Consider the following 71,162-nt stretch of genomic DNA (forward strand, 5'->3'; position numbering starts at 1 on the left):
AGACTGTGAGGTCACAGTGGGGCTCTGAGGTCACAGTGCCGCGCTGGCCATAGCAACTGACCACTCAGCCGCTGGCCCTGACTGCAGCAGCAGCAGCGACAGCAGCAGCAGCAGTAGCAGCGGCAGCAGTGGAGGCGGCAGGCAGCAGAGGCGGCAGCAGCAGCGGCAGCAGCAGCAGCCATAGTGGGAGCACATGGACGTCATGGCCTTTGCCCACCACCTCCTCCTTGTCATCCTCTTCCTGGTGTCCTTGCATGCCAGGGCTGCCCGGGCTGCTCCATGGCGAGTGTGGGGAGCAGGTAAGCGGGCAGCGCTGGTACAGCTTTTCACAAGCCAGGGGCTCTTGTCCCTGAGAAGGCCGTGATGACAGTTCTCTTTCCTGTCCTGTAGGCAGGCCTTTACCTGTTTGTGCCCAATCTCTCCCAGTAAGGAAGCCCCACAGGAGCTCTCTGTTTGTCCTGGAATACTCTTTGAGTGGTGTTGACATGACCTAGACATGAGGAGTGTGGAGAGTGGCCCCACGTGCCAGCCCAGGAGGTCCCCATGGCCCCTGCAGCTGTGGCCTTCTCCACCTACATCCGGCTCAACGTTGTTCGCTGAACACCCTGCCAGTGCCGACACCTTCGCTAAGCAGAAGTGGATTGCCAACAGGCCAATGGAAACATCTCTTATCTGTGCTTGCTTCTAGATGAGATGGATGGGCATGGTTTTGCAGCTTCTTGGAAGAGGTGTTGGTTTGAAGCCCCTTGGGGAAGTCCTGGAGGTAAGTTCGCAATGCCTCTTCCTTGAACGAAACACTGACAATGTGCAGGAGGCTTATTCATGGGCGATCTTCCTTCCGATCCTCTCTCTGTTGAAGGCTTCCCTGACTCCTTTTCCTGTTCCTGTCCTTGAGCCTGAGAGCCAATCCCACTGGTAAGTCAGTGGGAGGAAGGAGCATTTACCTTTTCATCTTCTTTCTGTTGCTCCTGTGCTGGCCAACAGTGCAGACACAGAGAAGGGCAGAGAGGGAACAGGTCATGCTCAGTGATGTGCCCCGGGACGCTTTGCCTTGCCGAGCTGTCTTTGCCGGCCCCTCCAAGCCTGAGCTACTACCGGTGCCGGCTGCCAAGGCAGTGGGGTGGTCGGGCTTGAGTTTAGAGCTGGTTGTGAGCTCCAGGGAGTCCCTTCTCCCCAGCAGCATCACTCGGGTGCCCTCTCCTTTGGGTGACCCCTTCTGTGATACAGTTCTGCCGATGTCCATCACAACAGGTGACGAAGGCTCCTCTGGCTATTCACTTACAGACGCTGCCCGTCAGGGAGGACTTTTCCAGATCCTCAGGGACACTGCGCCACAGCCCGGCCTGGCGATCGCAGGGGTGAGTAGTCCGTCTCTGCTGACCTCATGGGCTGAGCACTGGTTTTCTGTAACTTATTCACGTCAAACTGAACCAACTACTTTCTGTTAAGGTCCTCCAAGAGGAAGGTACCAAGCTGAAAGAGGCACAAAGTCCCTGGAGCCATCTGAGGTCCTCAAGCAAATCCTGGAGGACCTGCGCAGAGGACACGGTGGGTACAGTTCACTCTGCCTTAGCCGTGAGACTCGACAGCCGGAGGTTTTAGACCCACCTCTGGACAGGCGGTAACCTGCACGGTGGGAAGGGACCGATCGAAGGGAGCCTCGCAGCAGCGACGCTGGGTTTCAGGCCTTGCAGGGGCTGGCGAGCCACAGAGATGGTGCAGAGCCTCTACTGCCAGTTGTGGCTCAAGCCGAGTGCCAGGGGCAGCTGCTGCCCCAGGCTGACCCCTGTGGCTCAGCGCTGGTTCCTGCAGACATCGGTCGGCAGATTGGAGGGCCTGGCGTGTGCTGAACTTGTGTTCCGCTCGTGTGCAGCACTTCCCCAGCTGGCCCAGGCTGCATCTTCTTCCCATCCTCTTTGAAGGAAGGCATTTAGCATCACCCTGCAGTGGGCTCACTGCAAACCCAAAGCTGGCATGTGATTTCCTGGGCTCCCAGCAGGGCAGGTGTGGCTCTTGTTTGAACCAGTGACAAGGCGCAGCCCAAAAGGCCACTCCGTTTTTTCTAAACCTAATAAGTATCTTTGAGAAGTGCTGCCTCCTGCAGATGCCATCTCCCTGGTGGGGAACGCTTCCATCTGACCCAACTGTCCCAGCTTGCTTTCTCAAGAGATGGACCAGGAGGAGGCTGCGCAGAATGAGATGTTTGCAGAAGGAAGCAGGGGCTCACCACCAGCCTCGTATGAAGAAACGAAGGGGATGCAAACCATCTACACGCCAGGTAATTGCTGTCCCGTGGCCAGCCGCATGTGCCCTGTCAGGATGGCTGTGTCAGCCGGCTCTTCCCCCGGTGCCCGCTCTTGCACGTCACCTCAGCAGCCAAAGCTGAAAGCGTTCTGGGTTTGAGGCATCTGGGCCACGTTGCGCAGAGGATGGAAACGTGACTCTTGCGCAAACGTACCTCCCCATGTAGCTGCATCCCAGACTCGCCGTCAGTCACCAGAGGCCCACGGCACAAGAGCAGCACAGAACAGGATCCCTCCCGTGAGCCGAGGTCCAGAGCGATGCCCTGACTCTGAGATCGGGGAGGGGCTTTGAGGGAACCTCCCCGTCCTCCTGCGTCCTCTGTGCCTGAGCCAAGCTGAGGCTTTACCTGTCCTCTCTGCTTTTTGGCAATGCTGTTGATGCCTGGAGGAGATGCCCATGGCAGAGCCTACACGTTTTTAGAAACAGGCACTGAGCACTCTTGCTGGGGTCCCTACACGGGAGGCGCATCCCGAAAGCCGGGAGCACTTGCAAGTGGTGCCTGTGCTGGAGAAAAGTCCAAAGGGGAGAGCGAGGCTTAAGTGTCTCTTGAGAAGCCTGGGTGCTGGCCCGAGGAGAGGGAGAGTTGATGGTGGCACTCCCTGCTGCAGGGGTGGCTTTTGTTCGTGTCCCTCGACAGAGCAACTGGTCCAGCAGCTGTGCTGCTCCCCCACGTGCTCTCCTTCTGGCCACCTGAGTTTTGGTCGCTGGGACGAAACCGCCCCAAAGGGTGGGAGCGTGCCTCCAGGCACCAGCACCGGGGGGAAACAGAGAACTTCCTGGCCGTATCAGACGTGCTGCAAGCTTACCAGCGGTGCACGGGACAGACTAACGTTCCAAATTGCTCCTCCAGATGTGGTCGGCGAGGGAATCGGAAGTGGTTGCAGTCACCAGAGCACCGAAACTCCCTTGTGTCCTGTCGACATGCAAAGGCGCTGCATGTTTGGCACAGCAGCAACCGTGATTTCCGTGTCAGTTGCGATAGTGCTGGGCTGGGTGGTGATCCAGTCGTGGAAGAAGAGAGTAGAGTGAGTCCTTGATTTTTCCCTCCAGAGCTTCCTTCCATGGCTGCTGGTAGCCAGGAAGCGTTTCTAGTCAGGCTGCTATGGAGCGGCCAGTTAGTGGTTGGCTGAAAACTCCGCTGAGGTTTCTGCTGCTGCCAGAGGCTTCCATTGGCCTCTCAATTCCCGGGCCGCCTTCTCGGGAGCCCACTCTGACTGGAGCCAGTGTCAGCTTCAACTGACCCTGCCCGGACTAGAGCAGCCCCAGGAGCGACAGGCGTAGGCAAAGCAAGGTCAGGACGAGAAAGAGCAGGGGGTGAGATTGCCCCAGAAAGTGAGGCACGCACGAGCGCCCGCTCCAGGACCGGCAAAACCTGCCCGGAGGCATCCCCCTGCTCGGTGGTGCCACGAGGTGCAGGTGTCCACCTGGGCCAAGGTGTGCCAGCAGCTCGGCCCATGGTGGTGAGCCTTGCTGGCTCTGGGCCGTGTTGTGCAGGAGAGTCCCTGCGTCCCGTCTGCAGCCGAGGGCCTCAGCAGCCTCCTCTCTCCACAGGAACCGGTACCAAGCAAAATTGGATGCCCGCAGTGCCGTCTCGCACCCGGACAGCCAGATAAGCCACTCCAGCGCACGGGACAGCCAGACAGAAATCGCACAGCCCCGATGTGTGCCTGGACCACCAGCACGCCCTGCCTCCTCACGGCCCCCGCGCCCTCCCAGCCCGTCCCCGGCGTCCCTGAAGATGCAGGAGGACAGCAGCACCCTTGAGCCTCAGGTGGAGGCCCGAGTCCAACCACCACAGCCTCCCAGCCTGTCCCTGGCTGCCCAGCCTCAGGCCACACAGAAGCTGCCAGTGCCCCCGCTGCTGCCCCCCACCACCTCCGCCGCCCCTGCCTCCAGAGAACAAGCACCCATGGAGCGAGAAGGCCCTGGCCCCTTCCAGCCCGTCCCCGGCCTCTCTCCAGATGTGCAAGGACAGCAGCGTTCTCAAACCCCAGGCTGAGCCCCGAGTCCAACCACCACAGCCTACCAGCCTGTCCCTGGCTGCCCAGCCTCAGGCCACACAGAAGCCGCCAGGGCCCCCACCGCCGCCCCCCACCACCTCCGCCGCCCCTGCCTCCAGAGAACAAGCACCCATGGAGGCAGAAGGCCCTGGCCCCTTCCAGCCCGTCCCCGGCCTCTCTGCAGATCTGCAAGGACAGCAGCGTTCTCAAACCCCAGGCTGAGGCCCAGGGCAAAGCACCACATCATCCACAGCCAACATCCCTAAATGAGGAGATCCTGCAGTGGTGGAAGGAGAAGCGCGCCCTGCAGTCCGAGGAGCCAGAGCCAGCGGCCACACTGCTCATGTCCAAGGACAGTAAAGAGAGCAGAGCCCTCAAGGCCCCAGCCAAGGCACAGGCTGCACCACCAGAGCCCCCCAGCCTGCCCCTGGCATCCCAGCAGAGGGACACCAGCACCTTCAAGCCCCAGGCTGCGGGCACAAAGAAACTGCCAGGGGACCTGCAGGTTCCATCACTAAATGAGGAGATCCTGCAGTGGTGGAAGGAGAAGCGCGCCCTGCAGTCCGAGGAGCCAGAGCCAGCGGCCACACTGCTCATGTCCAAGGACAGTAAAGAGAGCAGAGCCCTCAAGGCCCCAGCCAAGGCACAGGCTGCACCACCAGAGCTCCCCAGCCTGCCCCTGGCATCCCAGCAGAGGGACACCAGCACCTTCAAGCCCCAGGCTGCGGGCACAAAGAAACTGCCAGGGGACCTGCAGGTTCCATCCCTAAATGAGGAGATCCTGCAGTGGTGGAAGGAGAAGCGCGCCCTGCAGTCCGAGGAGCCAGAGCCAGCGGCCACACTGCTCATGTCCAAGGACAGTAAAGAGAGCAGAGCCCTCAAGGCCCCAGCCAAGGCACAGGCTGCACCACCAGAGCCCCCAGCCTGCCCCTGGCATCCCAGCAGAGGGACACCAGCACCTTCAAGCCCCAGGCTGCGGGCACAAAGAAACTGCCAGGGGACCTGCAGGTTCCATCACTAAATGAGGAGATCCTGCAGTGGTGGAAGGAGAAGCGCGCCCTGCAGTCCGAGGAGCCAGAGCCAGCGGCCACACTGCTCATGTCCAAGGACAGTAAAGAGAGCAGAGCCCTCAAGGCCCCAGCCAAGGCACAGGCTGCACCACCAGAGCCCCCCAGCCTGCCCCTGGCATCCCAGCAGAGGGACACCAGCACCTTCAAGCCCCAGGCTGCGGGCACAAAGAAACTGCCAGGGGACCTGCAGGTTCCATCACTAAATGAGGAGATCCTGCAGTGGTGGAAGGAGAAGCGCGCCCTGCAGTCCCAAGAGCCAGAGCCAGCGGCCACACTGCAGGTGTCCAAGAAGAGCAGGGCCCTCAAGCCCTGCTTGAAGGTGGCCCAGGCCCCACCACCAGAGCCCCCCAGCTTGTCAAGGAGGGAGACCGGCATCCTCAAGTCCCAGGCCTCACACAAACCACCAGGGCCTGCGCCGCCCCCACCGCCCCCGCCGCCTCTGCCCCCAGAGAACCTGCAGCTCTGGAGGGAGAGGCGCACCCGGTAGCCCCAGCCGGAACAGCCCTCCCATGTCCAAGCCCGCTGGTCCAGCCGTCCGGCGGTGTTGCTCACCAGCCTGGGCTGCGGCACCAAGGACGCTGTTGCATCTTCCGCAGCCAGGAGGAAATGGCCTGCCTCTTGTAGGCAGGATAGGTACCTTGAGTTAATCAACTCAATCCAGCTGGCTAATAATGATTGGATGCCATACGGCGGGGGTGGGACACACGGCCCCACCAGGGCAGGACTTGGGAGCAGGACAGAACCCCGACCGCCGTCTTCAGCTCCAGCCCTTTAACAGCAAATAAAGAGGGACGGAGCTGTCACGCGAGTGTCCCAGTGGTTCCAACAGCAAACCCTGCAAGGCACCAGCACTGCCTGAGCTCCACGCCCGGGCGCTGATGGGAGCCTGACCCGGCCAGTCGCACAGACGGGGAGGGTCCGTGGGGTGAGGGAACCTTTCTTGCAGCGGGATCGGGATGCTCTGGCCGTGGAGCTCCTCAGCTGGGATACCTGGGCAGAGAGGGTAGCCATCTGGAGCATCTCCAGGGACACAAGCCTGACAAGCACATGTGCTGGAGGCCAAACAAAGGGGCTCACTCATGAACGGGACCATCACCTATTGGGGGTCCTGCACAGTGTCCCCACCTCTGGGGGCCGAGCCTGCTGCCCAGCAGCTCCCGGAGCGAGGCTTTCACTGTAACGACGTGGCGACTGCCAGCGCTGCTCCAGGATTCTCCAAAGACAAAGGTCTGTTCCATACACCCGCACCCCAAAGCGCAGTTAGTGTCTTTCCTAAAGAAAGCAGATAGTTCTGTACAGCTTTTTTTCCTTGCAGATGCATATTCAAATTTGGGTCAGGAGACCCCTAAGGCTTTCCATACAATAACTCATATGGACTGAGTAGTGTTCCGCTTTTTGGTTGAACTCGAATTCGAATAAGGGCCAGTGGCAGTGCCTGAGGCCATCTCAAAGTAGTTTCCTGACATATTTTACTGATTTGTCTTTTTAAGGTTTGATTCATTCTTTGTACCTTCCCACCAGATTGCTGTCTCCAATGTGTGTGTAAATCCCAAGTGATTCCTAAAATTTTACTAACACTTTGTACTACTTCTGCAATGAAATGTGAACTTCTATCCGAGGGAAATTCCAATGGGTGCCCCAAATCTCGGGATAATTTCTTGCAACAGCCATTTAATGACTTCCTTTGCTTGATTGGCTCGACAAGGAAAATCTGGCCATTCTGTAAAGTGTCAGCCCCTACCAGAATGTATCGATACCCATGTTGCCGGGTTTTGATTTTTATATTCCCATTTTAACTTTTTTTTTGTAACTGGATTGGTTTTTAAACATATCTCACATTTTGCAGTTTTCGTTTTAGCCGTTTCTAGCATTTTTAATGAGAGATGTGTCTCCTTAGAAGAGCTACCAATGCTTCTGCTCCCCAGTGACATTCCTTATGTTTTGGTTGTATTATTTCCCTCATCAAAAGTGGTGGGATTATTACTTGACCTGTTACTGTCACCCACCATCCTGCCAAATTTTTCTTTGCATTTAGTAATTTTCCTAATTTTTCATCTACCTCTGAGTATTTAGGTGTATCTCTCAGTAATGTAATGGTTTTAGTAGGAATTAATGCTATTTGTAAAGCATTTCCTTTTGCAATTTCCCTTGCAGTTTTATCTGTCAGATTATTTCCTATAATTATTTTGGTGTTTCCTGACTGGTGAAAGCTGGAACAATGAAGGGCTCAGGGAACTCACATGAAGCTGCCCTTCCTTGGCCACACTTAAGGAGACTGTCTCGTAGTCACTGATTGGATCTCAAGATCTCCTTCCCCATGCCTGCTCACCCCATGAAAATTCCCGGTGCCTTTGGATTATGTGAAAACCCACCTTAGAACTCATCTAGGCCTGGTTTGGGGGCAAAATCCAGCTTTTCTAACCCGAGCTGCTGAGGGCAGATGCTGTGGTGTGCGAGTCCCTTGTAGGCCCAGCAGCCTTCCCCCAGCACACCGGTACACGGGGTGGCAGAGCAGGAGCGCAGGCACTGCCCCAAGGAGGCATTTGGCCACAAAGGGTGGAACTTCCATGGTTTTCTGTTCAGGATTCTTCTAGTGGTATTCTGGTAGTTACCACATCTTACTACAAGGTAGGAGTAAGCTGGCTGGTGGACTTGAGGCAAGAGAGGACCAAGGAAGAGAGTCCTAATGTTATGGAGATGGACAGCACTGCAGCAGCAGAGAGGTTTCTCCTGTACGGCGTGGTTGGGATGTGGGAAATAACCGAAATTGGGAAAAACGGAGAAATACAGCTTTGCAAAGTTCAGCTCAAAGGCTGCAATATTAGAGCAGCTTTGAAGTGAGACACAGTTGCTGCTCCCAGGACAGACACGGCCTGCTGGTCGGATGGAATGAGCAATGTCCTGAAGTGGGGAGTAGAGTGGTACAGAGGTACCATGGCTCATCCCTGAGGCAAAGAACATCTGGTGGAGATAACCATCTAATTGCCATCAAGGAAGATGGATCGCAACTGTTGCTTCAGCAATAATGGTAAAATCTTGTCCTTTAGTTGAACTTTGCTCATTATAATACCATTATAATACCAAAACACACCTCCACCTCAAAAGCCACCTGCCTCCGGGCTGCGACCACCCCTCACTGAGCAGGCGCCCTGAATTTCTTCTTGTCTATACCTTTAAATCGAAGCGAGGAAAATTTACACCAATCCTAACAAAGTTATGTATGACTAGAGTCACTCCAGCTCCACCTAAAAGAAATGAAATAGTATAAAATGGCAAAAGACAAAGGGGATGTCAGGGAGAAGCCCCCCATTGAAACGTCTGGGATCAGTTGATGGGCTGGACCTCTCCTCTCCCCCCCACGGTGACGCCTGTTGGGTCAGAGCTCTGTGTTCTGTGCACTTAGTTACTAACACCTTGCAGCTATTTAGTGTTATCACTGATCACTTCTGGTTTTATATTATTCCAAATCAAATCTGTTTTCGCAGTCAGTCCCTATCACCGCTGTCTTCGAATCTGGATCCTGTCATGAGTGTATGTAATAAAACTTGTCATATATAAATACAAGTTTCTGGAAACTTCAATAATTGACATAGAGGATACAAGGGGTTTGTGCCGGTGCTGCTGCCTGCGCTGCCTTGGGAAAGGGGCAGACTGGTCAAATTGATAAAGGCTCAAGGTAGCCCCTCTTCTGTCCTCTATCGACACCATATCGTGTCTCAACGTGACATGGGGGTTCGAGGGTTCTGCACTTCTGACAGCACTTTGTGGTAAGGCTCAACAGAGATTTTGTGTTTTCTGTGGTTTACTGCAGTGGCTGTTGCAGGGGGAGCTTCACAGCTGCTGCTGCTACTGAGGTGACCTTCACATGGGAGAGGAAGAGCAGGGAAGGCAGTAGATGCTGGCTGGGGTCCTCCCGTCCCACCCTGCCACCAGCTCGTGGCCGTGTTGCTGCAGCAGGACTAGGTGATGGCGTGTCACCCGGCGAGCGTGAAGAGGAATCTGCCCACACGTAACCCATGGCTGCTCACACAAGGCCGTGAGTCACGTCGGGCACGTGAGGAAGTGAGAAGGAAAAGGAGTATTTGCTACTGAAGCGTTTACAGCACCCAGGTCAGAAATGGATTAATAGGCTGCCGCTAAATTTTGAAGGTTTGGTTATTTGTTTCGATGGGCTATTTTGGGGCTATTTTTCCCATGATGGGTTCAATCAGACGTGGTGGCCAGTTTGGCCATAATTGCAACCACGCTTGTCAGTGAAGCAAAAAATTGACCAAATATAAAAAAGCACCCAGTTCTACAATATCCAGTAGGTAATTTTTCAAATACCAACACCTGACATTAACTTCAGAAAGATTGTCCAAGCTGGACCTAACGATAAGTGAAAGTCCTTGTTAACTACAGTGATTTAAACGAGACTGAGCTGGTTTCTACCCCCCAAGCGTGTAATGCCAGCAACTGGTGCTCGCCATTCGGAGCTGGTACCTGCAGTAAACGGAAAGAATTTCTTGGGAAACAAAGACACCTGCAAATGCATCTTTAGTATTCCAAGCCTGATGGCTAAGGCACGCTGGCTACCGTTAAACTGCTTGCCACGTTGCCAGGCCTCTTCACAAAGCTGCTTTCATGCACGTGATTCACACACAATATTTTACTTGTGATTCTGCCAAAGGACTTGTTTGGATCTTGAATTTGATACATAATCATCTAAGAGTTGAGGCATGTATAATTTATGTGTATTTTAAACTCGACTATTTTTAACTCTAACATTAGTCATTTACAGTTCCGAATAAAATATTTTGGAAAAGGACAGATACTTGTTTAGCTACTTAAATATATCAAACTGGATAAACTGTTACTCCTGCAAACTGGCATTCCAGTCCGAATCGAGGCTGTAATAATCAAAAACTGCCATTACGATGATATCCTTTTTTTTGTCTTATCACATAAAAATGCCTCTACAAAGTGTATTGCAGATAATAAGATTTTCATTGATTATTTTTAGCATTACATTACACTTATTTATGCAAGTTTTTGCTGAATGTAATTACAGACAGAATTATATCCTTATTAAGGTTTGTTAATTAAGTGTTTTCTCACTTAAAAAGAGATCTAGAAAGTTTAGCTAGTAAGGTAAAATTTCACTCTTACTCAAAGCCCTTAAAATGCCACAATCAATTTCCTGTTAAAACCACTTTAAAGCTTTCTGAGCCAAAAAAGTCAAACATAAGGCCTTGATAACTTAATACACTTAAGGCATTTCTCTACTGCAACACCTTTTGGAAAGACACTGGTGACAATTATTTAAGAGACCTAAAGGAAAAGTTACCTGCTGTCAATGGTAGACCTCAAGATTTGTTCATTATTACTCTTAGTCTTATTTTAGAATCTCTACAAGGAAAAGGAGTTTACTAAGTCCAGTCAATATTTATTTTCTGCAAAGTAACATCAAATAGCATTAATGTAAACATACGTAATACATAAATATTAATTAACTCAATCCATTAACCTTTGTGTACCATGGCACTGAACTTTTGGCAGTCGTGTGACTTGAAAATCACGTTGCTTGCCAAAGACAGAGGTTTCTACATCAAGAAATCCATTTGAAAACAAGAGACCAGTTCACAATATAAAAGCCCAGTACCTGAAACCAAACGCTACAGTACAGTGACACGGGAGCTGTTCTTGAGAACTGTGTACATAGAACAACTGTCACTAGAATTCCTTCTAAAAAAATAAAATGCTGTGTTAATAACTGCTATTACCTGAAGATAGGTAAACCATGCCAGATAGCACAAAATACAGTAGCTGGAAAATAGAAAATGATTTGGTAGGCCCATCTAATTCTTCGGCACAGCTGTGCAGAAATCAAGAGGGATTCTCTGTTCCTTCCTTAAGGCTTTTTCTTTGTTCTTCCAGTGTTTGTTTAAACACTTTTTTCAAGGTATTGTAAACGTATGGCCCGTTTTCAGAATCGAAGCTTGTCTGATAAAAGGAAGAAATTTAAGTTCAGTTGTCAACCAGATGTCATACAGCAAAATGCAAAGTAGACGACTAACACTTTTTTAAAAATTAGTTTTAAGGTTTATCAGAGCAAGTATGTGTTTCATGACGGAGTACTTAGTGCTGAGCACTTTCAATTTTATGCTGACTACACATTAAAACAAACTAGCAGAAGGAGAAATGTCAGGACTGTTTTAACAGACATGTCTGTAGATTTACAAGAGATTACGGAACAGTATGAAGAACATTCTGTTCGAGTAATTTCACCTGCTGAGTCTGAGAAGAAAGCAGCTCTGAGCTGAGCAATAGCAAGCTCGACCTGCCACTGCTGTTAAATCATCCAAAAGCAGAAGTTATTTATACACATCCTACATTAAGGGCCTGAAACGTAACTGAATTGCAGTGTAACTTCAGAAAATTATTTAATCTGATGGAGAGACTCCGAGTAGTACAGAATCTACCGAAGCCTTTGGCGTGCTACTCCCAGGGACTAATTATTCTCACCACTTAAAAATTATCTTTTCCCTAATTTAGAGGAGCCCATGAATGGCAGTGACCCAGAAACAGCAAAATGAGACCAAAGGACTGAGGCTGTAGTGACAGAATTTGATTTTTGAGAATATCTCCTACCTGTTAGGTAGGCTGACTGTTATAAAACGTCAACTCCGAAACAGGTAAGCGTGAGTACCCTGGGCGTGAAGGGATTACGGTAACTTCTCTGACGGAGGCCTGCTCTGTTGCTTCCCCCTTCAGGATGTAAAACAATACATGGAGAAATGGCTACTTGCCTTAGTGAAAGCTTTAATAGCCCGAGCAAGCAAGGCCTCCTCCACATCAGCCGGCAGCACTTGCAAGTTCACCACACAGTGTAAAATACAAAGGATAGTCTGACACTGCTCCTGGGGAGTAAAAGGAAAAGCAGCTCGTTAGAAGAAATATTTTCACGACAAACATTTAACTTGCAGTTTGTGTTAATTGCTGTTTAACACTCGGACTGTGCCTTCCTGTAGTGAAACCTTCAGGTGTAGGAGTTGAGGAGGGAATTTTCACAAGCCTCAAGAGCCTCTACATCATTATTTCAGTCATGATGGGAGAAACTCCTCCCTTGTAATGTACCATAAACTGCTTTGGGAATTTCCAGGAGGTCAGGCATGCATCTGGAGACTTATTTTTCAAGGTCCCCTACATGAACAGGAGCCAGGCTCTTCTCAGTGGCATCCAACGATAGGACAAGGGGAAATGGATCTAAGCTGGAACATAGGAGGTTTCGCTTAAACATGAGGAAGAACTTCTTCCCAGTAAGGGTAACAGAACATTGGAACAGGCTTCCCAGAGAGGTTGTGGAGTCTCCTTCTCTGGAGATGTTCCAAACCCGCCTGGACACGTCCTTGTGCGACCTGATCTGGGTGGTCCTGCTCCGGCAGGGGGATTGGACTGGATGATCCTTTGAGGTCCCTTCCAATCCCTGGCATTCTGTGATTCTGTGATTCATGTGAATTGGCACTGAAGAAGTGAGACTTGATCTTTTCAGCTCAAAACACCCTGCATGTTTAGGGCTCCTTCCCCAACGAACATAGGATGACCTGCATCTCTCTATTCTACCAAGTCTCCCTCACCATTAAAGCTTGCAGAAAGACACCTGGGCAGTGCTAGCAATGACACATAAAGGGAGCAACAGTATCTTTGTGACTGCTAGTTCCCATCCCTTTTCCAAGGGAGACACATCTCCACACTGGCAGGTCACTTAACAGTGAAAATTAAATTACAACTTGAGGGATTTCTTGAGGGATCTGAGTACATAGAGGGGACTGAGTGGCTGGAGAGCAGATTAGCAGGAGAGAACCTGGGTGTCCCAGTGTACACAAAGTTAAACACGAGATAGCAAGGGGCCCTTTTTCAGTAAAGGCAGCTAAGAGCATCCTAGGCTGCAGTAGGCAGAGACCCGCCAGCAGGTCAGTGGAGGTGACACATCTGGAGAGCTGGGTCCAGCTCCAGGCTCCCCAGTACAGGAAGGACATGGATATATTGGAACAAATCCAGCGAGGGGCCACGAAGATGATTAAGGGACAGGAGCATCTGTCATACAAGCAACCTGCTGCAGTTGACGCTGTTTTGAGCAGGGTGGCTGGACTAGAAGATACCCAGAGGTCCCTGCTAACTCAACTATTCTGTGATTCTGAAATAATATAGGATAAGATAAGATAAAATTAGTATTTTTAAATTTAAAAAAAAAACCACCAAAAATATTTCTTTCCGATTCATTCGTAACAGGTGTAAAATAGTTATTTTTGATTTAATACAAATGGAAAGTTAAAACTCTGATGAGTGGAAGAATGCTTCAGGAAGAAACATGACGTCTTTAGATGAACTTGGGAATTCTGAATGTCTCATTGTGAAGATGGTGACTGCACATGAAGTTCTGACCACCTATTGATTAGAAGCTCTATACTTGAATATCAGGAGGCTGTCAAAAGGGGCTCTATTTTCTTCACAAATACTTCAGAAACAAAGAATTCCTGAAGAATTCGGAAATTAAATTGTGTAATTAAGAGGTCAATAACAGAGTTTGTGGTTTTGGTTTTTTTTTAATTTGCCTTGCCTCTAGTCCTCTGGGGAAAGCACAATTAAACAGTTTGGATCAGAAATACCTGTTTTTCATAGGGATTTCAGAATACAGACGCCCACAGTTCTGACTTTTGTAAAGGAATTTGGCCCGGCTTCTGATTCCTTGAATTGGCAAACGCTTTCTATTCCCTGCTCCAGCTCTTCCAAAGCCGATCGACAATTAAGATGTTTGCAGGGCAAATATGACAACCATTGAGCACAGCTGCCAGATGTGACATTAATGAAAGCCATACATCGAGCAATAGGGGAGAAGTTTCTCATCTTTGCCTCTGGATCTCGAACTGCAGAATTTGCAGGGAAATATGCTGAATTTAGCTTCTACTGAATAGTGTTCAAAGACAGTATCTGGTATTTTTCTTGCAATATTCATCAGCATAGTACTGATTACAACTCGTACTATTCAATACCAAAACAGGGCTCGGTTTGATTTTTAAAGAGATTGAAGTTGCCCTTTAAAAGTGCAATTCCCTTGCCTAAAGGCCATAAATGAATCGTTTAACACACATCAACAGGACATACTTGGCAGTTAAAGAATGAACCGACACAGATATCTACCTTTCTCAGTAAGTAAAGTGCATCCTGTGATTCCGTGCAATTTTTTGCCAGTATGTCAACATCATCTTTGGATATAATAGGTTCTCTCAGCTGCTCTATCCAGGACCACATCAAGCTGCAGAGGATAAAAGGATCTCTCTCGGTACAGATTTTATCCCAAGCTCCATCTCGAGAATTCAATTCTTTCTTAAAAAAAAACAAAACAAAACTGAAAAAGCACAAACTATTTACTTTTGCTCACATTCTCTTTGATTGTAGCAGTACTTGGCTGCTTACGTTCCAACAAAACAGGAAGACTTCAAGAGTTACAAAAAAAAAAAAAATCTGTTTTTTTCCAGCATCAACATTAATCAGCAGTAATACAAGTGATTCTTTAAAAGAGAAGTATGACATAGAAACAGTGCAGCTCGGAACCTCCCAGTTACCTACCAGAATAAGTAACCAGCTTTGGATTCCAGCTTCAAAGCAGATGTTGCTGGGAGGGTTTGGTTTTGAGGATAATCACTAAGTTTCTACTAAATTCTTCTACTTTTACAAACAGAATCCTCGGATTAGTTCGGAGAAAGCACTGACTAAACCAACACAGCTCGACCTTAAAATCTGCAGTGCTTCTGTGCTACCAGAAGCCCAGTTACAACCACACATAATTGCATCAATTTTCATTAGTTAGTAAAATGAACGAACGCAATCAGAGACAGTTTTCTAACCTTGTGCTAGAGACCAACATTTGTAGGTGCATTTTACCTGCTTTTGAAAGAACTGGCCCACGAGTGACAAACACAATCATTTACGGAACCACGGCATAAACCGGTGTCCCAACGTGCCATTTCAAAGCAGCACGTGGTGGCATTTTTGCCACTCTAGGAATTAACCTAGGTGAAATATGCAAAGCCCGTAACATTGAATCGAGTTAAAAATTACCTGCCACATTTCTACCTTCTGCTTCACTTCATCCTCTCCCAGAAATTCATTTATATCTGCAAGTGCTTTTGCTGCCAAAATCCTTCGGGCTTCCAAACTTAATTCTGACTGCAGAACAATGTGTGGAATTGCCTCTGACAGATCTTTGCTACCTTGGCTTTCATATCCAATGGAAAAGTTCACTTTAGAAGAAGAAGAAGAATCGGAGTCCTCGGAGACATAGACTCTTCTGCTATACATACTAGTCTTGTGGTCTTTCGTGTGACTGTTCTCAGTGGTAAAACCATGCCTTGGTGTAACGGGTTCCCTGCTATTGTGGATAGATGCTAGACCTGAAGAAAAGGTTCTGCTGCGTTGTACTTCTTTGATAGAGTTCCTTCTGTGATAAAGTGAGGATCCACCTTTTTGTCCATCCAAATTAAATCTACCTTGACTCCAGAACATGCACGTATTACGCACTAATGCTTCTTTGTTTAAATCCAGCTGTGGCTTTTGTTCGCCTGTCGCAGAACGTTCCTCACCACTGCTCTGCTTGAGTTTGTTGCACGCTAGTATCTGGGCAGGTACTGTCCATGCGGTTTCTCCTTGATCTAAGAGAAACTCAGTCCTTCTTAAATCTGCCTCGCTATAGCTTAGACGCCTTTCAGATGAGTGAGAGGCTGAAGGCACTCGACATTCCTTCTTTTCCAAAGAGGATCACATTCATGTCCCAGGGAGAAAAGAGAATCCTGAGTCTCGCAGGTGGACGAGTGGGTGTGGGAGGAGTCCGACGTGTCACTGTCCTGCCTTGCGAGTTCTCTGTCGAGCTGCGCGGACACCAGCTGAGACACAGTCTTCTCAATCTCAGCGGAGAGATCCGGCACGTCCAACAGTTCTGCCTCGATCACTTGCCGGTTTTCAGCCAGGTCTAGCAACAACTTGCAAACGAGGTGAACAAGTTTTGGCACGTGTTTGAGATGCCTGCTCTCATAACCGTGGAGCAGGTGTCTCTGACGGGTCAGGTACTGGGACAGCGTCACTGCGTGTGCCTTGGGCTCGCAGCAGGCAAATACGTTTCTCAGAGGAACCAAAAACTGAGTGAACTCTCTGATGCACAACAACTGCCCTCTAGTCTGAATAGAATTAGGCCTTTTTGCTCTGACAAAAAGAATTGCTTGATCGGCGCTCATTCTTGTGGCAAAAACTAAGTAGCAAGCTATTAGAACACCTGGAAAATATAAAGACAAGCATTAGTTGGAGAACTATCAGACTAAAACAAATATTCAGTGGAACTGTAGGATAAAAGTTAATACAGGTAAAGATACAGGCTCTATGCCCTCTATTATGTGACACCTAAGTATAGTTGTGTTCATTGGACTCATTCCCACTAAATTTTCAGTGAGAGTTAGCTTCTCACCACAGCATCTCGAGCAGTTCCACCATTTCTGAACACAGGGGCAGTGGTGGCTTCCACAGGAAGGACAAAGGCAAGAAAAGGTCTTGATAGGGACAGAAGTAAATGAAATTTTAGCTGCTCCACCAAATCGACCTGATCTAACAACGAGTGGCAGGTTCGTACACGTGTAATAAATACTGGAAAATTGAAGTGTAGCAGGTGAATTTTTCCCATCAAAAAGAAGCTGTCCCACTTGAATGCAACAGGGAATTATTCTGCAGATTCAGAAATTTTCTAATCTTACAGGTTACTGTTTTTAATATACCAAAACTGATCATCCCCTGCCATTCAGGTAATTTTCCCAAATTTGTTTACCATTTTGAACCATTTTATAGATGTACATCTTGCAACGGTATCGAATCTAAACAAATTATTAATAATTTATAACTAGAGGCTGGTTTGCAGTTTTGAAAAACAATTCTGTTGATCTCGTAGTAGAGCACATACCTGTCCGACCAAGTCCTGCGTGACAGTGAACAGCCACCCTCCCTTCCTGCAGTGCGAAAGCCATGACTTTTACCATATCAAGAATGGTAGTGAGAGATGCCACTCCATAATCCTTCCATCCAAAATTATAAAAATAAACTAAAATAAAAAGAGAGAGTTATTTTCTGTCGTACTGAATGTGAAATTTTCAGTACTCTGTGCAGAGGAGAGATGACTAATAATAAATGATAGCACTAAAACTGCATAATGGGTCTTAGAATCTGACTACATACTGCTTGCAGGAGACTGTTCTTCCATTTTAGAGTACGCCTGCTATTGAAATTTGATAAATACATGAAGCTAGCAAAGATTCGTCAAACTAAAGTTCAGCTAAAATGTAAAAGTTTAACAAAACTGAGTGATTCATACGAAAATTACTGAGCTATATATAGGTAGAGGGTAATTTTTTCTTTTTAGAAATAAAAGCACTTCTTCAGTCAAAAGCTGGTTCTTGCAGAGAGGAACTTTTTCTCACCGCACCATAATATGAAAATACAAAAATACTGTCAACACCAATGTCCTCAGATGAAATAACCTTTCACAGTCTAGATAAGAAAGCATGAATTGTACCAGAATTTGAAATACCATTAATGTTCTACATATTTAGGAACACAGAAGAAAAACAAAAATTTAACTAGCTGTTGTCCTTTATTCTAAACATCTGAACATAAACCCTCCATGTCACTCGACATTTACGATCCTGGATAATGTCTTATTCACTCCTGATTATATTTGCCAAGTTTCATGTTCACATCCCATTTTGTTCAACATTTTTTATATAGCTGCTTTTAACACACGAGAATTCAAGCAAAAATCTCTTTAAGTGCCAAAATCAATAATTAATGAGGAACAGCAGCAGGTGTGAACTTACTTCCAGCCTCCATAAAAGCTTCAGGAAGGTAGGTGAAGCCACTTTCTTGTTCCAGTGGATTCCCACAGCTTGCATGCTCCCCAGGACGCTGAAGGTTAATTATGGTTTTTATGCCACATCTTAAGGAAGGAATAGATGAGTCAAAGGATTAGATGCAGCCAAAATCTCATTATCCCTTATTTTCTGAAACACACATTTATTCTTAGTGGAGAAGAAATCTTTACCTGTATATCACTAAAATGAAAGGATCTTTATCAAGAATCCAAATCTATGTTGAAAGAGAAAATGGAATTACACTAGAGATACCTACAATAAATAATGACTAAATGTGTTACCTTTCAAACTGTTCAATAATGTTGTATTTTTCAATTAATTCTGTTGAGGGTCGAGCCATAGCCAGTATGTTATCTGTTATCCTGAGAAATGAGAAAAGTGGATAATAATGTTGTTATTAATAGTTTCCTGTTGTTATTGATAACTTAACAAAACGAGAATACTGTGTTATTTCCAAGACAGGCAGAAATACCTTGCTGATTAACTAGAAATGATTTTTCAAAAAATTCTTCTATTATATAGTTAGTGATAAATCCTGTTAAGCTGATACAGATATGTCATATCAAAAGACCACTACTGAGCCTGTTTACCTGCCAGGCCAAGGAACATATTAAAAAATCCCTTTGAACAGAAATCTGGACTCAGATATCTGTCCGGCCCTTTAAGGTTTGTATTTTTCTGAATAGCATTTGCTGTTACAAAAAAAAAATCGGTCAGAATGTAAAGATATATTTCATGTGAATATTACTGCCTAGCAATATGCTTTTGAACAGAAACCTTGTATTACTTCACCTTCAAGTAACTGTTTTTACTTTTAAATTGCATTATGATCACATTTTAATTCCTATGCATTTTAATCTGAGCAAGAACTGCCTATGACCCCGAGTAGGTTTTTTGTAACTCACGGTTATTTATGCTTTTGGATCTGAACCAAACTTATCATAAGTAAGCAGAAGTCCTTCATCATCTTTACTGGGCTATGTACAGTTTACTGGTTTACTGTTAAGTTGTAATTCTGAATCAAGCTATCGTGTTTTATACTTAGCAGTAGCTGATTTAAAAAAAAATCATTATTTTACTCTGAATTCTCTCTTTTAATAAACACAATCGATGCAGTTACACTCGGTGAGAGCAACTGCTGCTTATTACCAAGACGAGTAGAGCCCTTTAATGGCTTGCTCCTGGTCACTCCATCGAGCTGGGTTTTCGTACTTGCAAGCACGCCCACCACATGCCATGGAACACTGCATGTGACCGGGAATGACATGGCGAAGGCGCTCCCCCACTTTCGTGTATTTTGCTGTCGGACGCCTCGAACTTCCTAGAACACAGGCAAAAAACCAGATTTAGTAAGGAAGCTTAGAAATTCACCTCCACCTTAAAAGTACTGGTTCGACCTTAAATTGATCAAGCTACAAGCAGCATAAATACAGGGAACATATATTTAAGACTCATTTTTCAACACAGGATTTTGAGGGGAAAAAAAGTAAGTAAGAAGTAAGGATTTTGAGGGGGAAAAAAACCTGCCAGATTTCCTGCAGAAGTTGTTTTTCTCACAATAACTTTGTTTTTTCTGATGAAGTTACAGGTGTATGATATCCTTTGCAAGAGAAAAAAAAAAAATCACGGTCCTCTTCCACCTGAAGCTGAAAATACTCAGCCATACACTCGGTGTATGCGTGTGTGCTTCGATTTCATCTGTTCTCTATAATTGAGTTCTCAGAGTGAAAAGCATGTATTAATCGTTGAATCAGGAATCAGAGAACAAAATATAAAATACAGAAAAAATATTGAGGTAGATATATAAAAAATACAGCTCACAGAACAAAAGTATATTAAATTAATACTGAAAAAAAAAAAAAAACCAGAACTGCCAACAGTCTTAATGAAAAGTACTTTACTTTTTTTTTCAGGAAAAGTTGCATCCAGCTCCTCAGGGCTCAGAGACGATACCGCCACCATAACCCGGTGAGTCGACGATGAGAGCAGCTCTACAACCGAGCTCCGGCGCCTCTGGATGATGCGAAGAAGAGGATCGGAGGAAGAATGCCTCCGGCCCTGGAAAAAGTTGCTAAAAATACTCACGGCCGAACGCCTTCGGGGTGAACCCTGCATGACTGCCCAGCCCCAGCTTCCGTCTAGGAAGGCTGCGGAGGACACACGGATGGGAAAGGCAAGTTGCTCAGCGCTGAAGTTGCAGAGAGCCGTGCATCCTTCCGTGCGCTCCGGCAGCCAGCAGCATGGGCTGAGCTGTCTCCATAGTAACTTAACAATGACGGCGCTGCTGCCAGCTATCCTTGGGGCTGCTCCGTTCTATAGGAATTGAGTCTGTTTGGGACAAACTGTTCCACTGCTTGATGAAAATAGTTGCGTTTCAAATGGATCATTTTGAAAACGGACTGAGAACGACCAAAACATTTTCCATAAACAATGTGAGTATTTAGTTAGTCGTAAATAACACGACTAAGACACAAAATACCAGATTCAAAGGAGCAATCAAAATGTAGCTGGAGGCTCTGCTTCCTGAGAAATCTCTAAGTGCATTATACTCCCCCACCTCTCGGTTTAACATTCCACAACCACCTCTCCTCCTCCGCTTAGTTGCTCCAAAATGCATCATTAGCTCTGTAATGATTGGGATTAGTGTGTTCCTACTGCAATGGTTCAGTACATGATGAATTGTAGACTGTTCGCTCTGGACCATTCATATCTTCTAACAAAACACAATTTGTTATTCAAAACAAAAGGCTTTTTTTTTTTCAGGGCACAGCTTTTTTATTAAGCAAAGCTGTTAGCCCTACAGACTGAGATAAAGCAGATTATGGGGAGGAGAAGCTGCATCAGTTGAGTGCTTTAGGCTTCTCAAGGTAGATATTAGGTGGCAAATTGCCTCCCACTTTGCTTCCAGTGTGCCAAGACGGAGAATGAGCTGGCCAGAAAGACTGCAACACCCTCAAAAGCACAAATTCCTCATGCAGCTATGTGGAGAACAGATTACAGCAATGCTAAAAAAACTTTGTCATCCCACTGTCTGTGCATTGGACAGAGAAAGGCTCTGAGAGAAGAAAACTCACCGTAACTTTGTTCCATGAGCAAATTAATCTCATTGCATTTGCCTAAAGCTACACACTATCTTCAGTCTGTGTTTCACTTTATACAACGAAACCAGAGGAATCTGCGTAAGAGAGAGCTCTCTTCTGAAAAAGCTTCATCAGGCAAAAATCTACTGTTCCTTCTACTGGGGAAGGAATTGAGCGACTGAATTTTGAGTTCTGCGCCCCAGCTCTCAAGGAGACGTGGTAAGGTTTGCTGTAGAAGCACCATCCTGAAACGTCACGAGTGATGTCGCATCAGGAAAGGAAAATGTTAAAGCTGACTCCGTTTGCTGTTGTCTCAAAACTCTTTGACTATTCTAATTCAACAATAAAGCTGACATCAAAAGGTGATGAAATATTTAAATATGCTTTTATTTTGGGGCTTAGGTGGAAGAGAAAGGAGATGGAAAAGGCTATTTCAAGTGCTACCGATATCCAAGAGACATGAAAAATGTTTTCTAATTAATTATATTGCTTTCTTATAGTTAATTCTTTTTCTCTTCCCAGAAACTTTTCTTCACTATATATCAAATGATGGAGCCAGAAATGAGCAAAATAAAACGCTGCACATCATTATTCTCGTACTGAATCTAGCAGGATTTGCAAGTACTCACCCAAAATCGTAAGAAAGAATTACATCACGTAAGAGTTTAAATAATTTATTAGAAAGGGAAGTTTTGTTGAAGGCGTGTTTGTATTTTCAGAGCGCTAGGCAGCTTCTGAACACAAAAATCACACAGTTTCTTCAACTGAGAGTTCTGACAGTACAAAAGTTGGAGAAAAGCTCAGCACATTGACACATGGTGGTGATGATGAAGTAATGCAGTTTGTCTATCTCTATAGACATTTTACGTCTATAATTGGGGATAATATTTCTGGGGTTTTTCATTTTCTGTGGAAAATATTTTTTTTTTTCAGAATTTCTCTAAGCACTTTTTATGAATGGCATATCAGAGAAAAATGATTACCTGAACTCATATTTGCAAGATACAGACTGCTCTCTAGCAACGAAGAATACGGCCGTTCATTTTGCAGCAGAACTCCTGCAGCCATTGCAGTACCTGTTGGAACAGTAACATGGTCACTGGACACCTACAACAGAAGATCCAAAATGCAAGATCAAGCTGAGTACCTGGCACCTGGTTAGAGAGTTCTCCAAGGCTTAAGATTTGGGCAGTCAGATATGGACTGTACTTTCTTTTTGATGTGCAGTCATCTTAAAATTCAACAGCTTCACTTAACTGAAGTGAATTAACAAATTCAAACAAATTAACACTTAACAAATTCACTTAATTTTAATTGCCTAGCAATTAAAAGTTGAGTTGATGGTGTGTTTCAGGCTCTGGAGTTTGGCTGATTATGTACTGTATAACTGTGTGTTTTATATGGACAGGAATCACTCAACTAAACCATTTCATGTAATGCCATCTTGATTTTCTCAAATTCTTCAAAACAAACACACAACCAGAGATCCCACATGGAAATCTTGCAAGGAGCGTTTCAGCAACGCTAATAATATCATAATAGCAGCAGAATTTCTAGATGACACCATTTAAATTTTAGTTGATACTTGCCAAACAGACTGTCCACAAGCTATTTGCCTTCTCTGCCCTCTTCCCTCCACTCGTTTTCAGTCTGTTGGCAAGTTTGAAGTCACACATGTGACAACTCTCCTCTAACAAGAAAAGTGAACACAAGAGTCTGTTGAAGCAGAAATCTTTTTTCTCATGCTTTAATATGATTTCTAATACAAGGTAAGTCCTGCTCTGAAGACCTTCTATCTGACAAGAAGAAAGCTAAAGGAAAGCTGTAGATGTGAACATATTCATCAGTCACTGTGATGTTTAAATAAACCATTTGCATTGATCTTGAGTGGAAATTCTTACTCAGTATAAGATTATCACTCTGTTTCTCTTATCTCTACAGGAAAATAGTTGCAACTGTAACAAAAAAGCATTTTTTTCATACCAAACATCTCTGCTGTATGTATAACTATAGAAACTTTACTAAATAGACAAACCTGAGGTCACAAATTCTGCAAAACCAGTACTAGGATTCAGCAGTTTAAAGTGTTTTAAAAGACAGATTTGCTAAAAAAAATAATAATAATTTAAAAAAAAGTCTTGTGGGAGTAGGTGGTATAACAGTCCTGTGCTGTGTTGAAGTGTGGTGTTACCTGCCTGCTGTTCATTGTCCACCTTTTATCCGTAAGTCTGAATAATTATTTTTCAAGTAAATATTTAAATAGATTCAAATAGAATTCCATTCATTCAGATATTACATTGCCAACCACGTACTTGAATAAATGATTCTTCCAACAGGGCTAGTGGAATTTATTCCACAAAGTCACCTTTCGCAGCCCTGTCCTTTTCAAGATGCTTAAAGGTGAGAACAGAACACACACACACGTTAATAACCCTCTAATGCTGCTGTATCAGTCACCTCAAAAAGATGGGAATTACATTTGTTTGCGAAAGGCAAAAGGCCTTTTGAAACTTCAGTGCTGCTCAGAAATGCATTTCTAATGTAAATATAGGAATAAGAATATAAACGAAGATGAATCTTAATCAAGATTAAAGAGTATCTGGAGCATTTTCTACTCAGCTACTTGATCACTGACTGTGCACTTTTACCAGTCAATCCTTTAATAAATAGGCAGGAATACTTGCATATAATTGCATTCTATTTGGAGAAGCTCCAAAACCTTTCTGTTTTTTTTTCCAGTGGACTTTGAAATCAGTAACGGATGGCTTTCACCATCAGAGGAAACTGGGTAGCTAAAGAAATAACTTCATTTTATCCCCAGAAATTCTTGTAAGAGTTAACAGAGTTGAATTAACAAAAGCTGTTGGTTTCTATTTCTCAGAAAGTTCTTTTAAAAAATGTCAATAGCTTGTCCTGACAACATACAGGCGTTTGAAAAAGACATGCCTCACCAGATGGGCAGCAGAATCACCATCAGTGTGACTAGTTAGTTTTCCTATTTCCTTGTACTTAAGTGTTACAAAAAAATGAGATTAAATATCAGCAATATTTCTATCATCTAAAACTGTTTTCCTTTTTTTTTTTTTTTTAAACCAGAATTCAGGCCAACAAGGACTCTCAACTGGAAAGGGAAGAGATAGAGACTAATGCAGAAGATAATATACCTACAGTATTACAAAACAGCAAGATTGTTCTAAACTGCAGTAAACTGTGTTTATTTGCTGTGTAGCAAATTAGAACTCTCTCAGTTTTATTTCAGAAGATACACCAAATCCTTATTTCCTGTTCTGTATAACCAGGCTGTTCCAACTCACTTTTTTTTTTTTTTTGTCTATGTGCCTGTCAGCTAAATTTACTTCCCAAGGGGTGTTTTCAATTGCACAGTGTGACCAACGTGAGCAACTCCCTTCTATTTATTTCTGAAAAAAGTTAAGTAAGACTGTGACAAATCACTTCACAGAGCTATCTTGCACTGCCTTGAACAGATGTAAAATGTTGTAATTTGGGACAGGAAGTACTATGTCAGTGGTGATGTTACTAGAGAGGGGTATTACATTCCCGCACGGATAAAGAGAGCGTTAAAAGTAAAACCAGTGCTTGGGTAAAGGAAAGGACTTTCTCCTGAATCTTCTGTGTACCATATATTCTTAATTTTTAAAAGGTCCTCTTCAGCATTTTGTTCATCACACGAGCACTTGATAGATGCTGGAGAAAACGACAAGCCTGGCGTGTTATTCCAGGTCATGGTCCTCATTAGCTGTCAGAGGGACCTGGGCGACGTGCCTCGTGGCCACCACCACAGCACCTTAATCAGATCCGCCCCGTTATCCGTGCCAGGCACTTCACTGCCATGGCAGCAAAGCAGCTGGGCCTTTAAGCCCCGTTTCCCGATTCAAGAAAGGGAGTAGTGTCTCAGGTGATGTTCCACCTCTTTACATCACAGCAAGCAACGCCATCCAGTGTGGATAAACAACACCACTAACAAACCCAAAACATAGTGAAAATAAACCCTGTGTTGCTTGTGCTGGCTGAACAGCAGTTCCACCACTGCCCAAGGAAACACGGGTCTCTTGAAACCATGATACACCATCAGATGTCAAGCACGACGAGGGATATTTCAGGAGGTCCCCTCCAGTTGTGGATTTTGTACTTGTTTTGATGTCTGGATGTATTTTTGAGGGTTTTTTTTCCATTTTTGAGCAGAACCATGCCCAACAGAAAGGCTATCACATTTTTGGTTTCCTGTTGGTTACACTGGTAACAAGGCAGCTGTCGAGTCCTGCTCACTGCTTCGCACACGCACAGAGGTGGCTGCCACGGGTGACATCGCTCCGTGTTTCCGCTCTCCTTGAAGGAGCGAAGCAGCCTCTTGTCCACGTCCATTTCCTCTGGAACAAAAGCACTTCTCTGTGTAAAGTTACAGGTTGAGTAGCAAAGTTCCATGCAGCAAGCAGGACAACTGGGAGATGAGGGATCCACAACAAAGCAGATTCTGCAACTAACTGCTGGGCAGACCACCCCGGGAAGATGTAGGAATATTTAGGAAGAGCCTAAAGGAGGCACACCTTACTGGTTCGCAGAACCAGGCTGCAGGATGGACACAGCAAACTGGCAGTGGGGTGAGCAAATTAGCAACTGGCTTAGGTGTCACTCTGCCCTGTGACAAAGAAGATTCCTTTTTAGTATTTCAGGATCTGGAAATCAGTGGCTCCCAGTCACTGGGCTGAATTTTTGCTCCAGAATTAAATGAGAGAAAGGAACAATGTCTAATGTTCTAGCAGCCAGAAAGCAATTATATAGCCAAAAAGTGATGAGACAAGAAGATGCTGGGCTCGCTCTACAATACAGTTAAGATGCTTATTTAATAGATGCAGTTACTATCTTCTACTTCAGAACACGTTTTCAAAACTGAGAGAAGAGCTTGCAATTCCAGACTGGAATAATTCCAGCTGGGGCAGTTCAGCTGCCGGCACGAACAGGAATCCCATTGTAAAGCTCCCCAATCCATTTCTGTGGCACTATCTACCAGTACTGAGGTCCCATCTCTCCAGATCCGTGTGGATTTGGTAACCGAGACCACAACGGCAGACCACACATTTCAAAAGATTCCGTTCATGTATTAATATGAAAAAATCTTGGATAAGCTCTCCATTTTAAATATCAGTGTATAAGAAAAGCTATTTTAAACCTCAAATATATTTGTACAAGATAAGCAAACGCTGATGGTTATGCCTGCCACATAACATTTTGAGGTTAATTTTACTATTTTTACCGTCTTCTAAAGTGATTTTGTTCTCTCCCTGTTGCAGTCACATGGAAGTAACTACCCAGCAGCCCAATTTTTAAAGGAACACAGTTGAGTACAGATGCAGATAGAAGCCATATTAGCTTAGTGCCTAAGCACTGGAGTAACACCTCTAAAATTTACTCCATGGCCTGATTCTACAGGTACTTATCTTCCTGAGCAGCTTTGCTGTTGTGAGCAGCCTCACAGAAGTCAACAGGGTATTTGTCTAAACATAAGATCACACACCATACTTTATACCAAAAGTTTCATTGCCAAAATGCAAAGTGCTGCAAACTGCACTAATTAAGCTGGATTAGACAGATAATTAAAGATAGCTAAGACTAAGCAAGAACATGACAGTGTAAGGAGGACTGTTTATATTTAATGAAGTGTTTAAGAGCTACTAAATTATAACCTGGTCTCTAAATTCAGCTTTTAAATCTGATGTTTTAAGATAGGCAGATCATTAAGAGTTTCTAACAGAAAAATCTTCTAAATTTGCTGAGACATAGTCACTTCTACAGGAAGCAGTGGTAAATGAAATCACGTTTTAAATTACAACAGTCTCTCTAATTTTAACATTGCCAGGAATGGCAAAGTATTTATTTCTAAAGTTTGGTAAAAATTGTAAATAACTGGTTTTTGTTAAACTCGATCATCATGAATAATGAAACAAAATGCAAAGCTTGTTGTTCTAATGTATATCTAAGTTTAAAAGCTTGCTGATAGTAGGTATTTCACAAATACTTAAGCTACAATTAACAAAAGGCTTGAGGGCAGTTTTAGCACAGAGCGCACAAATTTCAGTAGGCACACACTTGGATTCTCTAGGCTTATTGAAATTTGAAATGTTTATCGATGAGTGAACATCAAAAAATGGGAAAAAGAAAATAAATACTTAGATATAAGACAACAAAAAGATATGGTAATAGTTTAAACAATTTTTCGTATCGTTTATTTATATGTAATTTACACAGCAGAACAATATTATAGCTGTTGTAAAACTCCAGTGCTTTCACTGGGACCACAATGAGAACTGATTTGTTATTTCTATCTGTGTTTTTTTCCCCTTTGGGAAAAAAATAGTCACCATAAAGGTAAATTTTAGTAAAAGGTGAATGTCATTTAATCATTAAGTTTGATATTTACAAAGGACTATAACTGCTTTCAGGTACAAAAGAGACAAAAGAATATAATTCATTAGAAGATTATGTAGGTGTTTGCCTGGTGATTCACTTTTTCCTATTCATAGATTTTTGACATAAATAGCAAGAAACTGCAAGCTACTGTGATGGGCAGCTCTGGCAATTGACTCGATTCATGTTATTTAGGTGACATCAGCTTTCTGTGGTAGTGTTAAGGCAATAGTTAACAGAAGTTATTTTAAACTACCCTGAACAGGCTGGCAGACAGTAATTACTATTGAGAATTACACAGGAGATGGTGTAAAATGAAGATATTAACGGTTCTACAAACAAAACTGGTGACTCAGATACTCTTGATCATGAGTATCATGTTTACTAAGAGACTATCAGACTTGAAAGCCTGACTGCATACAGAAGAATGAAATATTGTCAGTGATGCTTGCTAACAGCATCCAGAAGTGGAAAAGCTTAAAAATGAACTCTGTAAGTCAAAACCATAGTAAATTTACATGAGTTTTAATAGAGTTTCAGTAATTTCAATGTAACACCTTACCTGTTACCCTGCAAAATGAATGAGTGATTGTTGAGCCCTTCATTGTTGCAGTATCAAGCACCAGAAACACGTTGTAGGGAATTCACATCTTACAGAAGAGAAGCTGAATGATGTTGCCACGGTATTTCCTGCAGTTAATTGGATTTGTGATGGTATCCTAGGAGGAGCCAGTAACTATCTTTTCTTAACTTAAGACTGCTGAGGAGTGCCTTATGGACTCTGCAGATAATCATCCTGTAAACTGCTTTCTGTGTCTGCCTAGATTGCAAAGGGATTGAGGCAAACAGGCCACACCAACCTGATGTTTTAATAACTGCATCTTCCATCCCTTTTTTTCTGCTCACTTCATTGCCCTATTATCAGCCACGAGTAAACATGCGTGTCTACATGCATCAGACAACTGAGCACACAACTACAGAGATCATTTTGTGAAGTTACATTAATCACAGCTAAACTGATAGATTAATTTTGAAACGCCATGAAAAGAAAGTCAGAGATAAATGTTTCATTGTTATCTGTGGTTACACCCTGAGCAAAACATTTTTTTCTCTCACCCAGTAAAGCATAGAATATCATTGAAGTATTTACATTGAGTACAAATTAACTGCATTAAAAGTAATATCTCAAAGCCATAACAAAAATAAGTTCATCTGAATGTAAATCTACCAAAAACCAAAGCAAAGACTTTGTTGATTTAACTAAATACTAGATAAATAAAGTAATACAACAAGCTAAATAAAACAGGACACAGTATCTCATTCTATCTTACTAAATCAATCTCAGCTACGAAATATTAGCTGACAAGAAAAGGCTTTCATCTATTTCCGTCACTTCCCTGCACGTCTTATTAAAAAATTCCCAGCGTTAATTAAGTGCTACTCACTGCTCATCATCAAAAATGCCTCCCAATTATTTAGAAACAAAATATTTGTGAAAGCTTCTGTGGATAGGATGTGTGTATTATTTAAACAAGCAAGAAGAGCAAGCTGCAGGAGCCAACTCAAGGCTGATGCCAACAACCTTATTAATTCCAAAAACATCGTCTCAGCTAAACATCTGCCTTAATTTGGCAAATAAAGAGAGATGAAGCATAAAACAGGACTAAATTGTTTTGGTCATTTTCAGAAATAATTTTGTAGTCAGACTTCACTGGGGTTTTTTTGCTAATAAAAATCTAATGAAAATAGATATATTTGCTAATAAACTGCTAATAAAAATCAGAATGAAGAAGAATCCAACCACTTTTCTACAGAAAAGTCTGTTGACTAAGAACAGAGACAATTAACAAAGCAGACCTCAAAATTACACATCTAGTTTCTTACTAATCTTGCAGGGACAAAAAAAAATATTCACATGCATGAACTAAACTGCATCCAGTCATTTTAGGAAACAACAAACATAATTTATGTATACATGTATGGATATTTCTGGGGAAAAAAAAAAAAGGAAAAAACTTAAATAAAAATGGGACTGCAAAAGATTTGTAGACGATTTTGGAAACCACACTAAGGTATCTTAGGTACTTAAAAACCTGAAGAGATTGTGGAGCCCAAAATCCTACGTTGCACATTTTCCTTCAATACGTTGGCAGAAGTTCCAGTTGCAAAGGTGCCAAGCGCCCGCAGCTTTCCCAGCCTGCAGGTGGAACTGGAGGGCTCAAACCCTCTGAAACACTGGTCCTTGTGGGTCCCTGTGCGACAAGAACTGGTGAACAGCCCCAGCACCTCCAGTAGCCCTGCTCAGTGCCAGGCTCTGAGCACACAGACCACAAGAGTCAGACCCCAAGCAGCACCCAAAGCATATCACTGCTTTAGAGGTCCAGCAGAACCCGCTGCTGAGTTCCTGGGAATTCCAGACCTTTGGCAGGAACCTGTATTTAGCATCACGGAAGACTGAGGGCAGAAAGAACTGGAGGTCAGCTAGTCCAGCATCCTGCTCAAGGCAGGGCCGACTCCCAAGTCAGACCAAGAACTGCCAGATTCCCTATGGGAAGAGCCCTGCACAAGTCACACCCCCCACAGCAGCATCGCTTCATCACACGTCGCTCACTGTCGTTACAGAAGCGGCTTTAGAAACGACAAGTCTCAGAATTACAAGTCAAGGGACACATATTTTTCAAGTGTCAGCACAGAACAAAAATGTGTTAAATGGAGCATCTGGTAAAAGGCTCTGTAGGAGGAAATGAGGGACATTACTAGCATTTTTGTTAGGTGACTGAAGAACAAAGAGAAGCTTTGGATAATTACAAAATACTAATTCAATTAAATCCTTAATAAAAGCATACTCTTTTGGGGAAGGTTCTAAACGTTCACATTGGAGAAGCTGTCGCTGACGTACTCGGTGATTATTTTTGTATGGATAATATAATAACCCCATTTACCTATTTGATTCCGGAGGAGGGATTAATTCTTGGATGGTTTGGATTCTCTGTGCAACAGCCCGCTGCTTTGCTGCATCGATCTGTAGGTGTTAAGAGGTTTGCTGGGCTGCCCCTCATATCTGTTCCTACACTTGTACTCTTCCGTGTTAATGCCAGTTTATTCAGCTGAAGAACTAAATTTTTCCCAGTCATCTGCAAAGTTTGGCTAGTTCCAGGAATCGGTGCCAAACATGCTTGTTCAAACAGGCTATGTCATTGTATTTTTGTCAAGACAAGGCTTTGTGCTAACCGAGGATGACTTTTTGGGGGAGTTAACCATTAGGTTGAAATAATTTGCCATTTCCAAGGAACGAACAAACAGTGTAGGTGGGATGTTAGTGACTAAACTAATAATCTTTCTCTCTCTAGGCTTGGCATTTTCCTGTTTAAACAAAATGAAGAACATAAAATCCTCTGGAAAATTCTATTGAACTATGATTGCCATTTAAAGACAGTAACGAGTTTTTTAGGTAAGTAGAACAGGATCACTGGGCTTCTGGCAGCTTATTCATCTTCCACTGCATGGGCTGCCTCATGGCTACTTTACAGCAGACTTAGCAAATCCACCTGTCCCGTGACCTCAGATACTGATTTATCAGATTAGGCAGGTAGAAAACTGGAGAAATTGTCTCATAAGGAGCTGGATGCAATTAAAATGCTTGACAATTTCTCAGACTGCACTGTTTTCATTGGTACATAGACAGAAGCAAAACATCAAATTATCCTAAGGCTTAAGAATTTACTAAAACCTTATTTACTTTAAGGTTAATTTTAATTTAATACAAACTATGTGTTTAGATTCCTAGCTGGCTTTGGACATTTCCACCTTCACCTTTTGCTTTTTGCTCTTCTCCTAGTTTGGATAATAAAAATCAATTAATGTTGCTTTATTTTCGGCTTGTATTGAAACACTCCAGAGAATGCTTTGGGTTTGTGTAATTTTAAAACTATATGAAATGCTATTAAAGACTTTAAGTTTTGCTTTTAGATTTTTTCTTTTAATATAGACTTCTGTCCTTTAAGCATAATGCAGTACCACTGCAAAGCAATCATAAAAGCAGAGCCAAAGCCTATCTTGGGTAGACTTTGACTACACCAGCAGTGTTACAGTTGTGAGATAAATATACATGTTTAGCTGCTTAATGAGATCCCAGAGCAGCAGCCCACCTGTGATCCCTGTCCTCCTTTTCATCATCTGTACGTCTGACAGTCTCTCTTTTCCTGTTTGCTCCACTGTTAGCTAAAATTGCAATAAATGATAACGTGTGAAGTGTTAGGTAAAGGCAGCGTAGTAACCTGAAGATTTCAATTCCAAAGAGAGTTCTAAAACTGAACAATTGTATCAAGTATTACTGACAGGCCATTCACTGCACTTGCAACACAGCAGGTGACTACAAGGTAGGAAAATCTAGAACCTCTTTTTAGCCACAGGCTCTAAAATTTAAGAAAAATCAACTTAAACTAGATACAGCTATAAAAATGAAAGAAGATATGTCACAGAAGTATAGCAACCCTCTCTAGCTCTGTTTTGTGAGATAGATCATTTCCTAAATATATGACACTGCAGTGTCCATGTGGCTGCGAAGCCCTCATCCAGTAACGGCGTACTTGGTGTTAGTAGCTCTGTCTTTGAAATAGCTGGCGAATGTCAAGTTGTTGGAAAACAGAGAAATAAGGAAGAAATCCTTCTTTCCTAAATTTTATCACTTCTGAGGAGCTACCATACATTAAGCCAATTTGTGATGACCTTTGCAAAAGTACTGTTTAACGTACACGGGATTTCTAAGAAGCATTGGACCTGCTCTGGGGACACAGAGCAGTTCTCAAGTTTACGCGTAATAAAACTCAGCTGTTCAAAAATGGCAGAGTAGGTAAAGGAAAAGATGAAACATTAAAAAAATTAAGCAGCTCTAAGGTAGCCAGTCCTTCCAGGCATTTCATCATGGTACTTTTTGCTAGGGAACAAAACGGTCAAGCTCTGTAACACAGGGAACAGTTTGAGCAAAGAGCCAAAGAGTTGAAGGAATTTAATATAAGTGGCAAGAGATCAAGAGTTGCAGGTGGCTGTAACTCCCTCACATTCCTGTGATAGGATTAAGTCCAGGAAATACTCCAGAGCGAAAAAAAAAGAAAGGAAATAGGTATTTTTCTAATTTACAACATTAACGAGCTACTCAAAATCAGAAGTAAAAATGTTTACGGATTTCTGAGTTGTTTTTTTTTTTTTTTAAATAACCACAGAACACAAGGTAGGAAGTAATTTGTTTTTTTGTTGTATATTTGCTTAAGCAGTTCTGGAGTCTGAACCTTGTTTCGGAAAGAAACAGAAAATCTGTGCCCAGGAAACATGTCTAAGAAAGGCGCAGGGAGTCACCGTGTCACTGTGGAGGACGAGGTCCCGTGGGCACGGTGCCTCACGGCCAGCTCCAGCTTGGAGGTGCGTGGGGTTCCCTCGGGTGGAGGGAAATTCCATGAACTGCTTCAAACAAGGCTGGCAGTCTTTACGTGTCCGTGGCAGTAACAGGAAAGGATTTTGTTTTGAAATAGAATCACAGAATGGTTTGGGTTGGAAGGGACCTTAGAGATCATCTAGTTCCAACCCCCCTGCCGTGGGCAGGGACACCCTCCACTACACCAGGTTGCCCAAAGCCTCATCCAACCTGGCCTTGAACACTTCCAGGGATGGGGCAGCCACAGCTTCTCTGGGCAACCTGGTCCAGTGCCTCGCCACCCTCTGAGTGAAGAATTTGTACTTGTTTGAAGGAGTTACAGGTATTAATTACCCTGTAGAGGTGAACTGGCTGAGCACTCCGAGGCCAGCAGTCAGCAGCAGCCATCCAGCTCTGGAGCCCTTCGCTGAGCAGCTCCTGCAGCACGGCAGTAAAATACCCACCGGGGACTTCTCTGGGTCACCTGGCGAGGAAAATGAGAAACTCACCTTGCCTAGTTGTACTGAGTCTCTTTGAACAAGTACATCTTTAATTCTGAGTGATATACTAGCAGGAAGGAAAATCAAAGCCAGCCAGCAAACCATATTCTCCATTCAGAAAAGTGGGAATATATTGCCAGAGACTGGGTATCTATTTGCCAGCCAGTACTAAGACATACAAGCAATTTTGTACCTTACCTGAGCACTTGTAATCCATTTTTTATCAGTATTTGTAGCACATTCCTCCCCAGCAACTAGCTTCATCCATGTCGGATTTCACAATCTCTACTCATGACTCATTTGTAATTTTACTATCATAAAAAAATACTCCTAAGAGTATAACGGGATTTACGCCGAAGTAAAATATTTACTCAAATACGTGGAAGAAACACTGTTCAGACCGGTTTATGCTGCCAGCCAAGCAATCACGTAACGAGAGGGGATTACATTGCTAATTAGATCTCTGAGGTGACACTCTCACAGCATCTGGCCCTGAAGACTGTCTCCATAACTTACTTCTTGTCCTACACGTGTGGCTCCACGGATGTTTCACGTAAGCTACTGAGGAAGGCAAGAGATGGAAAAATGCTTTCAAGCAATACGTATTGCAAATACTTAGAACTTATTTGGTGCGTATTCTTTTGGGATTAATTACCGCACAGATGCGGTGCTCAGTTTTACTAATTGAGGTGCAGGAGTCCTGAAAACATGGTTCTTTCCAAGGAAAGCAAAGCAAGGGAGCTGTGCAAAGGGAAAAAACACTCAGGTCTCGATTACTCATGTATCAGGTCACCCTTCCTCTTCGTGCTAATCCGCTGAAACGCACAGTTACAGCCCGTTGGCAAAAGCGCCAACAGCCGCATCTAAAAGCTCCGTCCGATCCTGCGTTCGGAGCGAGGGATTTGCCGGAGGCACGTCCGCCTTTCCAGCTCGGAAGGGGACGGACCGATGGGCGTTTTTCGGGAGCTCGGCGGTGGGGTGTAAGCGCCCCAAAACGCGGGGACACGGCTCTGCTCCCACTCCCGGTGCTCCCGGCCCCTGACGCACACACACACGCCTCACCGGCGGATCACCGCGCGGAGCGTGACCCGGCCCGGCCCCGGGGGAGCGGGGCCGCTCCCGCCCGCGCGGGTCGTAACGGAGGCCCCGAGCTGTGCTCTGGGCGCCAGCGGGGCAGCGGACGCGGAGCGGCTGGAGAAGCCTGGCGCCACCAGCTAACGGGATGTGTCTGCAGGCTTCCCCGGCCCGCAGCGCCGCCGCTCACCTCAGCCGGGAGGCGGGAAGAGGCGGGCCCGCGGCCCGGGCCGCCGCTCGCCCCCTCCTCCCCTCCTCCCCCAGCGCGGCCCGAGCCGCCGCGCCCGCCCCGGGAGAGGAGGGAAATGGCCGCCGCCCGTGTGGCGCTGCTGTGGCGACAGGCGCCGGGGGACAGCGCGAACGGGGCGGCCGTGCCGGGCCCCGCGGGCAGCGTCGGGGGGGATTAGGGGAGGAGGGGGGCGCGGGACCCACCTGGCTCGCGCCGCGCCGCCGCTCGGCCGCCCGACGGAGGGACCGGCGGGGCGCGCATGCGCGGCGCCAGCGCGGGTGCGGGGAGATGTTTTTCGGCGTCTTTAAGGGGCGCGAAAGGTGCGTGGGTCTCGGACGCGGAGCGGAAGAGGTTGGTGATGGTTTAGTTCGGTACCGGAGCTGAATACGCAGTTCCTGAGCGGAGGAGTCGCAGGAGCTGTGAAATAAAGGAGTGATAAATCCGCGCGGCGCGTCAGGGCGCCAGGCGGAATACCCGTAACGCGGGTGTTTCTGGAGCAAGTATCCCTGTAACGCGCTCAGAACCACAGAACCGTGGAACGGTTTGGGTTGGAAGGGACCTCAAAGATCATCCAGTTCCAACCCCCCTGCCATGGGCAGGGAAACCCTCCACTACACCAGGTTGCCCAAAGCCTCATCCAGCCTGGCCTTGAACACTGCCAGGGATGGGGCAGCCACAGCTTCTCTGGGCAACCTGTGCCAGTGCTTCACTTGCGAAGTTAAGTTGTGGTTTTCAAAATACTTGCAGATTTTTGGCAGTGCTACGTGTCTGTCATTAGCCACGTTAGTACATCAGCGCACAGAATTAGTGTCTCTAGTGCGTCATTTGTACCTTACGTTTTTAAGTATAAAAATAGATTCGGGAACTTAGTATGAGATGCTGAAGAGATCTCTGTCTGAGATGCTGAAGAGATTTCTTTTTACAAAGCTGGAGGAGCTGTCAGTGTAGGAGAGACAGGGCTTGCTTCTTCACACATATCAGTCCTGAGTGCACTGAATGTACCCAAGTGCCTTAAAGATGTCTTTTTTTTTTACAGCATTAGCACACCGCATTTCCTACAATAACTGTCATTTCTAAACAAGCAAAAAAATGGCCGCGTGGCTCTTACCTCTGTCTGCCTCTAAAAGGCTGGAATGTGGTTTCCCTTCCACTGTCTTCTTGTCAGAAACTGTTCCTCAAGTTTACAAGTTTTGTGTTTCCAGTTAACTACAGGACGCACATTTAGTGTTCGATCCTGCTGAGTGTGATTTGTGTCTTTGCCATCAATTATAAGTCTCGTGTGTTTAGGGTTTTGCTGGCTCAGGGCTGGAATGCTGAGCACGACTCCGAGCATGGCATGTGGTATCTCTTCCCAAAATTTGTGTTTATCGTTACATAATTACATGAATAAACAAACTCCTTGCGTGCTTCAGAAAGAATTTACAAAGTTCATAAAATTCACAGAAGAAAGCATAACGTTTTCTTTGTTTTCTTGTGAAGATACAACCACAGAGGCATACTGCACCTTGTGAAAATAAACGCTGGCTTTGCTCCTTTCTGTCTGAAGAAAAAGTTTAGGTTTTCACCACGTTATGTCCTTGGTCTGGCTCCTTGTGCCGGTGCAGAGGTGCGGAGGGGGGTGCAGAGCGGAGGGGGCAGCTCAGCCTCTGTCCCTGTGCCCCGCACGACTGTGGCACAAAGAAATCCATTTTGCAGGGACGCTCAGAAATATCGTATTTTTAAAGATACGGGGTTTTTGGTTCAGAGAATGAACCAGAACCAGCAGAAAACTCACTGAGATTCAACATGAGCTACAGGCTCCCAGGTACGGCCAGGAGAAGGTTATTTTTGCTTAGTCAGAGCGACTCGATAGAACACAAGGGGTGAAATGGGGAAAAGGAAACATTTTTCTTTGCCAGGAAGGAGTGAGAATCCCAGGAACATAATGAAATTTTCTAAAACTGTAGGGCCGAGCTCAAACCTGACACAAATGAAATAACGCCAGTGAAGCTGAACCTCCCTACCCCAGCTCTGAGTTTTGCTGGTTAGACCTTAAAATTATGTTACCTGACTGGAACTTATTTTAGATCCGCCCATGCCACCTTGTGGCAAATTGACATGATGCAGCTGTTCTGCTTCCAGCTCTGTGAACCACTTTTCTCTTTATTAAGGTTCTGCCTTTTTTATATTCCTTGGATTGCTATGGGGGCAAGATGGGTTTCATCTCTGAAGTTCCTGCACTTCACCTCGGTAGTTCCTGCGTAGCTGGGAAATCCCACCTATTCCACGGGGTGGTATTTTGCACCGGGGTGTTAGGCCAACGTAAAGCCTGCTTTTCAGCAAGGTGTTCCGAGCGCTTCCTGATTCAGAGCTAGCAGCTAGCTGAAAAATAACCCTATGGGGTTAATCCGTAAAGTAAGGCATTGCAAAGAGTACAGACCGTTCGCCTTTAACCTTTTACCTTTCCTTCTGCATCCAAATTGTTCCTCATCCTTACTTAAACGCTTTATTCCTGACATCCCACTTGCTCGCTGGGGATAGCAGTGCTCTTTTCCAGTACAAATGCGGCCTTTACACAGATGATTTAGGTTTTCACTACGAGCCTTCCGTTTGCGCCGTTCGTGCAGGCACGTCACGCGTTTTACAGTCTCTGACTTGTTTGTGAGGGGCATGGGCGTGATGGGAAATGGGCAAAAGACTATGAGGGATAATCAGCAGATGTCATGAAACAATGCCAACAGCTGGAGCGGCTGCCTCTGGGGTTGGAAAAGTCCTCAGTGGAATGTGGTTGTGCCCTTGTGAGTTTGGAGAGTGGATCCTAAGCACGAGCGAGTTTGTACGCAGATTCACTGGAGCCAGTGGGTCTTCTAGATACTGAGTATTTTGCTGGAATCGTTCACCTTTTCAGCCTCCCACCTTTTCCTGGAAAAGATGAGTGGTGCCCACTGCCATAGGTGCTCCAAGACGTTCTGCCTGGGCACTGTGTCGGTGACACCTCTGACTCATCCCTCCTGTCCTCTGGCATAAGCAGTGTGAGGATGGAAACCCCTCACTGCGAATTGGGTTTAGTTTCAGAGCAGGACAAGTGCAGCAGATGCAATTTTGCTTCCTGTCGGGCCCATTTCTTGTCCTTTCGTTTGGTTCCATGTGGATTTGGTTCCTACTTCTAAAAAGATGCGTTTCTCTGCCGTGTTACCAGCCTTCTCCCTATTCTATAGAGGCTTCTTATTCTCACTGGTCTTTTTTTTCTTCGTCAATTGGCTTTTTTAATGGGATTTTGTATTTAATTTCCTTCTGCTCATCTTTTCTTTTTTTTTCAGCTTCACATCTATTAGCTTCAAGATCTTAAAACTATGCTTGGGCCCTTATAGTTCTGATAGCCTGAGAAGTCAAGTGAGAAGTTGTTCAAAGTAAGTTTGTTGCCACAAAAGGGTAAATGTTTCTCTAGTTTACCTAACCCACACCTTTCATTAAAAGATTTTTTTTTTCATAATAACTGTACCTCAGCAGAGAGGTAATAATCACCCCCCATTTTACAACAGCACAGGTAAGCTAACGGGGAAAGGTCTGAGTGTCTTGGGCTCTGAGTGGCTATAGTTTAAAATAATTATTAAGAAATCTGATAGCCAGAGTCTGCAGCTTTGACTATGGTGAATTCTTTCCCAGATCAGGGAACACAGGAACTTTGAGACCCTCCTCTCCCCTCTGCGTGTGGTATATGTTCTCCTTCCAGAGTTAAAGAAATAAAGTTGCAGTAGTGAAAGTGGAACCTGCTGCATTTATTTCAGTCATCTGCTTTCAGCATTCATCTGTGTGTGACCATTTTACTTTCTAAAACAAATGCTTTTGTATTTTTCATTTTATAAACCCTGTAATGGTTGACGTTACATGCAACTCTACAGCTGCAAATTAATATGAGCCACAATGGAGGAAAGTAAATTTTAATAGGATAACATAGCAGCTGTTAAGTTTGCAAGGAGCTAATTTAAACCACACACTTTTACCAGTCTGTCTTGAGCATTAGTAAGAAATACCTTAAGTGAGATGTAGTTCATTCTGGTTGGAATTCCAGTGGTAATTTTTTTAATGGTTAAAGCTTATCGGTCTACAGCTTTTTTTTTTTTTTTTTCCCACATCGTAAGTCTTCAGCTGAAGGGGATTTTCAGTGACTCCTGCATTGTGTTGGATTGGTATTTTTGACCAACAGGTAATAAATGCCAGATCCCCTGTGATGCTCAGTGAAAATTCAGAATCGTATCTGTATAAAATTTGATCAGTTTCTTAAAATCAACAGCTGCTAAGGCCCGCTGTGTGCATTAAAGCGGCTAATTTCCTGCCAGAGTGGGTATTATCTCTGTCTCAGATTAGAAACAATTATTCAGTAAATAATAGTTCCATCAAACGAGGCAGAATGGAATGACTGCTTCCTGAGGGAGATGCTGAAAGAGGAGGGATTGAAGCAGTGAGTTTGGGTTTTCGGGCTTTTTTTTTTCGTTTGGGAAAGAAAGAAGGAGGACAAAGAATTATGATTCACTTTTTAACAAAACATCTGCAATGACCATGGAGCAGAGTCAGGCAATGAGTCAGTGTGAATCTTTTGGTTGCCAAAACAGAACAACCTGCCACAAGATTGCTGTAGGAAGAAGGCAGACAATGTCCATGAGGAAGACTGAGCTGCTGAAGCAAAGTCTTGTGGTTTCTGACCGTTAAGGCACTGAACGAAACCCAGAGAGACCTCAGGACAAGTTCAACTTCGACAAAGAGAATCACAGGTATTTGTATGGATTTATTGGGTGTCCAGAGGGAAGGGAGCAGCTCTCAGTACGTATGGAAATATTGCTGCAGAGCTGCGTCACAAGCTGTCTAAGAAGCAGGGTTGTTTCAGCTAATTCTGCCTGGTAATTTGCATGGTATGTTTAGTTAGGATTTTCACTGAGTCCCATCCAAGTTCCCGAATAAATCCATCCCTAGAAGAGGAAATGGAATGTTTGTGGAGGGGTTGGTGAGCCAGATTCTTCATCCCTCTTACGTTGTTCACTGCGCAGGAACGGGAGTAAAATGTGACGTGGTCTAGCTCAGCGCCATCAGTACTGTCATCAGATCCTAAAGCTTGTCTTGTCTTCAGCTCCGCTGGTTTCCAGAAGGCCGTTCTACAGATATATACCATAATTCTGCCTTTTTTGACATAATAGTGGGACAACACGGAGGGATTTTATGACCTCTGTGGCACTCAGAAAAAAAAAAAAAAAAACAACAACAAAAAGACCTTTAGGTAAGGAGTCAGTTTGCTTCAAGCTCGTAGCGTCTGCAGGGTGCTGCGAGAGCTTTTATGGACCATCAGAGGTCAAAGACTAGGATCGTGCGTTGTATGATAACCAAATTAACGGAGCATCAGGTCATGCATGAATGCAGGACCTTCAGAAAGGTATATCTGAAATATATCTTTACCATTTGAAGGGAAAGTAAGCGCGTTTGTCAGAAATCAGTACATAGTGCGAAAGTGGACTATTCGGATTTTAAGACAAGTTTGTTTTGGCTGTGGTCTTGTCTACCATCCATGGACTTTTGTGCCAGTAAAAACAGATTTGGAAGCTGGCTGTCTGGAGTTTAAATTGACAAGCATGTGTGTTCCCGCTGAGTGACACAGACACTTGTTTCTTTGGGGACCTAAGTGGCACAACGTGATGGACCTGCTTTGTCACAACTAGCTGTTCAGCAAGCAGCTTTTCTGATTCCATGGAGTTGGGGTATTTTGGTTTTAATGAAAAATAGGCTGCTTTAAAATTGTAATTGTACGCAAGGAAACTGCGTTTGATTCAGGGATGTTATGGAAGCAATAAAAAGAGGTTAAAAAAAATCAGCAGTTTTCTGGAGATTATTTGCTCAGCTCTACTATTAATATTGTCTTGTTTGCCAAACTGTGATCAAAAACATTTGGCAGGCAAGGCTTAGTCAGGAAAGTGAGCCAGTAAAGTTGAGCTGTCATCTAAGTACATACAGAAAAACCGTTCTCTTGGCATGAAAAACAGACTGTTTACAGAAATAATAAACATGCCCTCTAAAATTATGTTCCTTCTCTCTAAAATCATGGAAGGTCACAAGACTTTGACCCTACAGAAGGAGCATAACACTTTATGAGACTTCTGTCAAAGCACATGATAAAAAATAAATACACTGTAATAAAGAAGTGTCAGGCTTGATGGCTCAAATGTGCCTTCCTAACGTATTCTGTCTCCTTTCTTTAAGATGTGGTATGCATGCTGCCACGTAAAGGAAGCCCATCTGGAGGGGATATCAAATCAATCCATTTTCTTGACGTACCAGTCGATGTAATTAGCTTTTGTTTCATCTCCCAAGCGAACCTTGTAAACAATAAAACGTGTCGAAGTGCAATAGAATTTATTGAAAAGCGTCATTTGCAGAAGTCCTTATGGTGAATCAGCTGCTGGATAGAGCCCCAGATGCGGAGGATCCGTGAGGAGTAAGAGACTCGTCTGGCCAAGGCTTGGTTTTTTTCTGCGCCCTGACGACAGACGAGAGGGAGAAGGCAGTGGCTGGCTCCTTCAGCAGCTGCCTACAGCCGGAGCAGGAGTGTGTTCACCACCATTGCCAACATACCCGGAGGGCAGTAGTCTCACCTTCTGTTAGCTCTCCAGGATTTCCAGGTCCACTCTATTTGGGTTCCTCCTTCCTCCCTCGTAAAGCTGTTTGTTTAAATTCTGCTGTGTAAACTCCAGGCATGGGAGCGAGAAGCATCACTCTTTCTTGAGAGCCCAAGTAAAAGAACGCAGTTTTCCAGTATCATCTGAACATCTTCTGTGGGGACTCTCGGCCAGCTGCAGTGGGGACCCTTGGCCAGCTGTTCCTGGTGCTCTGTGTTGCAAAGTGGTGACCGACAGCGACGTTCTGGTTCTGCTGGCCATCAACTAAAATAGTCGCAGGCGTTTCCTTGCAAAACTTTGTCTGGGGCAGTGCAGCATCAGGTAGTATTTCCGTATGAAAAATATGGATTTCAGACTGAGCTTCTAAGCACATCCCCGTATGAGATGAGGGAACCACAAGGCCTTTTCACTGGTGAATACTGCTCTTCGGTTTTGCACTGCCTGAGGAAGCAAGTAAAAAAAAGCCTGTTTCTAAACCAATAGCATCTCTGACTGGGACCTGCTCATCGCAAAAGGCTGTCACCACTACGGGAGAGAGATAGCACAGGGCTCACAAAAGACAGTGTTTGAGTTATAGGAGGACAGTTTATCTGAGCTACGGGCTGCACAACATGAGAGTCTCCATTGACTACACAGGGAACCAAAGAAAACCGTCGTTAGGAGGTTGACCTCTGTTAATACAGCCCTTCTTCCCTCTCTTAATTACTTGCAGTTGTTTCCTTATATTCTTCCCAGTTGCCTCTGCTCATGTTCACTCACACGCTGCCCGCTGCCAGCACGGACACAGCAAAGTGCCTTTGAACCCGCAGCTCCGGTGCAGTAGCAGCAGCTGTAGTTGCCTCCAACGGCACGGAGTTCAGAGGGAATGCAAATCCAGGAGAGGAGCGGGGCGAGCGTTACACCCAGGCCTGCCCTGAGCTCCATGCCGTCATGAGCACCTGGGTGTCTAATTGAGCTAGGTTATTAAAAACCCAATCAAGCTGCAGCTCCGTTTTTGAGGGCAGCTGGGACTTGTAGTCAACGCTACTGGGCGACCTGCGGATTTTATGGACTGACGTTACTGTCGTACAACCGTTAGCCCTTCCTCTGGCATCCCTGTAGTTCTGAGGAAGCAGAAGCGTTTCCCCACTGCCTTCCTCAGTTGCCGTGGTCTTCCTCTCACGTGCAGCACAAAACCAGTCGTATGATCCCTGTTTTGGAACTCCACCAGTATGGCTTATGCACGTGCAGAGCATAAAAGATATTTAAATTAATAAAGCTTGAGCTCTCAACTTGCTGAGGGTGAGTGTGCAAGTATTTGGCTTTGGGTCTGTCTCCCCTCCATCCCACAAAACAGTTTCATCCACAAAAAAAGAACAAGTCAAAAAAAAAAATCTTCCTTTGCTGGTAGTTTAGGTTCTGTTTAGCTATAACTCACAACCCCAAAACATAAGAATTAAGTTTAATAGTTCATAAATTATACAACACACAGCACATACTGTTGTAATCTGTACTGCACATAATCTATATGAAGTATTAACACCGATGTCTAAACAAAATACAAAGTCACTATAGGCAATCTTAAACCTCAGCTGTACAGTTTTCCTGGACTGTTTTGGCTATAAACGTGATTTTTCGCCCCTCTACCCTCATATGGTATTAATTCAATTGTTTTATGTGTTATACATGCGTAAGAACTAGAAGGGATTTCCTTAAACAACAAACATTGGGGATAAAAAGGTTGATGTTTATAAAGATGTCAAACTCAAAGGCTCTTCCATAGCTTGTTAGAGGATTGCCATCATTTAGGACTCAAAAGCCAGTCATTCAAGAAGTCCTCCAGAGAGAAAAGGTAATCCTGAGTTTCCACTCGTGAGTTACTACTCTGATCCCTCAGCAGCACATCAGCAGCAAGCATGCTGAAGGGAGACCAGAGAAATTTGGAAGTAGCTAAAAAGATCTGAAAAGGGCTGTAGGATGATTCGTTTCTACAGCACGTAGCTCTTGATCGCTCTCGTGTGTGGTTTGTGCTTAGAAGCTCAGTCTGAGGCAGCTCCGAGTACGGTGCAGCTGATACTCAAGCAATGGTCTGTTGCCACCAAGTGTTGAAAAGTGAATTTTTCTGCCTGATGCTCTTCCCTAGGCGGGCTGGAAGGGTCGCAAATGAGAAATCGTTCCAAGGCAGAGGGTTGTCTTAAGTCCCTGCCATTTATCTGCAGCTCTAAGTATGTGCCGGAAGACGATGCTCAATCACAGGATGAGATGGGAGAGCTTTCAAAGTCGTTGGGTACAATCCCAGGGTGACCCACCAGCTTCCTCCCTTGTAATCAAAGAAACCGTCAGCAGCCAGCGTAGCTGGAGCGTATGGCATGGATTTAGGAGAAAGTTCGTTCATGTAGGAGCTTCAAAATAACAAAAGCCTTGGGAAACTATCTCAGTTCAAAATACAATCTCCCTGGGAATGCCTGTTGTACAGGGATCTCAAAGAGCCTTCCGAGGGAGAAGATTTCAGTACGAGTTAGGAGGAGCAAAATTACTTGTCATGGTTGATGAGGGGGAGGAATTGGAAAGGGAGCGCCGTCGTAACGCTATCCAGAACTTCACCAAGCAGTAGTTGATGAGGTGAGTGCAGTTTTATGTGAGAAAGAGGGAGCAGAAGCAGGCTCTGGCGTGGGTTTGAGGAGATGCTCCCATGTACTCCTCTGCATCCTGTTTTCCGCACGGCTGAACCAGCAGCTCCCAGTCCCAGGGCAGACCGAGGTCTGTGGAGCCAGGCAGGAGGTTCAGCTGGAGGGGGTGCAGGTACATACACACTGTTTTGCAAAGGCTGTCCATGACCTGCAAGAGCCGACGTCTGAGCTGCTGGACATGCAGATGTGTTGCTATTGCCGGTTGCGTACAAAAAACTTCTCAGAAAAAATGATTCTTATTATTTGCTGACATTGCTAAAATCGCAGCTTTTGTGTGCTCACGTTGCCTTTCATTGAAATATGTTAAGTAGAGCTTTCCCCTTTTGAACCAAAATCTTGTGATATTAACAACTTTAAAAAAAAAGCCTTTTGCTAGAACTTTATTTGGGATGGGAAGGGAATAAGCATGATCCGCAGTAAGCTAATAAGCTAAAGGACTAATTCCTTTTTTAAAACTAGCGTAAAAATGTGCGTTATTAGAGTTGTACTGCTGAATCTGTCTTAAATGTGAAAGTGTTCGCACTTTTTTCCTGTTTGCTTTGGTGTTCAACACTATTGTACAGGCACCAGGCGCTTGGGAGGCTTTAGCCTGGGCTGGATCTCAGGGAGAAGTGTACCAAATCTGGAAAAACAGCTGTAGAAAGAGAGACAAGAAGGTCAGTCCCCACCTACCACCGCGCTGGTGCGTGGCTTTGGGGCCCAACCGTTGCCTGCTGGCATTTCTGCGCTTGCCTTACTCGCAACGTGGTGTTGCTTGAAGTTTGCTCCCCGTTACACACAGAATCACAGAATGGTTTGGGTTGGAAGGGACCTCAAAGATCATCCAGTTCCAACCCCCCTGCCATGGGCAGGGACACCTTCCACTACACCAGGTTGCCCAAAGCCTCATCCAACCTGGCCTGGAACACTGCCAGGGATGGGGCAGCCACAGCTTCTCTGGGCAACCTGTGCCACTGCCTCACCACCCTCAGAGGGAAGAATTTCTTCCTTGTAGCTAATCGAATTCTCCACTCTTTCAGTGTAAAGCCATTGCCCCATGTCCTGTCACTACATGCCCTTGTAAAAAGCCCCTCTCCAGCTTTCCTGTAGCCCCTTCAGATACTGGAAGGCAGCAATAAGATCACCCTGGAGCCTTCTCTTCTCCAGACTGAACAGCCCCAACTCTCTCAGCCTGTCTCCAGAGCAGAGGTGCTCCAGCCCTCAGATCATCTTCGTGGCCTCCTCTGGACCCGCTCCAGCAGCTCCATGTCCTTCTTGTGTTGGGGACCCCAGAGCTGAAGGCAGCACTGCAGGGGGTCTCAGGAGAGCAGAGCAGAGGGGCAGAATCCCCTCCCTCGACCTGCTGCCCACGCTGCTTTGGATGCAGCCCAGGGCACGGTTGGCTTTCTGGGCTGCCAGTGCACAGTGCCAGCTCATGTTGAGCTTCTCATCCACCAGCATCCCAAGTCCTTTTCCTCAGGGCTGCTCTCCATCCATTCTCCGCCCAGCCTGTACTGGTGCTTGGGCTTAGTTTCGTACTTGAAGGCGGAGCTGTTCCCTCTTTCTCTTTTCCTCTCTACTGATATTCTTTCTATTCTACAGTTTCCTTTTTTTTTTTTTTTTGACATTTTAATTGCAAGTAATTGTTCTGAACTTGTCTTTAACACGAAAAATAACAAAGCGGTGCCCCGAAATCCCACACACACACCCCCCCACACCTCCGCCCTTTCCAGCTCCGCGATTCGGTGGCTGTCGGGGTGAGGACGCGGTGGGAGCAGGGACCTGCCGCACGTTGCGCTCCAGGATTCGTGCCCCGGCGGTGGGGGGGGGGCGGCGGTCCCCGGGAGCGGCCGGTTCGCCCCCGCTGCCGGCAGAGGGTGCCCGCGCCCCGGGCTGCCGCCCAGCGGACCGCGGGCACCTGCGCTGCCCTGCGCAGGTTGCGGAGAATCAGAGAATGGTCTGGGTTGGAAGAGACCTCCAAGATCATCTTTGATCCCTTCCAACCCAGACCATTCTATGGTTCTATATGATCTTCAAAGTCCCTTCCAACTCAAACCATTCCATGATTCTACAATCTAGTTCCAACCCCCCTGCCATGGGCAGGGACACCCTCCACTACACCAGGTTGCTCAACACCTCATCCAACCTGGCCTTGAACACTTCCAGGGATGGGGCAGCCACAACTCCTCTGGGCAACCTGTTCCACTGCCTCACCAGCCTCAGAGGGAAAAATTTTTCCTTATATCTAATCGAAACTGCTGAGTGAGGCAGGAAGGGTACGGAGCCATGTTACATCAATCCGTCTGTGCTTCAGACAGATAACTATCCGTGGGTTCTCGGAATTTGCGTATTTGAGTCCAAAAATTTGCAAGTGTCATACTATATGTACAGAAAGCAAAATTGTTTAAACTTCTTAAGCAGTCGTGGCCGTATATGGGTTTGAAATTCTGTTCTGGCCATAGTAAATAGAATTTTGCTGTATCAGATATAAGAATTGCAGTGTAGGCAGTGTAAAAATCCGTTCTCATTCCAGCTGAAGCAGATAACACGTCTCCTCCTGGTGACTTCAGAGTGATCGAGGTTTTCCCAAGCAGACAGAATTCACATTATCTGCTGCATCACCAGAGACCTTAAGTCCTTCCAGGAATCCCAATCCACTTGTGCAAGGAGAAGGAAAGACCTAAAACACGGTCCAGGTTTTGCCTGAGAAAGACCCGTAGGGTCAGACTGGAAATCAGAAACCACTGCACTTTCTTGAACATTGTAAGAATATTGGTCTTTCTTAAGGCTGAGTACAGAAAGCCCTATAACACTCGTTAATAATCTCTTAGGAAGGAAAAGGAAATCTGTTCCTACAAGGCTGTAGCTTCATTGTAACTAGGTTGATAGTAAAGCCTGTGTATGGGCCCAGGGCATACCCTGAGAGCAATTAATTTCTTCATACAGCTAATTCCCTTTGTATGAATGATAAAGGAATTAATCTCTCAAAATCTCACACCTTCAAGGGGAATTTTCTGTGTATAGATTGATCTCTATTAACATTCCTTCTTTTGAAGTATTTCACTAAAATACAACCTTCCTAATTCCCTATTTCATTCTCAATTAGACTGGTCCGTGGACGGGGGCAAGAAAAAACATGCTGAAGTGGGGTACAGGAGGAAGAAGTTGACAACTGTAGAAAAATTTACCCTTTTCTTCTTCCGTCCCAACCCAAGTGAATCTATGGGATGGGTTTTCCATAGATATCACAACGTAGTGGGTTCATTAGTGTCCAAAAAGCATCACCAACACAAGCCAGGGAGGGTGGCTACAGGCTGCAGGATCTGAGCTGGAGTGGGCAGAGCTGAGGGGACGAGCACCTAAACCCCACCTGCCTGAGTCCCCCTCTGAAGTTAGCAGAGAGAAAATCAGGCTTGATTTGACTTGCAACCCCTGTGACCTGGGCTGGTTTCAGAGCAGGAGGCACTGGGCAAAGTCCTGGGGTGAACGGTAGGAAGAACGTGGTTGTGAGGAGTCATACGGAGGACGCGCAGCATCTTCACGCAGATTGGCTTACAGCATCCAGGGGTGACTTTGGCCAGAACACTTGTACTCTGGGAAATTAAGGAGCTCCCTGCAATGGGAAACAGCATGAAAAATACTCCATGAGCCCATGTACATACACCTGGGAACCAGTGCCACCAGCTTCCTGCCATCTCTCGTGAAAACCAGGTTCCCCTAAATCCAGACCCCGCTTCCATTGAACCGAGGACACAACCACCACCAGCGTCAGCTGGTTCAGAGCCAAACCTTGTTTTCAGTTGGGTTTTTTGGGTTTGGTTTTTTTTTCAATTTTGGTTAAATTGAGCACATCAGCATGAGGCACCCGGGTTTCATCACGGGCCAAGGCTCCTCGCTCAGATGAAGATGAGGAGAGCGAGCTCCTCCCCCGTCGCCTGCATCCCTCCCGTGTGCGGCCTGAGCACAGGTACCTCTGTTAAATATTTTAACCTTGTCTACTGATTTATGAGCTAGGCTCCTACAACAAGTTACTTTTTAAAGGATCCATTGAATCTCAGCCAAACTTTGGAGATTAAAACAGATAAAAACTCTTGGAACGCAAACAGCATACAGAAATCCTAATCCACGCAGCACATTTTTGTTCCAAAAAAAGTTATTCTAGCCTGAGGCTAGAATCATACTGAGTTTCTGAGCATCTCATGTCTGGGAGCACATGTGTCTTTAATTGCCTTCTGTTATTGATGTCCCTAGCAGCAGGTAACACTTCCCTGGTGTGCCCCAGTCCGTCGGAGCTGACGTTTCCGTGATGGCAGGTTTCAGCTGGCCAGTCAGATGGAACATCTGCAGCAGTTGCAAAGGGGACCTGCTAAACACAGGAGCCATTTAGGAGATTTCAGGCACCTGGTTGGTCATTTTTAGAACATTTTTCTGAAGTATTTTTGATTAGTGTGATTTTCTTTTCGGTGAGCCCAGGCTGCAGACCCTTCTCCTGTGCCAGGGCCTTTAATTTCTAGGAGAATGAGAAGAGATTCTGTTCCTAATCTCTACTGTAGGGTCACTTTAGTGGTTTTGTACCTGTATTTTAAAACAAGGTGCACATACAAATAAAAAGCTGTTTAAGAAATGAACCAACAGGAAGGAGCTCTTCATCACTTAATTGTTTTACATTGTTTGGCATTTAACGACAGCGATTTTATGTAATTGGTGCTCTGACTTAGGGGGTTTAACTAGCTGTTACGGTGCTTGAGAGAGACTGGGAAGTCAGCTTTAATATGATTTTAATATGTATAAAACATCTTGTTATTTTTTAAATAAACTGTTTCAATTAACCGTTATTGTGTTAAATGACTTAAACATCTCCCCGCTGATCTATAAACCCAAACCATCCAGATCTGACGTAGTACTGGAGAACTGGGAACCAAAAGTGACTGGAGGCTGACCGTGAAACTGGAGAACGAAGGGATTTTTATTCTGTTTCTTCGCTTCGCTTTTAAAAACTGAAGGCCCCAGCTCCGCACAGATGTAGTCATTAACTTAATTTTATGAACTATAAACAGCCCCATTTCAGTCAGTGGACTCTGCACCCAGTGAATAACCTAAGCACACGTTTAAGTGTTTACAGCACGAGGGCTAATGTGATGTCGTTAAGGGCATCCTTAATTTTGCAACAGATGCAGGACTTGCTTGAATTTCAACTCATATGTGAGGGATGAGGACAATTCATTGTCTTCTGCCTGAAAAAATCGTTTAGTATCTAAAAATGGACAGTGCAGCCATAGGTGCTGTGCCAGATTGGGTGTAATTATTTACCAAACCTACGTTTAACTCACCCTTTTGTATATCTCCTAAGTGTCATGTGCAAAACAGATTTGTTACCTGCAGTTTCCGCAAGTGCAGCTGCGCATCCGTCACTCCGGTTACGGATCGTGCTGTGCAGCATCAGATCTGATGCGAAACCCTGGACTGGGGGATGTGCACGGACCACTGCCTGGAATCTGAGGCCTGTGCATGCCATCGCACCGCTTTCTGAAGGCAGCTCTGGGTGGAGAAAGATGGTTTTATACTCTGTCAATGAGGGAAAGTGACACCAGTTTTAGGGGCTGCAGCCCCCGTGCATTCGGCAGAGCTGGTGAAGGAACCTCTGAACCTACAGATCTCTGCAGAGCTAGAAATCAGTTCACAGAGGAGAGGCTATGGCAAGAAACACTGCCCAGCATGAAATCTCATCACGTTGGTGGCTAGTTACTAGTTTGTATTACCAACCCTTGCATCCCTTGTCTGTGAACTAGGGAAAAATGAAAACTAATTAATAAATGCAAGTTTAAAATCCTGCATGTAAAAAAAAAAAAGAGAGAGAGAGGCTTACCATCTTTCACAGTGTGTGTCTTACTCGCTGTTCGTGTTCTTTTGGTGTTCTATAAAACAAAAGGGTGCCAGGGAAAAGGTGTCCCAGGCCATGGATGGGTACGTGGTCGCACACGACCAAGGAGGAGTGTAACGCTCGGGGTGTCTTGTTCCCAGTGCTGGTGGTGGGGAGGGAGATGGTGGGTGTGGAGAGCTTCTGAGCGTGTGGGCCATTCTGCTGGGTATCAGTTGAAAATTACTCAGACAATAGCAGTTTTAGGGAGAGTTTCCTCATGCTTGTAGAGCTCTGGAAGAAATGGAGAGGACACCCAGTTTGTGAGAGCTGTTGGAGCGTGTGTCGCAGGGAGGACGGGCGATGTTCTTCATCTGTCAGGGAGCAGCCCTGGCTCAAACCTAATTGCGTCCTCTAAACGCGACTTTCAGAGATAATTAAATAGTCAAACGCCTGATGAGGCCAGGTGTTTGCAGAAAATCGCTGGGAGCGGGATCCGCGTTTAAACGGTGATGACGCTTTACCCGCCGTTAAACGTCATGTGTTACTCGGGACCGAGCTGTTCCCTCAGCCCTAATGCTCCTTCCCAATTAGCCTGTGACGTCACGTTTTCCACTCTCTCCGCACCACTTTGTGGATTTCCTGAATATTAAGTGCCACGAGAAGGGACTGGGGCCCCTCCTCGGACACCCGGCGGCCGCGGGAGGGGCAGGGGCTGCGGGGACGATGTTCCCGCAGTGGCCCGAGGGTCCCCCCGGCTCCCGGTACCCCCCGGCCGGGGCGGGCTCCGGGGACCGGGTCCCTCCGGCTGCCGCTACCCGCGGCCGCACTGAGCTTCGGCTGTGGGCACGGGGGGGTAAGGGGGGTCATTTAATTAGATTTTTTTTAAAAAAGGTGATGTTGGAAAAACAAAGAGTTTGAGTTTCATTTGCATACAAATGCTCCCGCACCCCTCCGACCGCACCGGCGAGGCTGGCGGGCGTCGGCTTCGTTTGCTGCCCTTTTTACGGAAAATATTTTCCCGATCGGGACGTTTCCTGAGGGATCCAGGAGGCGAAGAGTTTCAGTTTCATTATTTTTTCGCGTTACGGTTGTTCCAGTTAGGGGAAAGCGACGAGAACTTCAACTGAGGGGCCGGTAACGTGCCAAATTCGGCAAAACTTTTTTTCCCGTCAAAACGGTAATTAATCAGCCAAGCGAAAGTACCCCTACCCCAGGGAAGAATTTTTAATCACTTCGTGAACTTGTTTTCTTCTTCATAGCAAATTTTGTGCTACTAGAACTGTCATCCTTTTCTGACCTGCCCAGCCAAAATAGGGACGTCTGTCACAATATCCGAAGTGTAAAAATAAGCAAAGGAAGGCTTTAAAAATGCGTTCCACTCTTACGTAAAAATTTAGATTAGAAAAGCCTCCAAACGGGATGGTTGTATTGATAGTTTCTGAAACTAGTTATATGCATTTGTGTGAGATTATTTTAAATAGGGATCTCGAGAAATAGTCTGTGTTTCTAACAGTTAAATAAAATCTGTCCCTAATACAAGCAAAAAAAAAAATCCCAAACAAACAAACAAAAAAAAATACCCACTCATTAAATGAGGAGCATTTTTGCAGAGAAAGGTGATTGCCTGCTAGTAGCTGGGGGAAAAAAAAAAAAAAAGCGTATCAAATTTGGGGCCTGCGGCTTGTTCGTCCAGTTCCTCCCTAAAGCCCCAGGTATTTTGCAGAATTTCCAGTCTGAAACGATGCTCTTTATACAAAAAGCGGTTGCGTGAGTTGGTCGGGACTATATCTACCGGACAGACTGATGCGAAGTGAGAGTGCACGTTTAGGCGCGAAATTCGACAATTTCAGGCACTGTAAGAGTCACAATTTTAAAAATATCGGCTGATGCACTTTTTTAGCTGTAGGATTTGATTTACAATGATTTTGAATTATTGACTGTGAGTGCAGCCGGATGGTGAAGTTCATCCTTTCTTACAGTGCAGTGTCAAAATCTTACAATAGGAGCGTTTTCCATAAACGTTAATATTTATTTTTAATGAATTTGGGGGCTGGAGGTCTGCTCCCAGAACGAGTTTCTGATGTGCGATGCTCATGCCGGCCGTGCCTCCGCCTTGGCTGCGGCTGCTCACATAAGCGGCCCCGGGGCAGATGTTTCACAAGGTATATAAAAACCTTAATTATCAAAGGTTAATTGCGAATGCTGGGAAATGATGCCCGTTTGTACTGCGCTGAACCTGACCTGCTCAGAGATGGGGGTCAGTATTTATAATTATTAATGAGTTTTTGTTTATTTCAAAGAAAAAAAAAGAAAGAAATCAAGGTGTGTGATTCGAGGGGGATTTTTTAATTTATTGTATGCGTCCTATTTATTTATGAATGTGCTAGTCTCGGAGGTGAGCTTGTTTAAATAATCCGATGTGGATTCGTCTGCTCGCTTGAATGCGGCCCAAATTCTTCTCACTTCCCTCATAATTATTCTCCTTATTATTTATTACAATAGCTCCAAAGGCCTCTTTCGCCTCGACCGTTAGAAATCAGTACCTTAGCACGAAAATACCTTGTTGATCCAAAAAATAGAGAAGACGGACAAAAGATGGGCGGTCAAAAAGCCACGTCGGGAAACTGGGAGGGTTTTTGTTCTGATTTTGGGGGCCTCATTAACCTCGGCTGGGGCTCCCCGGAGCTCTGGGCAGGTGTGCATAAGGGACGCTGCTGCCCGAAAGGTTTCCCGGAGGGAACGGGAGGCCGGGGCAGGGATGGAAGCGCCCGGTCCCGGGGCCGCAGAGACCGGGAGGGGACCCCCCGACACCCCAGTACGGCCAGGGCTCCGTCGTGTTTCACTAATTCGTTGGCCGCCCGAACACTAAGGGTGGTGTCTGAATAAATGAGGACCCTCTGTCAAAAGTAAGGGCAGCGGGGGGGGCCGCGGGGGGGTAATGGGAAGTTTTTCAGCTCGTCGCTGTTTCGCGGAGCAAGGGGCATAATTTTAAACCGAAGGAACGTGGAGAAAAGAGACAAATCCGGGCGGAATTGCTCCGTACAAGTGGCAGTAAACATATGGAACGGGTTATACGGGAAGGCAGGGGAAGTATAGAGTATAAATTAATTCAAGAAACACCTCGGGTTTGTCGGATGCGATGGCTGAGTAGTACGGTGAAAAGACAGGGTTTAAATAACGCTGACAAGAGCGAGCGGCTCGGCCTCGTGTCCGCGATAGTTCCTCAAAACGCCTCCACGTATCTCTTTCGTCACGATTTAACAAAAAAATACCGGCCCGAGTGTCCCGATCCTCCGAGGGTCCCCGCAGCCACGACCGGAGCAGCTCGGAGTTGCCCGCTGGCTGCGGGTCCCTCCACGCGTGTTGCCCGGCGGGGATCGCGGCGCGGAGCCCCGCCAGAAGCGCCGGAGCCGGGAGGGCGCGGGGGGAGCCCGGGGCCGGGGGAGCGGGGGGAGCCGACCGCCCCCCCGGCCCCCGACGGCCGCGGAGCGCGACGTGGACACGGGGACACGTCCCGCCGTGGGCTGCGCTCAGGGACGGCATCCACGGGTGACCCCCGCGGCGGTCCCGTCCCGCCTCGCTGCTCGCAGCTCGGCGGAGCGGGACCGGGCAAGATCCCGCCGGCGGAATCTTGCACCCTCCGCAGACCCCTCGAAAGCCGCGAGAAAACGTGCCGAAACCAAGGGAGAGGCTGAGCTCCCCTTCCCCCCGGGCTGAGCCCGACGCCCGTCCCTCTGCGTGGGGCAGCTCCGCCGCGGAGGCAGCGGTTGCGCGGAGCCCGTGGGATAAATCACCCACGCGCGGTCCCGCGTGTCCGGCGCCGCTCCCACCGTGGGGAAGGGGCCGAGCCCAGCCAAAAACCACCCCACGGCCGCTGTCAGCTCTCCCTGCCCCGGGCACGGTGCCTGCCGGGGCTTCGCCGGAGTCATCCCCCCTTTAATCCGCTGGTGCCGACATTTTCTGCTGGGGACTGTGAGCGTTGGGAATCTCGCCCGTAAATCTTGCATGAAGTACGTCAGTAATGAGTAGGGATCGCTTATTAATTATCTGTTGTCTTGCGTGGCACGGGCTACAGGAGAATCAAACGAATCCCGTCGTACCGAGCGAAATATTCGTGAAAAGACTGTAAAAGTCAAGGGAAACGGTCCGCTTCGTGCTGTGTTTTGGTCCGTTTCCTGACCTGCTCCTTTCGAGGCGGTTTACAGAGATTTGGCCGAGGCCCGCAGGGAGCCCGGAGCTGCGGGCGTCGGGCCGGGCCCCCTCGACGGGCAGCCCTGAGCCCAGACGGGCAGCGCGGCCCCCGCCTGCCCTCGGGCTTCGCCGGCTCCTCCGGGCCGTGGCCACCCCCGACCACCGCGCCGGGGCTGCCCCGAGGGCTCCCAGCCGGTGCCGCGGGGCGGCGGCCCTTCCCCGCCGGGGGGGACCCGCGGGTCCCCGGCCGGGGCGGCGGAGCCGGTACCCCGAGGCCCTGGGGTGGGCGGCCCGGGCAGGTGGCGGGGCGGTCCCCGGGGGTGGCTCCGTGTCCCCCCCGTTCCGGCAGGGCTCTCCCCGGAGCTGCGGCTCGCCTGCCAGCACCGGGGATGGGGACTGGGATGGGGTGGGGACGGGGATGTGGATGGGAATGGGAATGGGAATGGGGATGGGGACGGGGACGGGGACTGGGACGGGGACTGGGACGGGGACGGGGATGGGATGGGATGGGATGGGATGGGATGGGATGGGATGGGATGGGATGGGATGGGGACGGGAACGGGGACGGGGATGGGGACTGGGATGGGGATGGGATGGGATGGGATGGGATGGGATGGGATGGGATGGGATGGGATGGGATGGGGACTGGGACGGGGATGGGGACTGGGATGGGGATGGGATGGGATGGGATGGGGACGGGGACGGGATGGGATGGGATGGGATGGGATGGGGACGGGGACGGGGACGAGGATGGGAATGGGGACGGGGACGGGGATGGGGACGGGCTGCCCTCCGAAGGGGCCAGTGTTTGTTTGGGTGTCTGTCTGCTCTCCCTCGGCGGGCAGAAAGGCTAATTTGCTTTATATGGCGGAGGATCAAATGCTCTGCTGTAACCTCTCGCTTCCAGGTACTCGCCCGCCCCGGCCCCTTCCTTCCTCCGCAGCCCCTCCCGCGCCCTCCCCCGCGGAGCTGACAGCCCCGCCGGGGCCGGCGGTATAATAGGCCGCTGCCCGCCGTCCCGGGGCGGAGAGACGCTCCCCGGTGCCGCGCCCCGTGTGCATGCGGCGGTAACGGCTCCGGCTCCGGCTCCGTCCCCGGCTCCGTCCCGCCGCGCTGCTCGGGGCGGTCCCGGGCCGCTCGCGCTGGGGGGGCCGCGCCGGGCCCGGCCCGCAGGGGCAGGGGCAGGGTAGGGGGCGGCGGGGCGATGGGCAGAGCCCCCGCGGGGCGCCCCGCTGCCCGGCTGCCAGCAGCGCCGGCCGGAGGATTGCGCTAGGGCGGCCCGGCGGCCCCGGCGGCCGGGGCTTCCCCCCCCCCCCCCACCCGGGGGGCGGCAAGGATGCAGCACCCGCTGGAGCTGGGGGCCGCGCACTATTTTCCTGCCGAAGCTTTCCCCGACCACCGCTCGCACCGCTACCGCAGCTTCATGATCGAGGAGATCCTCACCGACCCCCCGGACGCCAAGGGGGCCGCGCCGGCCGGGGAACTGCTCAAGTTCGGGGTGCAGGCGCTGCTCTCCGCCCGGCCCTACCACAACCACCTCGGTACGTCCCCGAGGGGGAAGGGGGCGGGAGGGGGGGGTCCCCGCGCCCGCCCCGAGCCCCGAGGGGCTCCCGCGGCTGCGGGGGAGCGGGCCGGGGGCTGCGGGACTGCGGGAGCGGGGCGGCGAGGCGGGGAGGCATCTCCCGCTGGGGTAGAGCCGGTCTCCTTGAAGAAAATCTCGTGAATTTTGCTTAAAAAAAAAATAGCTGCCGGGCTTTGCCGGCCGTGCTCATCCCCTCGTCGTGCCGGGGGAGCGTCCCGGCCCGGAGGCTGGCGAATATTTTGGGCCTAAAATGAAGAAAGCGGCTTTTCGGCTCCAACGCCGCTTGCACAGACCGGCCATTGAATTTCACGCGGAGACCGTTGTTGTTGATTTTTTTTTTTCCCTTTTTTTTTTTTTTTTTCCGTCTTTTTGGATGAGGGGTGAATTGCTGGAGCCTACGCAGTGGGGTATATATCTGCACGGCTGCGAGAAGCGGCACAGTGCTCTGCGGACATGTGTTTAGCTGGAAACCCGACGTAGATATATTATATACATCATTTTTTATAAATAATATTTTTATATATAATTTATATATATATATTTATAGAAAGGGAGAGCCAGCGTGCTCTATCCAGTCTGATACAGGATCTAGGGCAAACGGAGTGTATGAACGACATAGTTTGGTTTTGTGTTTTTTTTTTTTTAATAAACGTCAGCAGTTAATATATTTTAAACGCCAGTATTTAATGTGTGGTTGCGAAACTTTGCATTTCCCAAGCCACCTTAGTCTGCCGAGACGTCGCTCTAATTCATCAGTAGAAACGAACGGAACAGGAAAATCCCAATTTCTTGTTTTCCTTTTAAAAGAGAAAGAGGAAAGCGTCCAGCCCCATAGCGAGAGCGCAACACATATCAGAATATCTGGAAATTAGTATTTTTTTTCAAGATGGGCAGAGCTATTTGTAACAGTGGACCAGATAAAAGGCTCTTCATAGCCCTCACGGCGCAGCTCCCGCCGGGTCCAGCGGGAGCAGGATCAGGCCCCTCTAAAAGCCCTTTTCGTGCCCCGGGGCTCGCTCCCGTGTGCGCCGGCGGGGAGGGCAGTGCCGGCGGGACCGGAGCCCCTCTCGGCCCGCACGGGAGGAGCAGAGCACCGGGCACCGCCGGGCTGGCGGGACCAGGCCGGGGCGGCCGCGGGGCGCGGAGCGGGGCGCCGGGAAGCGGCGGCCGGGCCGGGCCGGGGGAAACCGAGCCCAGGCGGGGCGGGCAGCGGCCCCAGCCCGCCGTCGAGCCGGGTGGCTGCGCGGTCGGGGCTTGGGCCGAGAGCGGCCGGAAAGTGTCTGCAGCAGCATCCTCGGGGATGGGCTCGCTCCCTTCGGAATCTCTCCCTGTCCTGTCTCCGGGAGCGTCTTCGTAGGGGAACTCGTGGGGCTCTGTTTCACGGGGACGGATATAAATGATTTCTCTGTCGAAAATGTCCTGAAAACTGCTCGGGAGGGAAACCCGGGATCGTGCCCGCACCCCAGCCGCCCGCCGGGCCTCGGCCGGCTGCAGCGGGCCCGGCTGCTGTTGGGTGGCACTGGAGGGGAACGCTTTTTGGTTGATTTAAGCCGTTTCCATTTGTAGCCCCCCCAAGTTATTCCGTAATTAGCAACTGCCGACCGAAGGGTAAAATGTGATCCTGTACGGCGGAGCCGGTAGTACCCGACCCTGTCTCCGGTGGTCCCGCACCCCGCCGGCCCCGGGGAGCTCCGCTCCGCCTGGCTGCGTCCTTGTCGGGAACGGAGGAGAAGGGCCCGGGGTCCCTTGCGGGGTCTGATCCCCGGGAAAACCGAGGCACCCTGCAGCCCCGGGGGTCCCCGGGGGCCGGGCCGGGGGCTTCCCGGTGCTGACGGCCCCTCTCTCCCGCAGCGGTGCTGAAGGCGGAGCCGGCCGCCGTGTTCAAGTTCCCGCTGGCTCCCTTGGGCTGCTCGGGGCTGGGCTCGGCGCTGCTGGCCGCCGGCTCGGGGCTGCAGGGCGGCTCCGCCTCGCCCCATCTCCCGCTGGAGCTGCACCTCCGCGGCAAGCTGGAGCCGGGCCCCCCGGAGCCGGGCAAGGCCAAGAAGGGGCGCCGCAGCCGCACCGTCTTCACCGAGTTGCAGCTCATGGGGCTGGAGAAGCGCTTCGAGAAGCAGAAATACCTCTCCACGCCCGACAGGTAGGCGATGCCGGGCCCTCCGGACCGGGTACGGGACGGGACAGAGCGGGGGCTCATTTTTTTCCTCAAAAAGGAGGGAAGCTGCCAGCCGAGACGGGAGCTGCCGGGCCTGACCGCCTCTCTCTCTCGCCCGCAGAATAGACCTGGCCGAATCGCTGGGGCTCAGCCAGCTCCAGGTGAAAACCTGGTACCAGAACAGGCGCATGAAATGGAAGAAAATAGTAAGTGCCCGAGTCCTGCCCCGCGGGCTTGTCCTTCCGCATGCCGGCCCTGGGCAAAAAAAGGAAAAAAAAAATATATATGTAATGTCCCCGGTCTTTAAGGCCAGCATCGCCTGGGCCCCCGCCGGACCACTCATCTCCCCGGTCCGAGCCCACCCGGCTTTGCAGCTCAGCCCCGGGGGTGCGGAGGGCGATGGGCGCCGGTCGAGAGGAGCCGCACCGGCGGCTGCTCCCCTGGCTGCGGCCCGGGCGCGGTGCCGAGGTCCGGGGACAGGGAGATTCCTCCCGCCCCGGGCTGGTGGCAGCACGGTTTTACCGCGTTGCCCCCCTCCTCTGCCCCCTCCCCGCCTCGCAGGTGTTGCAGGGGGGCGGCCTGGAGTCCCCCACCAAGCCCAAGGGCCGCCCCAAGAAGAACTCCATCCCCAGCAGCGAGCAGCTCTCGGAGCAGGAGCGAGCCCGGGACGCCGAGAAGCCGCCCGAGAGCCTGGGCTCGCCAGCCGCGGTCAGCCAGGAGGAGTGAGGGCGACCGCCCGGCCCCCCCATCGCCCGCCCCGGCCGGGCGCTGCCCGCCGAGCCCGCCGCCGGCCCCGCGCCTCCCGCGGCGGCCCGGGAGGAAGAGGATGGGGGACGGCACGGGTAGTGCCTACGGTCGCCTTCGGACTCTGGTGAATTGGGCGTTTTGGGCGGTCGCGTCCCCGTTTCTCCCGCCGCTCCTCTCCGCGCCCGCGGAGCGCTGCGCCACGGACGCTTGTGTTGTGCGACGGCCCGGAGGGGCCGGGAGGACACTGGATCCCAACTTTCACATCTACTCGCTGTCTAAAACCCTGTGGTGCCCCTAGTTATTCGAAAACTGCATTTTATGGTCGGTTTTATTAATGCGAAGATATTTACTTTATTTCAATAAAGTATTTTATGAACTATTGCTCTGAGTAAATAATGCTTTCGAGTTAAATAAATATATATTTTTCTTTCCGCGGATGCAGGTCAGAGATTCAAACCCACGTTCGCAGGCACATCTACAGAGACAGGACAAAGCGCGGTGCTGTCCCGCCCGGTACCGGGGCGGATTCTCCGCCCGTTTTCCCTGACGGCTCGGCCTGCCCGTGGCCGGGAGAGGCAAGATCCGCAGCTTTTGCTCGGGCAAATCTGGACGCTTTCGCCTTTTAAAGATACGTAAATTGCTCCGGCCGCCGCTCGGGTCTCCGCTGCTCTCCCAGCGGCTCTTTGTGAACTGCTGCGGGGCAGCGCGAAATCGTGGCGCTTTGCTTTTTTTCCGTATTTTTTTTCTTGTTTTCCCCGGGTCCCTGCTGTATTTTTTTTTTTTTTCCATCGAAATACCAAATTATAGAGCATCTGCCGAGACGTGCAATTACCGCCATCCTGCCAAAAAACCCCAGAAGCACCGCAAGAAGCGGCGAGATGCAGCGAGCGAAGGGAAGGGAGCGGGGCCGGAGGCAGCGCGGGCGCGTTGCATGCGCGGTGCTGCGCGGCGGGGGTGACCCTGAGCAGGGCCGGGGGCCTGGGCTGAGCTCCTGCTGCGGGGCCGCTAATTATGCGGGCCTCCTAATTACAAGTGTTAATTAGCGGGCTCGGGGGCTTGTCGGTGCCTCCCGCCCCGCCGGGGTCGCTCCCCCGGCGGCTCCCGGGGATGCCCGAAAGGCCGGTGGCGACGGCGGTGCCGGGACCCCCGTCTCGGGGGCGGCTGGGGAGCGGGTCCGTCTCTAACCCGGCGCAGCCCCCCGCCTTGGCTTTCGGTGAACCTGCGCTGAAGTCCCCCCGTTCCTCGGACGGTTGTTCCCAGTTTTCCTCGTTCGCCCTTTTCGCCGCGCTCCCGGGGGTCCGGACTCGCTGCCCCGAGGCGCCGGGGTGAGGAGGGGAGCGGAGGGCCGGCGGGTACCCCCTGCCCTGGCCCGGCTCGGGCGATGCCCGGGGGTGGCTTCCTCTATCCCAGGTTAAATAAACTCCCGGGATGAGCGATGGAGTGTGTCTAAGCACAGGATGCGGCCATTGCCGAGTAAACAGGAAGCAAGCTCATATTCTTACACGAAAATGACTTATATATTTAAACAAACAATTGGTTTGAAATGTTTTATTTAACCTGGGGATAAGGATTAACGTTGGAAAGGGGGAAAGCGGCGGAGGGGCCGGGCAGAGCCCGGCTGGGCTGCGGGGTCCCTCGGCGCGGGCTGGGCACGGTGGGTGTTTGGCTTCGTCACTTTTATTTCATCTCGGGGCTATTGTTTCTGGGTCCGTTACAGGCTAACGGCTCCAGGGCACGTGAACACGGCAGCCGTTTTTAATTAAAAGGTAGATTCGCCGCCGCGTTAACCTAAATTAACGGAATGACCAGCTGTGCCCATCACCGATCAGTTAACCAGAGACTGGGAAAGCGCGACGCTCCAGTTAGGACCGTCGCGCTGACGATGTAACAATATTTTTCTTTTCACATTCGAGTTAAGTGGCGCACAAGTGATTATTTCTCGCAGGCCACAAAGTGAGTATTTTTCGCAGGCCATAAAGGCATTAAATGAGGAAAACTATTTTATTGTATTTTTTTCTCCTAGACAGTGAGAGAGAAAAGCGGGGGGGCGGCTTAGGGGAGCCCGTTTTCCGCTGAGCCGGGGCCGAGCAGCGAGAAGCGGCCTCGCCCGCGGTCCCGATCCTGGGGGTCCCCGCGGCTCGCCGGGCTGAACGCGGAGCGCAGCCCCGGGCCGCCTCCCCTCGCCCACCGCCCCTCGCCGCGGATCGCCCCGGTTCCCGGCAGCGGCGGGCGCTCAGGGCAGCGCGGGTTGCGCTCCGGCCGCGGGGCCAGGCTGCGCACCCGCGCAGGGGCGGCCCTGCTGGGGCTGCGCATCTTCCGCTTCGCTCTTCTCCGCAGGATCCAGAGAAAAAATTTTTTTTTTTTTTTTTTTTTTTTTTGTCTGCCGACCCGCGGCATGAAAAGCTCCGACGGGCGCTCGGGGGAGCCTTGCCCCGCTCGACAGCGGCTGCCCGCGGAGTCCCCCCGGGCTCTCCAGCCCCGTTCCTGCCGCCTGCCACTCCGCCTCTTCCTCCAGCAGAATAAATCCAGGTGAGAGACGACGGTGGCTCCGCGGGGGCGGGAGGCCGGGCTCCGCGCGGGCGCAGGGCACCGCGCTCCCCCCGCGGTACGCGGCCGGGCCGGCGCGGGGGGCGCGCACGGGGCTTGGGAGCAAAGGGCAAAGAGTGGTTTTGGGCGTGTAAACACGCTGTGGGTGAAAACACGGTGCCCCCAGCAGCGTACCCTGACCTCCAGATTCCGTGCTCGGAGCCACTCGCCTAGAAACGGGTTTTTTTTGGTAGTAAGGACTTTAATGACAAACTTTTGCTTTGGAAGGAGCTGTTTGGGGCACGGGGTGGCCCTTCCCGCCTTGTCACTGGTGCTAATAAAACCCCAAACCCTCTCAATCACAGCAGAAATCTGTTAGGAGTAACTGACAATACACCTAATTAGTGTGGTTTGGTTATTTTCTTGTAAAATACCTTTTTCTTTTTTTCTTTTTTTTTTTTTGTGAGTTATTTTCTCTTTTAATGAGTTTCTGCATTATTTTCCGTTAAAGTTTAATTTCCCACGCCACAGGGCTGGCTGGCGTGGCACTGCGCCTCCCTGGCCGCCGCTCGGACCCAGGGGCAGAGGGGTCCCAGTAAGGTGCCACCTTCTGTTTGGAAAGCAGCGGGCAGTGCCACCAGCTATCGGTGACGACCCTTCCAAATGCCTTTTGATGATATCCGAGGGCAGTGCCACCAGCTATCGGTGACGACCCTTCCAAATGCCTTTTGATGATATCCGAGCGCGTTTACGAACACGGCTTCAGGGCTCACCTCAACCAGCAGCGATAACCTTCGCTGGCCAGTGAGCGACCACGAGGAAATTACAACAGGCCTCACCAGTGCACGGGTTTGGCTATTGGAAAATTAATTGGATGGATAATTTTTGTTAGTGCGACATAATTGTTTCGTTTTCTGATTACCTTTTATGGCTATAACGAACCAGTGCAGATGCTGTTAGGCTGCGACGGGCGATACCCGGGTCCAGCACACTCCAGCAGTAGGGCTGTGCCAGCCCAGGTGCTCAGAGATGTGAGACAGGAGCCCTGGGGAAGATGTGGATGATTTTGCTCAGTGCTGGAATTTCTCCTCGGAGCCCCGTTCCCCACGGGAATGATCTCTCTCTGCAGCACCCCAAAGCACAGCCACCAGAAAAGCTGACCCGGGGGGATCACTTGCCACTGCTGTATTCTGGGGCCAGCAAAGTATACGTGTAGCTAACACACCTGATGTATGTTCTGTTTTCGGTGTATAGATAAGCTGAATTGGTACAACACGTTTATTCTGGCAGAAATGCACCCATGCTGGGGAGCTCTACCATTTTAATTACACCAGTATAGGTAAACCAGCATATATTTTCTCTGTAAACAAAGTAGAAGGGCGTAGAGTCAAGGCTGGAAAAGCAGCATCGAAAGTGGGTCCCCCCCATGTTTGAATGCTAATTGGGTCACAGTTAATTGGCAAATGACAGTTTTCCTAACAGAAATCCATTTAGGTGAGTTTCCAATTCAAACATCCTCAATTCACTTTTTATGAAGCATCTCAGGGAAACCTGAGAAAGGTTCTGCTTTTTCATCAACGTCAATTTAAAAATAGCTCCACGGAGCCAGAGGATTTTAAGATTAATGACGTGGGGTTTATAGGGAGGTAAAAGCACAGGAGTGCTCGCTCCAGTGGGAGTGGACCGGACACCGTGCCGGTGTTGTGAGGGGGTGCCCCACTGCCGGGGGGCAGCGACCTTACCCTGCTCCGCACCTGCGAGGCAAGCGGAGATCTGCTGTGCCCTTCTGAAAGCAAAAACTGGTCCTAGAGCAATGCATCGTGGATGATCTCCACCAAAAACATTTCAAAAATATAGTCTTAATGCTGCCCTTTCCCCTCCGGTGCCTTCGGGGGAGAGCTGCGGAGAGGACGGAGGGGGATATGGGAGGGTGCGGGGTGGATGGGGGAGTATGGAGGGATGTGGAGAGTTGTGATGGGAGGATGGAGGGGGACATGGGATGATGCAGGGGGGTGTGTGGGGAGTAGGGAGGGATGCGGGGAGGATGGTGGGGGGTGCAGGGGGTTGCCATGGGGATGTGAGGAGGCAAGGGTATGTGGTGGGGATATGGGGGAATATCGAGGGATGCAGAGGGTTGTGAAGTGGGGATGGAGGGGGGTGTGAGTGATGATGGGCAGGGAGGCTGGAGAAATGGGTGGGGTGGAATGAAGGCGACACGGGAAGGGACACAGGGAGGATGGAGGAGGATGTGGGAGGATGTAAGGGGGTATGTGGGAAGATGTGAGGTGGATGGGGGGAATATTGAGGGATATGGCCTCGGGGGGGATTCAGGGAGATTTTAATGGGACACAGGGAGAATGGAAGGGGATGTGGGAGGATGCAAAGGTGCATGCGGGGGAATGCGGAGTGGATGGGGGAATATGGAGGGATAGGGGAGGACGGAGGAGTGGATGCAGTGGGGTGTGTAGGAGGGTGGGAGGCTGGAGGGGGATGCCACAGGCAGCTGCAGCCTGCACCACTTGGGTACTGGTAAAATACACCACCTTGCACCATTTGTGCGTGCAGAGCTGGAGCTGGGGCTGGTTAGGCCTTCTTGGACTTAGGTAGAAAAAAGTTAACATCTATCTGGGAATTTTTATCACCGTTTTGGATAAAGACACAATGAAGGGCTCAATATGACCTATTGAGACCAGTCAAATTCTTTAAAAATCATTAACCAGCATATGAAGTACAGTTATTAGACATTTGTCTTAACCCAAAATGTTGGATTGAGGTCATTATAAATTTGGTTGTTTCAGCTGATTTGGATGGTAGATAAAACCCGAATGCTGAGTGCCTTATTCTGTGAAATTTGGCCGAGTAATATGTAAATGATGTTCAGGGCAAGTTTGCATTAAACATGCTAGCACGGCTCTTGATGCTATCGTCTCTGCTTGGCTAAACGTCTCCGTGAAATCTCCAGGAAATTTGCCAGAATCAAGGCTCTGGGATACGGATGGAGCTACCTTTAATGAAATTGGTGATGACCATTGCGTCACTAGGCAGCGGTTTTCGTAGCGTCCTTTAAAAATACGCTCTTATCCATGCAGCTCTGTGTTGATGGAAAAAGTCCCAGTCCCAGTCTTGTATGGGTCCGCCAGTTTACAAACAGAGTCCATTAAAACATGATTATGTATAAAAAGGGTTCTTCCTCTGCAAGATCCTCAAATCCGTTGTTTATGTTGCACCTATATTAACAAACCGCAAAATGAGCTTGTAGCGTTTCTAAACCATATTTTTTTTTTCAGGATGGGAATGTGGAAACTTTCCAAAATTGGAATGGCATATAAAGGCAAATGAATAAAAGAAGATTGATTTCTATCTAAAGTTCGAGTATTAGCTGGAATGAAAAGATCCAATTTTTTCGACGCATTTTTTTTCCCCCAGATAGTTACTTTAAAGAGCGTTGGGCAGCGTACATTCGCTCTCTGAACAGATATGGAATTTAATGGATTATATTTACATGGAGGGTACTATTCAGGGAGGAAACTCTTGAGTTAGTGTTAAAGAGATCGCCTGCTGAGTTCAAGTACACATACGCTTAAAGAGCGATGTCCTTTTTCACTCATACTCAAAAGCTACTCAGGCGTGACTTGCAGTGCAAAATTAGGCAAAACCCATTAATTTATGACAACTGTTCCCAGCCTGATATTTCATAACTGCTAGCCTGGAAACTTGCTTGTGCAGGATCCCTAGACAGTGACATTCCGGGCGGATGAAGAAAATAAAGGGTAAACAGAGCCCGGAAGAGAATAGGCAGGCGTGCGGTAGTCATTCGCACACGGAAAACCGCGTGTCCTACGAGCTCTGACGTCTTTCTGAAGACACAGGATTACAACAACTGGGAGAAGAGACCCCCAAACACCACACTGGGTCATTTTTCCATGAATTACAGCTCAATACTTCTCCAGCTCCCAACCTTGCACTTCACCGAGTATGAATCTGGTGCCAGGGAAGTATTCTGGGTGAAAATCTACATACGGCAGTAGATCTCGGCAAAATGCACGTCTGACTTTGGCTGGCAAGGAAGGCTCTCCCAAAATACAATTTTTTTTTTTCACCACGATTAGGTCTGTGAGGGAGAAGCCAGCTGTTTGGTTTGAGCTAACAGGCTTTTTCTTTCTCTGCTGCTTGACTGACTACAAGGTGTTAGAGGGGTTCCACCTGAGTAATGCTGCTAGGCACACTTCTCCGAGGTGTTTACTAAAGATTAAACACAAGTATTTAAGAATTTAACGTAAACCCCAAGTAATTTCAAACCGTGTTCTCTCTTAGTTATATCATTTGCTGAAATATGGACGCGAATAACATCTTGTTTAAATTAAAACAGCTTTCAAGAGGCGTTTTTTTTTAAAAAAAAAAAGACTCATTTGAGCATCTTGTCCTCTTCCCCTTCCTGTAAAAAAGGGGAAGAGAGCTGCGTTGCTGAATATTCCTGTTTTTTAAACAGAAATTCTCACAGGGCCTGTTCAGTCAATGCCAAACGCTGGATTTTTGTGCCAGTCCTTGCAGATGTTCAGAGCCTCCCCTCGTTCTGGCTCTTGGAGGCTCCTTACCGCCGTAGGTAAGGTTTAAAGGGCACTGAAAGGTTTTTTGAATTCTGTGGTGCGCCGTGAAATTTCCACGTTAATGAGTGTGGAAATATTTCATATTCGGATTTTGTACTGTTAATTGTAGAAGTCACAGAGTAGTGCTTGTTTCCTGGCCGAATGGCATTTCTCCCTGGGTAAGCGTGAGCGTATGGACCACGCACGTAATAGCTGAGCGCACCACGCTAAGCTCAGCGGTTATTTGAAACGAAAATTCATTATTCACTAGTGTTTGTACTAGTAAAGCACAAGTGCTCAAATATTTGCAGAAAGCAAACGCGAAGCAGCTGTAAACATGGCCGAATTTGCTTCTGAATTTTAATGAATATTTGCAGATTTTTGGCTGAGCTGTAACGTCTGTGTGTATGGGACAGAAGGCCTGTAAATGCCAGCGCTTTACACTTCCCAGTGTGTAAATTGCAGCTAAGCCCACCGGATTTAACTTTTATATCCTTAGTTTAAAGGGAAAAATACAGCCTCGTTTGAAAAAAAACAAAACCGAAACCCTTCAAAAAAAATACATAGAACATCAGAAGCTTTAGATAAACACATAAATTAGTGGTCTGTAGCCTTCACTGGCTTGTGGGTGAAAAGAAAGTCGTGTCTAGTTTAACTCTTTCGTTTCCAGCAAGCACAAGCAGTACCCAAAGGTTGAAGAAGTGTGTCGCCCAGGATCCGCCGCTCAGGGATGAGTTCTGCAAGTCAAGATGTCTCCCCCTGGTTCCAAAGAACTCATTCTCTGGGTGCAAGTGAAGGAATTTGCAATGGTTTTCACAAAAACGCCATTTTAGCTGAATTTTGTGTTTTCAGTGCGAGCAGGACTCAGGAAAGAGTACTCAGTTTCAAAGGGGTGCAGTTTGTTAAGATTTAGAAAGCTGGGTAAGGCAAGAGCTGTTGGGTGATGGACTCCAGAGACAGCTCGTAGCATCCATCAGCCATCTTTCAGCCACCTTGATACAGATAAATTCCAGTTAGTTTTGCTGCTCTCTTACCCCCATTGGAAGAGGAAATATCTGGATGGCAAAACCTTCACGAGTCTCTACGAGGATCCCACGCCCGTATTCCTGATGCTTAAAATCCAATAAAAGAGCTGCTTGCTGTAATTCCTGCTCTGAATTTCCAGAACCGCCTTGTGCTTTCACCGTGTCTATAGGGCAAACGTAGCCCAAGGGGTCTGGGAGGTAAGTGACCCAGTGTGCGTTGCACGAGTGGTCTTGTGCGCTTCCACCGAGCTTTTGGGTGTCCAGAAACGCTGGACTTATGGCCAAAGAAGCTGTAGATGAAGTGTAAGAGTGCAGGTCCGCCGCCAAAAGCTGTAGTGCTGGCAAACGTGTTTGTGGCATTCGCGCGGTCAGAAGCTCGTACCTACTGTCTCCTCTACAGACTCACAAATTCCTCTCCTCAAAAAAGGGAGATGTTTTCTGTTTTCCAGGCCTCTAAACACATTAAAGGTATTTGCTTGTTCCCCTGCTTTGCACGGTTATGCAAGCAGAGTTTTGTACATACCTAGTTTTGAAATTCCTGTGCATTCCTTCTACCCATTGATCTTTATTCGTCCAGCCGAGCCCTTTTTACTGTGTTGGATGACACATTTTTTAGGTTTTGAAAAGATGCTTAATTCTTACTTCAGAAGAGGGTGCTTTTCAGAATGACTTTGTTTGCTGTGAGCCTCTTGTGGTTTCCAGTCTATAAACCCGTGCAACCCATTGGGTTGTGCTTAACAGGGATGCACGTGGAAACGCTGCTCAGAAACATCTACAGGGGGACAAAAAAAGCCTCTGTATTGTCTTGAACTCTCGTTACTAAAGCAGTCCTAGCGTATTTTTAGGGTATATTTATACTATTTTAGCACTTAAGAGTTCCAGTCGTAGACTGGCATCCACGTTTCTCAGTGTTGCAGCGTCAGATGGGTATGGTCATGCTGTTGTGTTCTCTTTCTTGTGTTGCAATCCTTATTTTTTATGAAGGGATTTATAAAAGCAACTGACATCCTGTCAAAAATTTTTGTAACCGTACTGTGATGTGATCTGTTGGTTGGATGCGAAAAAAATTATTTAGGAAGAAAAGGTATTTCTTCGTAACTAAAGTCTTTCATTCTGTACAGTTCCTCACAGTGTCTTCTCTTAGATGAGACAAACTTCAAAGGAGATGCTACCCCTATGTGAATTTGGAATAGTTATGTTTGGTTTGGATAAGAAAATGCTGCCTTTATAACCAGAGAGCCCATACTTGGCGGTACCCAAAACTGGGTCAAAGACTGTGGAACATATTTGTGTTCTCTGCCCTATTAAAATGAAAAACCCCACTGTGTTTCCTTAGGCTTGGACATATGCACTCTACAAGAATCCTCTTCTTTGACCTTACGTTTACATATCTCATATTTTCCGGGTACATTTTCCCTGATGATCTTTTTATTGGTGTATTCGTGGTAAATGCGTCCTTGAGCGTCCACGAATTCTGTCCAACATACATTCTGTTACTGCATTCAATGCAGATGAAAGCTGCAAGGCAAAGCATAATTTCCAGGGTCAAGGATTTTATAAATAGAGCTGCTGTACCTGGGAGATGCAGCTTCTCTTCCCAGGAAAGAACTGCAGGTTTAATCCCAGATCCTTATATGCACTGATTTTATAAAGAAACAAGAGGGTTGGAAATATTGATTGGTCTAGAATGGCACGAATACAGGTTTTGTCCAGTTCATTTCTAATCAAAGTATTTTTCCCTACACTGCCCAAATTCCTGATCTGGGCCTGGCAAAATCTTATTTGTTATATTCAAATCCTTCTAGTTTCTGTTGCGCTGCAACAGAAATCTTAATCCTTCAGAACTGACATGTGATGAAGAACCACTTTAGCACTTAGAAGATGAACAATGAGATAACTCCAGGGAATTTACCTCTGAGTTACACTCTCCCTCCTTCACTTCAATCCTTAATGATGTCAGGGTGTGCTGAAGCAACCAAATTTTGGTGCCCCTACCTTCGCCATGTCTCTGTCAAGTGCAATATTTACCCAGAGAGAAGGGTGGCAGTCAGAAAGCTGAATTTCCTAAGACTATGAGGACTGCAGTACTGGTTCAGCTTTAACCATGCCCTACGTTGGATACCATCGGCAGTATGCCTAGAAAGAGGTGTCAAAAGAGGTGAGCAGTGATGCTCCTCTGTCTTGCAGTTGCACTTTGCAGTCATTTGCTGCTCAAGGATTTCCCGAGGCACAAGTGGATGTGTATATTAGCTTCTAGTAGGCATTTCACATTTATTTGTCATTTCCAGCCAATTTGTCCTTGGTATATGCCAGGTTGTCAGGCAACAAGTTCTGTTATCTGCACAGTGCATGACCAACTACGTCCCGTTGTTTGCTTTTTTAACTTGCCACCTGATAATTTCATGTGATAAACTTAGGGAGTATGTTTTCACCAAGATAACAGCCTGTTTTTTCTTTTTCCCCGTGCAAATCTTTGTTTTATGGAGCTGCTCCGTCGTCATTTCCCTCAGCCTTTTTCTGCCTTCCCTGCACCTCACTCATACCTGTTGGGTTGTACTGGGGTTCAATACACTCTTTGCTCTGTGATGTGGTGGGTTTAATTTCTAACTGAAGAGCACCAGTGACTATGTAGGCATGGAGTCCCCATCCCTGGATGTGTTTAAGAATAGGGTGGATGATCTACTTAGGGATCATAGAATCATAGAATCATAGAATGGTTAGGGCTGGAAGGGACCTTCAAAGGTCATCTAGTCCAACCCCCCTGCAAGGAACAGGGATATCTCCAACTAGATCAGGTTGCTCAGGGCCTCGTCCAACCTGGCCTTGAACGTCTCCAGGGATGGAGCATCCACCACCTCTCTGGGCAACCTGTTCCAGTGTTCTACAACTCTCATGGTAAAAAACCTTTTCCTAATATCCAATCTGAATCTACCTCCCTCTATTTTAAAACCATTACCCCTTGTCCTATCGATAGGTCTAATGGGGATTAGGGATGGTTGGACTCGATGATCTCTAAAGTCTTTTCCAACCTAGAAATCTATGAATCTATGTACAGTGCTTCTTAAAGCAAGAACTGGTAGCATGGACCGTTCTGGCTTGTGATCCTCCATATATTTTACCAAGAGCTTTTTCAGAGTTCTGGCTGTAAATCCACGTCCACCAGTGGTATCTTAAATCCCCTATATCAGTGTTTTTGGAGTGAAGCTCAGTCCTTGTGCTAGAATAATCCCTGCTCGTGTAATCAGGTTGCCCTCTAATGGTTAGCTTTGATTCCGAGCGCTCTCAGGCTTGCGGATGACCGGAGGAATTTTTACTTTGATTCCTGTGGAAGAGGCATAAACATTTTACTCTGCAAGGCCATGGTTCAGGTGCCAGTTGGGAGATGGAGTTGGACTTTACAGAGGAAAAAGTGGAAGCCTCTTCAGAAGTCGTGGTTGCAACCCTGTTCGTTTGTAAAGCTGGTTTTGATTTCTTTTAATTAGCTGTACATTTTAAGAGCTGGAATTCATTGATGTCAAGGTTCATTATTGAAAAGTTTGCGTTGACTCTTTGAAAAATTGGACTGAAAGCAGCTAGAATGGGCACTTTTCCCTATGTGTCTAAGGTTTCGTCCTGTCCCTGCAGATTCGCAATGAATTCGGAGATGTTCTCTAAAGTCAAAAAATCCCACCAAAATCAACCAAAAGGGAGAAAAGAGGGGGGGGGAAAAGAAAGTTTCTCGCATAGGCAAATATGAAACACTCTCCCTCCAAAAGCTGGAAAAATGGTTTTATTTTAAACCTAGGCAATGTGGTGCATTAAAAGACTGGTGAGGAAGATGGGAAATTTTAGCAAAGCAGAATATTTTTTGTGTTGACTGCTTAGTCCGGCACTGTTTTGAGTGGAAATAGACTTCTGGGATCTGGTGGTATCCTGTGCTCCCCACAAATATATTCTGACTGCATTCAGGTAATATTTTCATGTTGATTTTTCTCAGAACGTATAACTGAGGATCAGAGTTTAAGGACTAAAACTCTGGTAGGGCTGAAGATAGATTTCTTGTGTTGAGGAGTAAACTGCAGGTAATACAGCTGAATGTTTGAAAATAACAACAACAACAAAAAAAGAATCCACCTATGTAAAAGCAAATAAAGAAGAAAATCCTGAAATACTAGTAGCAAAACCTTA

General features: G+C 47.6%; 2 protein-coding genes across 2 annotated transcripts; one reads left to right on the plus strand and one right to left on the minus strand.

Annotated features, from left to right (window-relative positions):
* Positions 1-11,212: 11,212 nt before the first annotated feature.
* On the minus strand, positions 11,213-33,617 carry PTPDC1 (protein tyrosine phosphatase domain containing 1). The gene is given in 11 exon segments (XM_009978271.2): positions 11,213-11,356; positions 12,163-12,273; positions 14,555-14,740; positions 15,476-16,119; positions 16,122-16,682; positions 17,358-17,495; positions 18,268-18,386; positions 18,603-18,683; positions 19,471-19,642; positions 22,385-22,477; positions 33,589-33,617. Coding segments are annotated over 10 exon segments (2,214 nt in total). The 5' UTR covers positions 22,470-22,477; positions 33,589-33,617; the 3' UTR covers positions 11,213-11,239.
* A 22,096-nt stretch (positions 33,618-55,713) lies between these two features.
* On the plus strand, positions 55,714-58,837 carry BARX1 (BARX homeobox 1). Its single transcript, XM_086619199.1, has 4 exons — positions 55,714-55,918; positions 57,811-58,096; positions 58,233-58,317; positions 58,673-58,837. Exons 1-4 carry the CDS (start codon positions 55,714-55,716, stop codon positions 58,835-58,837), a joined length of 741 nt encoding a protein of 246 aa, XP_086475325.1.
* Positions 58,838-71,162: the final 12,325 nt, after the last annotated feature.

The sequence above is a fragment of the Tauraco erythrolophus genome, chromosome 12 (genome assembly GCF_009769465.1).
Source record: "Tauraco erythrolophus isolate bTauEry1 chromosome 12, bTauEry1.pri, whole genome shotgun sequence".
NCBI classification, from domain to species: Eukaryota; Metazoa; Chordata; class Aves; order Musophagiformes; family Musophagidae; genus Tauraco; species Tauraco erythrolophus.

Coding starts and splice junctions, on each gene's coding strand:
- BARX1 (XM_086619199.1), top strand. CDS start 55,714: ATGCAGCACCCGCTGGAGCTGGGGGCCGCGCACTATTTTCCTGCCGAA. Junction 58,097..58,232: donor TACCTCTCCACGCCCGACAG/GTAGGCGATGCC, acceptor TCTCGCCCGCAG/AATAGACCTGGCCGAATCGC. Junction 58,318..58,672: donor GCATGAAATGGAAGAAAATA/GTAAGTGCCCGA, acceptor CCCGCCTCGCAG/GTGTTGCAGGGGGGCGGCCT.